The following is a 51,892-nucleotide window of genomic DNA, read 5'->3' as shown; positions in this document are numbered from 1 at the left end:
TAATCAATTTTAAACTAATAAATATGCATTTTAGATAGTATTTAATGTCATGGATTTTATAATATAATTAAAGGTACTATCATTTTGATGAAAAAGGAAAAAAAATATAAATTAGATTTTTACTCATAAAAAACTTTTTTTTTTTTATCAATAAACAGATAATTATTGCCACCAAAGTTTATGGTTTTTAAAGACATATGCAAAAGTAAAAAGCATGTATTTATTGGTCAAAAAATATATTTATTGATAGAAATGAGATTTATTTTTTATTTTTAAATTGACCAAAAATTATTTAATAAAATAAAAGCCAAATAACTGTTTTTCACCTAAGGTTAGATAAAATGATAGAATCTCATCTTTTAAATTTAAATAAGTCCCTTTTTTTACCTGTTTTTCAAGTTTATTTAAAAAATCTATTAAATTCTTTTATAAATTTAATGAAGAAAACAAAAAAAATCTCAAACCAAATAATACTTTATTCTCAAAATTTTATTAAAAAATTTATTATACTGTAATTTTATATTAATTTTAATTAGAAATATTAAATAATTATTAGTACTATTATAAATAAAAGTGTTAATAATATATAATTGTATATTTGAGGAGAAAACAACAATTGATGAAGTGTTTTTAAATATTTTAAAATTTCAATATACCCCTTAATAATTTTTAAAATTAATTTATACCTTTTAAGGAAACAAATTAAATATCTAAATATTATATTACAAATTATTGAAACTATTAATATTTTTAAAATATACGAGATGAATATGATGATTTCTGAAACAGGAATAAAAAAATTCATTTGACCCTTATAAGTTTTAAAATAACTTTTACAGCCTATAATATTATCATTGTTTAGTCTAATAAGGGTGTTATTACAATATATTAAAATCCAGAGAAAAAATAATAGTAAATTACAACTCTATAATAATATTTGGACCAAATGACATAAATATTTTTTTATCGTTAAAACCAATATTTTTAAAACTAGGTCAAACGGCCTAATTTAATCAGTTGAATCATGAATTAATATATATATATATAAATAATAACTTATTTGAAATTTGGCCAAATTTAGTAAATTCGTTAAATCAAAAAAACTATTTAAAACCAACCATTTGGAATTAATTTTTGTTTTTATCTATGTAATAAAATATCAATTATTTAATTAACATATTTGAAATTATGTTTTATATATTTCATATATTTTATATTTAAAAAATATGGTAATTATTTGATGTTATTCAAGAAATATATAATAATTTGATAATAGATTAAGTTAGTTGATCATCCGATTGAACCGATCGAACTGTAAATTAATAAGATAATCAATCTTATTTTAAAAACACTAGTTAAATAAAACTAATGACTAATTTTGACAGATAAATTGGTAAATATATTTTCCAAACAAATTAGTGTGAATCTCTCTTATTTCATTACTAGAATATGCTGGCATCATTAGCGTCCTTCCTTAGGTTAAGTACTCCACTTGAACTCTTTATTAATGTTTTTAACGACATTTTTTAAAAACATGTTTCTGATGCATTTAAAACATGCTTCACGCTAATGTTTCTTGGGAACTAGAAGAAGGGTGGATTCGTGAGTTTGTGAAATCACGTTTTTTTTAAATCAATAAAAACGTTTACTTCTTTTTGCATTTGGTCATCTTACTTTCTATTTTACTTTCGTATGTACGTATAATAGTTTCGGCTTGTACATTATGAAAAAATTTTAAAATCAAATTATAAATTATATATTTATTTTAAAAAAATATGATTTACGATTTAATATAAATTAATTTGTAACTCGAGAATAAGTTTTTAGTACGCATAGATGCCTATTTTATGACTAAAAATCAAATTTATATTTAAATATGATTGAAAATATTATATGCATAAAATTATAAAATTGGATCGTTGCAAGCATATTTGAAAATATCAATAATTTAGATAAAGAAGATGACTCAAAAAATATATAACACTAATACTTATAATTTATATCGTATATGAGTTTATTTTTTAAAGTGATTTTTTTTTTTTTATTTCCTATGATGTAACTATAGTTTCCTTTTGTAAGTAAAGACTTCTGAATTAAATTTCAGATTAATTATCCTCATTTATGAAAAAAGATAATAAAATTAATAATTAATAAAAAATAGAATATAAAATATGACAAATCGGTCTGGAAAAACATGCAGAGTAGCTCTTAAATTAAAAGAACTCTTGGAAATACAACTAAGGGAATCATGAATTGTATCTCAAACTTATAGTATTTTGGTGGGCCAAAAGACTTTCTCACATGAAGTATGTTATTTTCTTAAGCATCTCTACTTTAATTTTAAAAATCCTAAATATCCACATATAAACAGTTAAAATTAATGAAACTATAACCTTGAAAATTTTATCTCTTTTTCTTTATTCTAAACTTTAAAAACTAAAAGTTTATCTTTCACCCTAAGTTTTAAAAAATGACAGTTTTTCCATAGGGTTTAGTTTTCAAATCTTCGACATCATTATCGGTCATCTATCCCTTTCAAAGCTTTTTCTCCCTCCGCAGTCTTTCTCCACCCATTTAGACATCCGATCAGCGTCGAATAAGACTTGAGAGACGACAGGAGATGAAGAGCTTCGTTGCTTCATCTTCTAAACAAAGATCAACATCGAACGGGAGTCCAAATAGATGGAGAGAGACCGTTGGAGGGGGAGAAAGTTTCAAGAGGGATAGATAGTCGACAATGGCTTTAGATTTAGTGTCGGAGATCTGGAAACTAACCCTAGGGGAAAATTATCATTTTTTAAAATTTTGGTTAAGGGAAAACTTTTAGTTTTTAAAGTTTAGGGGAGGAAAAAGAGATTATATTTTAGTTTATTTTTAATATTATAGATAAAATAACGATTTTACCTTTATTACTATTAATTTTAACCGGTTATAGATAGATATTTGAGATTTTCAAAACTAAAGAGAGAAAACTTGGAAAAACAACATATTTTGGGTGCGAAATAGTGCTTTGGCCTATTTTGGTGGGTTGATATGTGATTTAGTACACTTTAACCAGACATGACCTGTGAACGAGATTACAATAACTAAGCTCAGCTTAGACAATGGATGTCTTTATCCATGAATAAAATAACATATCTCCACTTCCTAAAGGATGTAATTAAACGGAGTAGCTTTTAAGGGTATATATGAATCAAATCGAATCTAAACATCCTTTGGATTGAGATTAATTCTAATGAAAAATAGCTCGATTTAAGTTTATTGAGCCAGGATTAATAATAATTTAAGTTTAATTTAAATGAAAATGATTTAACTCAAATTTGATTTGAGTTTAACTTGAATTTATTATTTGAATCTATAGGTTGGATTTATAGTTCGGATTCATAATTTGAATTCATAACTCATTAATAAAGTAATTTATTTTTATTTAATAATAAATAAAATTATATTATTTTAATAATAGTTTAACACAATTCAAATTAAGTTATAAATAAAATTTGAATCAAATCAAGTTATCTATTAAGATCACAAGTCAAATAAAACTAAATTCTTTCTAATTCCAATTCAATTTGATTTTAAAATGTGTTCAATTTTATAACTTAAATTTAATTCAAATTTGATTTAAATCAAAATAAAATAAATTTAAATCCAATTCAATCAAATCAAACCAGCTTTTGAACTTGGGTCAATTCTATTCTCCCCAGGCCTACTATCGTTTTGGAGCCATTCCTACATGCTCGCTTCCAGTTGATGAGACTTGTTACTCAGAGTTGCCTTTTGGGCTTGTCTCGTTGCTGCCCACTTCCCCACTCTAATAGGCCTTTTATTTGGCTAACTTCGCCCCCGTCACATCCGCTTATATCACCCTCCACTCTTATGATTTCACTTCTGCCAGGCCTATGAGATTTTACAGACGTCCTACCACAATTTTTCTACTTAAAATTTAATAATTTTTGTATCGAAATTCAATACTACAAATTTGAACTCCATTTTTGTTGCTTCAAATCTGTCGCTGCTTTTCATTTTTAATTTAAGAGTGTTATTTCAGTCAATTAAATGTGAAAGTGATCTTGAACAATCTTACATTCCCTTGTTCTGATCAGTTTATTTATTGAAACGAGGACTGCTAATGTGATGCTATATGGCCACCCCATGGTCTCTTAGCAGCCAGAACATTCTCAAATCTAATTTCAGCTCACAGCATGTCACCATGAATGAGTCCAAAGCACACTTCTTGCTCCAAAAATATAATAAAAAAAGACTTTGTAACTTATATATCAAAGGCATTCTTTGACCTTGCAGCACAATTGCTTATTGCAAAAGCAAACTCTACAAGTTCATAACACTGTTGAGAAAATACACGATGTTGATGAACTACCGCATGGAACTCTTCATCAACTAGTCCTATGTGGGTCAAACCAAATGCAACTCATTAAACTCAAGCTTGCAAGTTTTATCTATGGATTCTCTTTTGTTTCTATTTGCGAGGAACAGAGCATATATACACCACAAAACGAGCCTGTTCATTAGTTTTTTTTTTTTCATTTCCAAGTCTAATATGGATATTAAAAGTTACAAGGGGGTCTTTGTTCTTTTCTTTATCAGCTTGAGCTATTTGACAGAAGCAGCTGATGATAAAGGAGATCTGGGGGCTTCTTTTATCTTTGGAGATTCCTTAGTTGATGCTGGGAACAATAATTATTTACCGACGTTATCTAAGGCAAATATTCCACCAAATGGGATTGATTTTAAGGCATCTAATGGAAACCCTACTGGCAGGTATACCAATGGAAGAACCATCGGTGATATTGTAGGTAAGCTTCTTAAATACCAAGAAATTAAAACATGTATTATTCAAGCTTTCCATTTTTGTTTTTAATGTTTTCACTTTTCAGGAGAAGAACTGGGGCTACCAAACTATGCGATTCCCTTTTTGGCTCCAAATTCCACCGGAAAAGCTATATTAAACGGTGTGAATTATGCCTCGGGAGGAGGAGGGATAATGAATGCAACTGGAAGAATATTTGTCAGAATTCATCTACATATTATCATTTTTCTTTTCCTATTTTCATAATCTAATAATAATATAAATTTATATATGTTGCAGGTTAATAGGTTAGGAATGGATGTCCAGGTTGATTTTTATAATATCACCAGGAGACAGTTTGATAAATTGTTGGGTCCAAGTCAGGCAAGAGATTATATTATGAAGAAATCCATCTTCTCGATCACAATTGGATCAAATGACGTTCTAAACAATTATCTTCTCCCATTGCTCTCTATTGGAGCTAGAATATCTCAAAGCCCTGATGGTTTTATCGATGACATGATAAATCACTTAAAGATTCAACTGACTGTAAGTAAATAAAAGCAATCTCTTGCTACTCAATCTTTTAAGTAACAAACACAACGCCAATATAGTATTTAGTCAATATGACAATTTTGACCTGAGTTTTGAATTTCTGGACAACCCTAACTCTAGTGGGAGAGAATTTTCTGACAGAAGTGGGAAAGGGGACAAGGACAAAAAATTTCTTTATAATTAAGGATAAGGATACATAGGTCCTCTTTCTAGTCTATCTTGTCTTTTTCATGTTTTTTCATATTAATATATTTACTTAAAATATTAACATATCTTTATAGTTTTAGATTATTTATGTTCTTTAAATTTATTTATGTTTTTTATTGTGCATATAAATTCAGTTATCATATGCTATCTGAGACATTTGAAATAATGAGTTGTTTTAATTTTAGTTAATTTTGTTGTTTAGCATGTTTATGTTGAGTTTAAGGGATATTAGGAGAGAAATTTTTTTTAGTAAATACGGGATGAGAGGAGATATTTTTTTGTAAGAAGGGGATGGAAAATTTTTATCATCCCTGTAACGGGATGAGTGGAGGATTAAGATAGATATTTCTTATAGAGAAGAGAACGAAGAATAGGGTATTTAACCCGCTCCTTTCCAGTGTCATCCCTAGTATTTAGTCCTAGTGATGACTATAATGTATATCTTAATTGCTGATGACAGAGGCTGTACAAACTGGATGCTCGGAAGTTTGTGATCGGAAACGTTGGTCCAATAGGGTGCATACCTTATCAAAAGACCATAAATCGACTGAATGAGAACGAATGTGTGGGTTTGGCTAATAAGATAGCGTTACAGTACAATGGCAAATTGAAGGATCTACTCGAAGAACTAAACAAAGACCTCCCTGGAGCCACATTTGTTCACGCCAATGTATACGATCTCGTCATGGAACTCATCACAAATTATAAACGCTACGGTAAGTCATATATGCCAATAAAAATAAACACTATGCAGCACTTTCCATAAACATTTACTAAGTAACAGTAACAACAGTGGCTAAAAATGAATGCGGTTGATGCAGGATTTACAACAGCAAGTAGAGCTTGTTGTGGAAATGGGGGGCAGTTCGCGGGGATAATTCCTTGTGGACCAACATCTAGTCTGTGCGAAGATCGGGCCAAGCACGTATTCTGGGACCCTTATCATCCAAGTGAGGCTGCTAATCTTATAATTGCAAAACAACTGCTCGATGGTGACAAAAAATACATATCACCTGTCAATCTTCGACAGCTTCGACATCTCTAGTTGTATTGTTGTGCATTATGTTTCTCTCCTACTTGCTTCCGGAAGTCACAGCGTTTTAAGGAATTGAACTATAGCTTTTATTACTGTAAAGGCTTTGTTTTTGTTCTTCTTCTTCTTCCTTTTCGTTTTGTCTGCTTATTAACTTTATGTTTGCAATAATTAATGGTTACAGTTGTCTAAAGACTTTAATCAAATCTCCAAGCTGTTAAATTTAATATAGGTGATGGTAGTTGATCTGCTTAGATTATTACAAAAATTCTTCTTCTTCTTCCACATGAAGAGTTTGACTTGTTCAAGTGCAATTGTCAAAGATACCAGACTGATCTAAAATCTAGCTAACTCGCAGACTTGAAGAATTTTCTTTTTCTACCAATAATTCTTTCAAATTCTATTATTACTAAAACTTAATAATTTTATGTTGCATCGTGGAGATTTGTGTCATTCTAATTATAACACTTATAGTGGAATCTCATATCAATAAAACACATAAAAGATATTAGGTTTACGTATATCTTATAAAGTATGACTGGTTAAATAACATATTTAGATTTGTGTGTACCCGATAAAGTATGACTGGTTAAATAACATGTTTTAAATGTCAATACGTATTTTGGATTGTAAAACTCAAAAACAGTACTATGTAGACTTATATTGTTTTTTATAGTATATATTATTTTTATTTGATGTGAAATTCTTTAGTCTACAACACCCTTCCTCAAGTGTATATTGTTTTTATTTGATATGAGAGTTTTTAGTTTACAACACCCTCTTTCAAGTGTATATTATTTTTATTTGATGTAAAACTCTTTAGTTTCTAACACTCTCTATCAACTACCACGATTGTAGGTTGTACTAAGCCTGTCGTTTGATTGGGTCAAGTTAGGTTGTTAGACGCATCCATTTGGTACCATAAGCGGTGTTAAGTCTATCATTTAACTGAGTAAATTGTCACTTGGTATCCAAGATCAAGTTAGATTGTTAGATTACGCGTTTAGACTTAAAGTGTGTAAATTAAAACTCATATTATACAAAATTAATTAATTTATATTAATGTCTAATTTAATATATTTGTATACAAGTTATTTATATTATTTTTATGTGCCGTAAAACTTTTTACTTTCTAACACATAGCGAGGATTTTTTAATTTTTAATACGAAACTTTTGAATTCTAAATAAAAAGACCAAACTGATGCAGTAACATTACGGGACAATACCCATATTATTGCCTTTGAAATAAAAATTTTTTTATATGAAGTATTTTGTGCATAAGCAAAAGCACATGTGGAGCAATAATTTTAATGTGAACAGACAGTGATGAAAGTAGAAATTCATCATGTGTCTGTAAAGGAATCAGAATTCAAAAATCCCAGGAAAAAGCCAAGAAGAAAAAGACTCAAAAGTAGTGATAAGAGAGATGAAGAAAATCCGTGAGGAATGGAATGCAGGTGGCAATTATGTCAGTAGAAGGAAGAACAAGAAGAGCATATATGTTCATGAAAATGAAATATGATGAAGCGGCGGAGACATTTCCATAGCACTTGAAGCCATCGCGTGCTGCCTGACACCACTCTTCTTTGCCTGACAATTGATTGCCTCTGTTTCTATGACCCAACTTTTTTCTTGATTCTAAGGTTGGACTCCTGTTTTGTTTTTATTCCTATTACTTATGCAATCAATAAAATTATTTTTTTATTTTTTTTTAAATTTAAATATATAATTACATAATTTAATAATTTTAAAATAAAAATAAAATAATATCTAATCATATAATAATATATTATTTATATACTTAAATTATATATTAAAAAAATATATGTATAACATCGCTCTCTTGTGCAATTTGCATCCCTTTTTCTCACATGAATAAGTTGTGTTGCACACACTGTTCCCTTTCATTTATTTTATTTTTTATATATAAAAAAATTAGAGGTATGGTTATTTTAATTTGGCATGGTTAGAGTTGGATCTTTCACAACTCTAACACCATGCAATATAAAAAAAAAAAAGTTTGGGTTAGAGTTTTTTTATACAAAAGTACCGATTTCTTTGGACGAAAAATCGAATTTCATTGCTAATTAACTATTTCATAATATATATTTGTTTAGACTTGAAAACTTTGAGAGGTCATTCAGATACAAAATATAACAAAATTGATTTTTTAGTATAGTTATCAATTTGTCTATTTTTTTTAAACCGATTAAGTGAACTGAATCAGTTTTAAAAAATTTGAATAAAATATTAAATTTATTTTAAAAATAAAGTGTAAAAATAATAAAAAAGGATAATTCTTTATAATTCAATTTAAAACCAGTTAACAAAATATTTGGTTTGGTTCAAAATTAATTAATCTTTAAATCAATTTAGTTTCGGTTTATTATTTTTTTCAAACCAAAAATTTGATTCATTTTAGAAAGTTATCAAACTGATTCAATTAACTGGTGTATAAGTTTTGACTCAATTATAGGAGAGCATAATGTTTTAATTGATGGACACCATGATTTAATTTTCTCAATCATGTTGAATAACTTGTATATTCTACCCGTGAAATTTTAGTTTTTTTTTTTCTAAAGCATATAGAAAAAGAAAAAGCTTCATTTGTCCGTTCATACACCTATCATATGGCGATCAAACAATCGCACATAAAAGTCAAGCCTCCTTGTCATTTGTCAATTACAAAGGAGAAATCAAGCCACCAATCCCAATTCTTTGTTCACATTGTGGAGTCCAGCAAATCCACAATATCATTCTCAATATGGTTAGGACTCTTCTTCTTGTTTGGACGATTATTGAAGGCGAAGGTTGAATAGGCCGGATGGCCATCTGAGACAAGTAAAATTGAAAATCATAACTTGATACGAAAATTTATACTAATAAAAAGTATGTTAAATGAAATATATGATCTTACTTAAGAAGTTATAATTAATTAGATTGATTCGGTTGAACTTATGATATGGTTCTGTGTAAAAGATTACGAAGACAGTGATATTTTTAACATTGTTTGGTCCGTTATTTAAGATTTTATGTTTACGATTATATTATTTACATTTCTATAAATGACAACAAAGTATCAATTTGAGTTAAAAAAAAATTACAGAAAGCGAAGTTTTCTCTTATTTCTATACCATGTTTTATTATAGGATAAGTGATAAAGTTGCATACACTACATTCATTATATTAAATTCAAATTCAATTCATATTTTAATTAGTATGAAAATAAGATAATTACATAATCATATTTACAGAGAAAATTATTATTATCTTGTATATACACGAGATAGAACAAAGAAATACTCATATAAGTAGAGGAGATGAAGTAGGTCATATCGGACCTGTCAAGTCTCTCCCTTCCTACTGCATCTAGGTGAGAGACTTTTACCTACATATCTAATTGATCTATATATAAAAGATACGCTTAGTCTTTATACATATCTTGTTATTTTTTAGGGTGTCGTTATGTGAATTTGATTTAAAAAAAGTTTTACCACATTACGAAAAATTATATTTTTTGGAATATGAATAAGATTTTGAAAACTTTTAATCTTTTTATATGGATAAGAGAAAAACAACCCCTTAATTTAGGTGTGGATAAGGGAAAAGGTTTATGGAAGTGTAGGAGAAGATATCATGCCTCAATGACATCCCTCCTACATTTGTTGAGGGCATTTTAATGAAGGCAACCCACAATTCAGACAGGGCATAGACTTCTTCAAAAAATCTTATTAGTACGTGTTATCGTTGACACCCAAATTAAATCTTAAATTCCTGCAACAAAAATGTAGTAAAGAAAAGTAGGGATCGTTCCCTCGAAGAGCTTTGATTAGTATGTCGTCACAAATAAATTGAAACAAATAAATAAAAAGGGGGGTTTTGAAGTGAATGCAAATTATAATGAAAAACAATAAATAAAAATTCAGTAAAATAATCTAAAAGGAATAAATCGATTTAACAAACCTTGGTCTTCGGTCACATCCACCATTGGAACTACGATTGATCATCGAAACCAAAAATATCAAATTAATTAATTGAATATTCGTTGTGGTATTAAATTTACCTGTCATTCCTTACGATTAGTTAACCAAAAACATGTATTCCAATTAACCCTTATTGATTAATAATTCGGATACGATCTCGAATTTAATTAAACAATAGCATTACGAATTAGAAAGACCAATGAAGCAAGACAACACAAACGTACGACGTTGCATTTAATCCAGTTGATTATTTTCCTAGGATTTAAAGTTTTTGACGCAGCAAACGATAAACATAGTTGCCACTTCGATTAGGTGGATTGAACAATTACGGATTCAGCACCTAAACTAGCAATAGATTATATTAATTGATAAACTAATTGCGCATCTTAGAAATCAACCAACACAATCATGAAAAATAATTCAGAAAGATAACCAATACTCAAATAATTAAAAGATGCATTAAAGAACAAAAATAAATCTCACAATCATTGTAGTTCCATAGTTTCAGATCCCTTCAACCAAGATAAATTATTCAGCCACTGTAAACCATATTTTTCTCTCTAATTCTCTAAGTACAATGGTTGATAATTCTCAAATAAAAATAAGAATATATATATATATATATATATTATCTTCCTACTAAAAATCTGGAAATTGAAATCAATTCTAATCTCCTAATCCAATCAAGCAAAGTGATGCATATCTTCCCAAAAAGAAAGGAAAAGATATGTATTTTTAATATAAATCCTTCTTCCAAAAATATCATTCCTTATTTAGCTCAATTAATCCTCTTTTTCAGCTAGTGATTATCCTTTTCTTGGGAAGCAAATCTTAATATTTTCTGGACTCTTGCAGCTGATCTGGGCGTTCAGATCTGTTTTCCGGATTCTGCTCTCATCTTTCACGTGCCCACGCCTAGTCTGCATTACGAAATTTTCAGTTTAATACATCTGCTCTAGATTTTCCTCTTTTTGACCCTATTTATTCCAAAATTGCTCAAAATTTCCTAAAAGCAAAAAGATAAGTAATTCTATTAGACTGCGTCAAATTTCCACACATCACAAGGAAATTATAAATCAAAATAGTAACAATTAATAGCCTTATCACTTATGTTGTGGAATTGGGTGAAATGAGCTGTTACAGGGTCTGTCTTTTGATTTGGTTGAGGTTATTTAGTGGGTAAGTTGGTTTGTTGGCAACACGACAACTTGGCCCTTTGGGAGACCATACTTTCACTAATTTCACAGATTTAAATAATTAAAAACTTCTTAGATATTACTTTTTTCTACGAGAGTTAGAAGAAAATTTCGTCAGAGATTGACAAAATGTTAAACTTGGCTAGAAATCAGGAAGAGCTCTGTTGAAGCCCCCCTAATAACACCAAATTATTAATACAAAAATTTATACTAATTAAAAATACGTAAAATTAAATATGTAAAATATATTTTTGTGTAAAAGATTTAAAAATAAAAAATTAGCATAATCTAACTCACTACTTAAAAACTTATATTTATAATTATATTTACGTTGTTTATATTTTTATAAACTATAATAAATTATTTAAAATTATAATTATATCTTTCATCATTAATTAGTTTTTATTCCCCCTTGCAGGAAAATAAGATAATTATATAATCTTTATTTATTAAAAAAGAAACTTACTTTTATGTATAGACAAGAGATACGGTAGGAATATACTCCTCAAGTTAAGTAGATTGAGTATGTCTCATCGGGAATAGGGTGGGTGGTGATTCACAAAGTAGATAACCCACAGACAATGAACGATGACCGTTGATCGTTCGTATATGCTTTAGATAAAAGAGCAGAAAAAGTAAAAACTCTGACTTGGTCCGAAAGAATGCAAACAGTGAGTAAGATAATGTGAACAGTGAGCGGGAAATCCGGGAAGAGATCCGGGGAGAGTACGGAGGAGGAATTTGATGCGGACATGACGCCTACAAAATCAGACGGAGGACCAATAATTGTAGCCCACGCTGTTCGACGTCTATGATTCTGTCGGTCCGGTGTCGCCCACTACCAATCCTCCTCAATCACGCTACGTATCATACCTTCTGTTTGCCGTTTCTCTTTTTCAAACAAACTAATACTTCCTCTTGCAAATTATTTTCTTTTAACCAGGGTTTTTGACCAAATCAAATCAAATATTTTTACGGCATTAAATTATTAAAAATTTTGTAATTTTGGTTAATACTAATTATATTTTAATTTAATAAAAATAATTAATTAAATAGTTTGATATCAATTTATAAATAAATTTAAATAATCAATAAAAATAAATTTAATATACTTAAAAATTATAATCTTGATAAATAATTTAGTGAGAGTTTTTGAATTATTAGAGTTTTGATAGAGTTTAAATAATTTTTTTTATAAAATGGTTAGATTCTCACTACAAAACTTAATTATTATAACTTTTCCCATTAAAAATTGTTATAAGTGAAGTTTTTTGAATAAAATACCAGTCAAAACTAATCTTTAATTTCAAGTGATTCTTAAAGGTTTTTTGCATTCAAATTACATAATATTTTAGGTATTTTTATAACTTTAAAGTTTAATATAATATTTTATAATATGTGCATAGATATTGTAAAACTAAGATTATATGATTTTATTAAGTTTATACAAAATAATTCTTACACGAATAGGTACAACTTTTCTATAGTGATCGACCTCACAATTATTGCATAAGATAAGTAAAAAATTTAATCTTAAAATACAAAAAAAATTTAAATTAATATTCTCTTATAGACGAAACACTTTTTCACCTCCAAAGTAATTTCTTAAGGCCATGTTGAAGTTTTTCATATCAGAATGTTTCTTATTGTTTCATTTACATGAGAGGGATAGCAAACGAGCAATTTCAAGCCAACCCACAAGGTCATAATGGTTTATCTAAAGTGAGTATACATACTCTTAATTATGTCAGATTACCTAGTAATATTTTAATACCTAAGACAGATGTGTTAATCAAATTACCCCTCATATTATCTGTCATATCACAATTAATAATAGAAGATTATCAAATTTTTTTATTACCTAACAAACTAAAGAGTAATATCAGTAATAAAATATAAATTATTAAAATAGTTTTTGAATACCTCTAACTAAATACCGCATAACAATAATACTGTATGTAATAACAATGAATATAAATATGAATACAAATGTTGACATATATTAACATGATCCTCATTCTCACAATAACCTTCTTAAGCTGAAAGAAAGTGGGGCAAAAATAGCATTTTGTGGCATTATGTAATCGACTGTTAATATATATATATATAAAATTTAAAATTATCTAATCATATGGTGACATATTAAAATTTTGTAATTGTATTTATACCAATTATTAGTTCATTAAGTATTGTTATAATAATTTAAATCTAAATATTTTATTAGGTTGATGAGAATTATTTTTATCATTTGATATATGCAATTTAGAATTTTGTATAATATAGATTGCAATAGCAACAATGCAAGATGAGTGTGAAGAAAGAATTGGACCCAAAGACTTCTTTTTAACATGGTTTGTCTGTTGTTTAGGAGTCTATGTCCATGGTTATAATATTAGTAGCTTCAAGAGAATGCTCTAATGAAGTGAATTTAGAGATTACAAAACAGTGTCTTGAGGAAGTGTTTAGACATAAGCGAGAGACTTTCGATGGAATTGTTGGGTTTGAGGCTCTTGTCATCTAATTTAGGATAAAATTAGGTTAGTTCTCAATGTACATGAGATGTATGGTGTTTATTTATGTGTGTTTCATGTGTTCCCCCTTTTCCCTTTGACAATCTTTTATTATATAGAATTTAGGAAAGGGTTTACAATGTTATTGATTACAAATTTCAAAATCCAATTCAAATATCATTACCCTAGATAGTCACAGTGAAGATAAGATCGCAATCAAAATTAATAAAATAAAAAGTTATTTTTGTCCATCATGGTTAAATGACGTAAAAATGGTGCCAACTAACAAAAAATGTTTTTAGCTTAAGAGATGTCTATTTACTAGTCAAAGCATGGGTTGTCACTTCTAATGATTGGTCACTTATCGAGGGTGCGCTTTACATGTAAAAGACTACCGTACAAAAATTGTCCCTTAGTTTTCAAAGTGTGAAAAAGGTTTAAAAAGCTTATTCTATTATTTGTTGGATTGATACCATGTGAGATTAAGAGATCTTTATGATAGGACTTCTTAATTAGTGAAAGCATTGATCCATACATTTTGTGTTACACATTAGTTGTGTAGCTTCTAGGCAAAGTCTTTTTGTCCCTTGGAGAGGAATTTGATCATTCTAAAAAGAGAGCAAGGAAGTGTCAGATTGGTTTATGAGTGGAAATGGTTGTGATGGCGATCACCTTCTATATAGCAAAAATGTAAGATAGAAGGTTTCAATCATATGGTCAAAACTCATCATCACAAAAGGAGCCTATTAAAATATGATTAGGATTGTTATTGGTTGCAGTATGGATTGAGTGAATAAGAAAGGATCCTAGGAAAAAAATGTTGCCTTTAATTATGGTGAGGCACGAGGACACTTTAGGAATCTTGCCTCATGAATTTCCTTAAAGCGAAGGTGGAGAACTTAAAGACAAGTTGTTTATGGCCATAGTTGGCATGAAGGATATCAAGGTAAAGACTCCTGATTTATACCTTGCTCAAGTTTTGCTTCCTAGACCAAAAGACTACTTTAATATTGAGGTGGTTTGTCAAAAATAAGCAAAATAGATAATTGAAGAGCTATTCGTTGCACCAAGTCTTGTGCTTAGAGTTATTATGGTGCACATCTAGGATTTGATGAGGAAGCTTGCTACTCATCCGTATTTGTCATAGTGGGTTGAGTATGTGTACTTGTCTCTTTTTACTCTTATGCAAATGTATTGCACTATGTAATTGTAAATTGATAAAATTAATAAAATTTTGGTTTATGTACTTTTGTTACAACTCTTTTTATTGTCGCCACACTTACCAAAAAAAAAAATCTTATCATGCAATTTAAACAATTAGCAAACATAGATAAGAGAGAATAAATATTTTGACATGTAAGATTGAACAATTTGTAATGATATTAAGTTATGCAATGAGTTCAGGGGAGACCATGGTGCCCTCATATAATTGGTTAGAATGTTATCACATTGCATTGCGTATGGGCTTGTTAGTTCTTTAAGGTAGAATTCTTACCTCGTTATTTATTATTATACTTGGGCAATAATAAGGCTTAACCTTGTCGTCACCTAGATGGTGACAAGGCTTGACAAGAGTTTGCAGTTACCTAGGTGGCCAAGCTCACCATTTTCTTTCTAGAGGTTAGACACTTAAAAAATTATTCATGTTTAGGATTATTATAACAATTAATAGAGCTCAATCACTATTATAGGCTAAACAACAAATAGAAGCTTTACTCCTTTTTTTAATATCCATTGTATTGACATGAGTTCCTAATTTGCATAATGTTGATAAGTGGTGTGAGTTATGTCTAGCATACCAAGTTGATAGCATATGTGAGTATACCCTTGCTTAACGTGAGTTACATCCTTTTGGGATGTTGTGCACGTGATAATTAGAATATTTTTGGCATGAGTTATCATTAGACATCACAAGTTTATACCTCTTTTGCTTTATATGAGTCCTGTTCACATGCATAAGTTGGATCATCCTTAGAGCCAATAGATACCTCATTGTTTTGCATAATGATGCAACCTTTTAGGCGTGAATGAGATTTTGTTAGCCAAAGGTCAACATCCCCAAGATAGAGAGTGTTTCTTCGTACATCTAATGTCAATCCTTAATCTCTTATCATGAGTTATTTCTCTAGTATGACAAAAGATAATATTGACCTGATGTCGATTATTTTTTTACCATTGAACTCAAATCTCTTGACCCTTAGGTGTGAAATACATTGTTGGTAAATAGTATGAGCAAAATATGCTTTACAAACTAATGGACAAAGACTTCTGTTGATGAAAGTTATATTCTACATGCCCGGAACAAATTCTAGGGATCATTAGAGGTAGATAGATTTTTCAGTAGTTGTGCAAGTCCAACTTAATTATAAGTTTGGTAACTATTCTTATCTCACATGTCAAGGCTAGTTACAACACCAATGCTCATGGCATTGAACAGATATTATCCTTTAACCAGAGTTTTGTTTTGTGTGTCAAGAGATGTTACACACTAATTGTTTACTTTGGATTTGACAACTTAGGCCAATTTGCCTATTGCAATCAAAGGTTAAGTCACAGATAGAACTTATGTGTTGAAGATAACATGTTGACAATTAACATCACTAGGTGTGAAAAAAGGAGTATGTTGCTTGAGGTTAAGGAACCTTATTCTTGAGATTGGAAGAACATTGCTAAGTGGTGTTCTTGCATTAAGAGTTAACAACTTGCCCTTGATGGGTAAAATTTAGGTCACAAGAGGCATTTACGTCATGAAATTTTGACCTCTCCAAGGCATATTCCCTTCATAGGCTTTGTCTATGTGTGTGTAGAAAAAATGACTACTTGAGGTCCCTATTTGGAACCTTTTATAGAGGATTCAGAAGAGATATTCTACCTAAGGTCAAAAGGCTAGGAGAATTCATTTGTCTGCTCATAGGTGCTTTGGGGAACGATATGTCAAAGATTGATATCATGTCAGCATGTTCAGCGATTAGATTTTTAATCATCAACTGATGTATAAAATTTAAAGTTTTGCATAATATAACTACAGTAGTAACAATAAGGATCAAGTGATAAACTCTAACATCCATTATAGTGATACAAGATAAGTATAAATAAACAGTTAGATACAAAGAGACTTTTAGTACAATTTATCTCGTTATTGGAGAATATATATCCACATTTATAATATCATCTTTAGAAGAATACTTTGTTATGACGAATGTAAAAATTATAAAAGGATGTTTAGAAAACTCTTCAAAAAATGAGAGAAAACTATGACTAAATTGTTGAGTTTGAGGGTCTTATTACCTTACTTTGAATGACATGGAACCGATTACATTGAAAATAAGATTACCATCAAGATTAAAAGGAAGGAAGTTACAGTCGTCTATGACATTCTCTAGTAAAAGGACTATTGTCCACTAATTAACTACATGCGCAGACGCATTGTGTGTAAGGGAACACCGTACAACATATTAAACAAAAGGCGATCACTGTTGCGTGCGTACTGCAACTACAACCATTCCAAGGAAACAAATGTTGAAGGAAATTGGAGACAAGACATAACACTGTTTTAAAATACACCAACATTAACTGTTGGAATCATTCCAGGAAAGGACATCCTATTACTGTGTATGTAGACAGTTAAATTAAAAGCTTTAATAATTCCATTACATATTGTTAGCATTATTGAATCATTGCTAGCTCCATATAATAAGACTCTTTTATCTTTTCATCCGCCAAATAATAAAGAATCTTTAGATGTTGTATTATTCGAAAATTAAATGAAATACAAAATAGAAATACAAAAAGAAAATCCCATGTTTGACCATTCATATTGGGTTTAATTACGAAACTATGATTCAATTTAAATTTACGATAAATATAAATAAATAAATAAAACAGGGCGAGCCGTAGTGATAGCCCGCGCCCCTCATGTAGCCGACTGAATTGCCGTGCCTAATGGAACACTGTAAAAAGCCTGTTCACTCTCTGCTCATATATGCCTCAGTACATGTTTCAGTTTCACCCTCCTTTTCTTCCCACATTCTCTCTCTTTGTCTCTCCCTAAATCTCATTCTCTCTTCAATCTCTTCTTTCACCATCTTCTTCTCAATTTTAATCCTTAAAAAACAGGATATCATTAGAAATGCCAACCGACTCCGGTCAAAACAAAAGTAACAACAATGTCAATTCCGCCGCTAGCAGGAGAGTAGCCAAGAACGCTGCAGTGCCACTTCCACCGGAACAGGAGCAACTTCCATGTCCACGTTGTGATTCCACTAACACCAAGTTTTGCTACTACAACAACTACAATTTCTCTCAGCCACGCTACTTCTGTAAGGCTTGCCGCCGCTACTGGACCAAAGGTGGGACTCTACGAGACATCCCTGTTGGTGGCGGCACCCGCAGGAGCACCAAGCGCTCTCGCACAACTGCCAACGCGGTTTCCTCCATCATCACAGCCAATGCCCTCTCTCAGGATTATCCTTTGTCTTCCACTCCTATTCTGTTGCCGTTCGTGGGAAGTTCTGAGAGTTTTACTTCTTTGTTGAATATTCAGACACCTGGCTTCGTGGCTTTGGGTGGGTTTGGTCTTGGGCTTGGCTCTGGGACTGTTGGGGATGTGGGCCTCGCTGGGCTTGGGAGAGGCGTCTGCGGTTTTACTGGGGTGGAAGACGCTGCTAGTCGTGCTACAGTTGCCCCTTATATTGGCGGTGGTGGTGGTTCTACTGGTGCTGGTAGTGGTGGTGCAACTGGAGTTGGAAATAGTTGGCAGTTTGAGAGTGGAGAAACTACTAACGGGTTTGTTAGTGCTGATTGCTTTGCTTGGCCTGATCTGGCAATTTCTACTCCTGTAAATGGTCTCAAGTGATGTCTTCTTCTTCCACCTCTTCTTCTTCTTCTTCTTTTAATGGTTTCTAGTTGGACTATGTTTATTTAATTACTGAGAGAGGGGTAAACTAGGACCTGAAATTAGAAGGAAGGAACCATGTCACTTTTTCCCTTACTAATTTATTTTACTTCTTTGTGACTGTATGCCATATGCTTTGGTAGTCTTAACCATTTTTGTGCAATGGACATTTTTTTTCCTAGAAAATCTTACAAAACCGCTCTCGGATCATCAGGGAAGTAAAAAGTTTGATCTGATTTTTGTGTGACTCACTGACATGGCACCTTCACTGCTTTGTAAGCTTTGAACCTTTCCTAAAGTTATGATAGTTTTTCTAGTTCTATCTTTTTTATCCTTTCTGGGATTAATTGCAAGCCCTGAAGCCCATTTCTGGTCAGTGGTAAACTTCAACCAGGTCTTTAGTACCGGAACCCTGTTTATTTTTACCATATGCCAGCTGCTGATTCAGCTCAGTTTGTAATCACTGCCGACTAATAATTTTTGCTGTGAGAAAGGGGTCTCAGAAACGATTATATTTTGACTTTTCTGTTGCCACTTTACAGGATTAGACAAGTAGTGGCCATAAGGTCAAAATTCTCAAACCCAACTTTGAAGTTCTATGTTCTCAAATCAAAATCGCAAATTGCCCTTGAAGTCATTTGAATGGAAAAGGTGTGACACTCAAACAAAAAGGTATAAGTTTGAAACTCGCTAAAGACATGTTAATATCAAATTTTTGATTTTTTTAATTATGAAATCGATTATTAGATCGAAATTTTATTTATTCGATTGATTCAACTTAAATAAAGATTAATTATTAAAAAAAATCATAAATTCAAAGATTTTAAGAGTGAATATAATTGTTAATGAGATGGACTCTAATGTTAATGTCTATTTCAAACCGAACTTAAACTTGATGAGTTGATCATTTTTGAATTTGAATTTAACTTATTTGAACCAAATATTAAGCTAAACCCAATTCAACGGAAATCTATCCCACAAAAGGCATTGATGGGTTTGAAAGAGCAATGTAAATATAGAGTTGAGTTCTCCATTTCTCAATAATTATATATGGCGAACTTAAAGTAAGTTTTAGTAGAACTACACATGAATATAATCAGATAAAGCTCCAGACAATGGAACTTGTAAAAATGTAGGGGGGAATCTTAAGTTGGGGAAAGAAAAAGCATGTGGCCAGATGAATTTCACCTCATGACAATAACTGTACTATTGTGCATGTTTAAATATTGGAAAATTGAAAATTTTGCTATTATTTCGACTTGCTTATACAATTTTATTATACTTTTTATACACTAAATATTTATATCATAAAATCACATAATATCTAAATTACTCCTATCTTTAAGCTAGTGTTGGCGAAGTCCCAAAGCTATATTGCCAAATCTGTTTTTGCCTTATTTTCATTCTTAAATCCTAAATATAACAATATAACGCATTCATCGTCAACAATTCATAAATCATCCTATCAACCGAAAAGAATAACTTATTTGCCCTCAACAATTTATGTTTGAATTTTATGTGATTTTATTTTTAAACTGCCGATTACAAAAGTTGGTTAATAGATAAACAGTCGGAAAGTCACATGTCCAATTGTAAAATAGAGGTATTTTTTAGACTCAATAACTATTGTGATATAAATGTTTAAACGTTTAAATTTATTATATTTTTGTATAAATACTCACTTTTTATGGTAAAAATTTTAATTCCTCTTAGCCATCGTAGTTGTAACAAGGTTCTCAACTTTCTTTTAAAGTTATAAATAATAATATGAATAAATTTCTACCTCCTATTTCTATTAGGCTGCTGCCATGGATGGAGTCAGTTTCAACTTTCAACACTAGTCATTGTAAGTTTTTTGCAAGGCTTTTCTCTTAGCTTGTCCCCCATGGGACATATCGAACACACATATATAAGGAGCCACCCGGGGCCTGCATCTGGCTGAGTAGCTCCCTCGAGTCCATTATCCTCCTAACTGGTGCCTTTGAAATCAAACTTAAAAACCAAACATTGTATTATGTTGTAATTTTATGTAACAACATTGTCTTAATCCCCTAATTGATTGTATTTTTCACTTAATAAACATGGCTTCTTCAAATTATAATTTGTCTGTATAAATAATTTAGTAGACCGCGATGAAGATCCGCTCATTTTCTTTTATTTTCAGAATTTTCTTGAAAAATTTTATCGAGCTCTAAAGTCAAAATTTGAAGTATTCAGGAAAACACAGAGATATAATAAAAAATAGGGCTTCACTTGAAAATAATGTAGGCAAAAAAAAAAAAAAAATTAAGACTAGAAAAAATGTCCCACAGGTTCCTTTAGGCCAAAAGACTTCCCCTCGCTCAAAAGTTATTGCATCCTCAAATTAATATTTTTTTAATTTTAATTATTAACATCTTAAAAATTTATTTATAAACAGTTAAAATTAATAGAATAAATTAATATTATTTATTTTTTTAACTTTAGAAAACTAATAATTTTTTTTATGATTAAACTTTGAAATATTATATTTTTTCTTTATGATTTTTTTCATTTTCACTCACCATTTTTTGGTGTCGTCATCGGTTGGTATCTCTCTCTCCCCCATTCTTTTGCCATTTCTAACACGTTCTCCCCATCTTCATCATCGAATGAAGATGAGGAGAAGATATCAAAAATGGGAATGAAAGGGGAGGAAGAGAGACGTTGACTGGTGGTGATGGTGCCAGTAAAGGGAGTGAGAAAAAGAAATAAATCTTGAGATATAAATGTAATATTTTAAAATTTATTCTTGAAAGAAATTATTAGTTTTTTAAATTTTAGGATAAAAATGATTAATATTTTATTATTTTTAATATATTACTATTAAATTTATGATTTTATCTTTTAAATTTAATAAATATAATTATTTTAACTATTTATAAATGAGTGTTTGAATTTGTAATAATTTACGGGTACCAATTTGAGACTATAATGTCCTTTGGCCGGGGAATAATCCTTTGGCCATTTCCCCTATTACGAATGTCGCCTCTTTAAAACAGAAGCTCCCATTCATTGCAAATACAATACAATCACGAAAGGCGGGTTTTAACTTTTAAAGAGGGTTTTTCAATCGCTTACCCAATTTCAAACCCTAGTACGATTTGAGAAAACTGAAAACAATGGCGTTTTCAATGTTTTCAACTCCACAACAACAGCAACCTCAGTCACTCTTTCAGCTGCAGCAACAGCCACAACCCTTTCAGAGTAGCCCCTTTTTTTCGCAGCAACAGCCGCAACAGCAGCAGCAACAACTATTTCCGCAGCAGCAACAACAACAGCAGCAGTTGTTTCTTTTTACCAACGATAAGTCTCCCGCGACCTATGGGACCAAATGGGCGGATCTTCATCCCGATTCACAAAAGTTTTTACTTCAGATCGAGTGCGTTCTCTTTTTCTCTAATATTCATTCATTTTTCTTGTTTTAATGTGAAATTAAGCGAAATCATTTATGTTTAAGCTTGGGGAAGTTGGTTTTTTTCCTTCTAAACTTTATTGTGGTTTTAGGGGACAAAAAATTTTTGTTTGTTATACGCTGTCAATTGAGGCGTTTATGGTTTTCTGCAAGTTAAAAAAATTGTTTTGAATTTTGAGTTGAATTATTTGAAGGTTTATAATTTGATGGTCTCGAGGTGGTGCATGTAGGGAGCGGATTTTGGAGTACAGGGATGAGAGCCAGAGGCTTGATCAGTGTGACCGCCTTTATGATTCTTCGATTTCGAATGAAGGGTTTGAGCTTGATGCCAACCATATTGTTCAAGTATGCTGCATTATTAATTCACGTTGAATTAATTATTAGTATTTATATTTTGATAGCGTGTACTTGCATGCTGTCCATCTCTTCTCACTGAACACATTAGATTCATCCTTTCAACATATTTGGTTTGTAGTCTAATGTGCAAAAGCTATAATTAGTTCAATAAGCTATATCTAATTACTTTTATATGTCTGTTGCTTCTTGAAGTTTATTTGCTGAGATCAATTTGTTTTGGATGAAGACATGCTTACTTGGTGACTTTTGTACCTTAAATTGTTGTCATTTTCTATAAAACAAGAGTGTTCGACCATAGTGCTTTTTGGGTTTTGAGTACAGACAACCAAAGAGTGTATGGACTAAGGTTCAATAATTTAGTCTTACCTCTTCAGTCTTCATCTTGTTCAGGGATAGGTTTAATCTTGTGTTTTTAAGTTAATCCATTAGTCACTTAACAGTATTACCTCTCAAGCAGTGAATGTCTCTCCCAATTCTCAGTTTTTTTTTTCTTATTCCCTCTTTCATGGTGTCATTGGAAGTACTATTACTTTTAAAGGTATTATATTAATTGTAAAGCTATACATAAAAGTTTAATAAGGGATGTTTTTGGATTTTTTAAAGGAACTTGGGGGAATCAGCACTTCCATGGAAAGACAGAAAGCTCAGCTGCAAGAGTTGATGGCTTCTGTGAAAGATATGTTACGGAACACAGAGGTAGCTGTTCGTTCTTTCCTTATGGTACGCCCAAGGTTTCTTCATCCTAAAGTGGGAGGTGCTTCTAGTGCAATGACAACATTCCAGACTTCTGGAGCAGCACCATCACCAGCACCAGCGCCAAGTTCCGCTGTTCAATCAACAGCTACCCCAGGGGTGCCTGTTTTTGATTTTTATTGTGGACTTCCAAGGAAACCATCCCCTTTTTTGCAGCAAACTGTTGCCAGATTTGAGAAATATCTTTGTGAGTGCCGCCAATGGATTGAAGAATTAGAGCAGTTGCTCCTCTTAGACTCTGACAGGAACTCCTCCAACCCTGGATCATCTTTATTGCATTCCCTTCCAGTGGTTATGTCAAATGTGCATAGCTTTTTTGTTTATGTGGCTTCCAAGGTAAAATACAATATTGTCCCTAGCTCATGAACTAAGAATGGCTATTACTTGTTTGTACTTTCATGGCTTATAACATTTTAAGGGATCTATATGCTACACTAACCCAGATTTACTTAAAATGTTTCAATGTTAGGGACAAAAGCTTAATCGTTGAGAACAAAATACTTTATAATATGTAAGAAGTTTTTATAAGAGTTTATGACTCAAATTGAGTTTTTTTTTTTTAAAAAAAAAAAATCAGCTGTTGTGATGGACAACTCTATTTTTAGAGAGATTGCTTTATCGGACATTGGTTGGCTGTATTCCTGTTTATTTGAAATCTTAAACTAATGAAGATAACATCTTCAGAAAGTGTTATAATCACAACTGTATATTTGTAGTGTATTAAAGTTTATTTGGTTAAAGGTTCAAATATAAACTGAATTTTTCACATATATAAAGATGTTATTATTTTATGGCTCATATTATTCCTTGCTTCTTTTGTGGATGGAGTTTCCTTGACAGATTATGTGGCTTCAGTTTGTTTTTGGGTTAGGTATAAAATTTTACTTATGATTTGTAATCTATTTTATTTTGAATTTTCTATAGGTGGAGAGCATTCATCAGTATGTTGAAACTATGAAAACAGCTTATCTTGCTGATCAGCGTCGCCGAGGAGATCTTAATGATCCTTTTCTTGAGGCTGATCGACGAGAAACAGCCAAACAAGAAGCTGCTGCTAAGAGGGTACATCCGACATTGCATTTGCCTACAAATTTACAACCATCAACACAGGTTACTGGGTTGCTAACAAGTACAACAAATCCTGGGGCATCAGTTGCTCCACAGACATCACTGGCAGCTTCATCAGGGAGTGGGTTCTCTCATTTTGTTACGCCAGTCTCTACTTCAGCTTCCTCTATGTCATCTTCTCTGTTTGCAACGCCTCAGATAGCAACAGCTCAATTTGCTGCTTCTCCATTTGCCAAACCTCCTGCTGCACCTACCTCCGCTGCTGGAGTTTCTATTTCTTCAACGCCATTTGCTTCAGGTATCTTTTTTTTTGTATAGTCTTATATTGAAGTCTCTTACATTTAAAACAGCAATTCTCTTTTTTTGGTTTTTCGCTTAGTTCAGAAATAAAGCATTGATCTCAAAAGCTAGGGGTTTATTTGCTGTATGCTGAACGTTAGCGGACCATATTGAAGAAGTCTGTTTGAATAGATCACATTTTGTTGGAATAAAAAAATTAGCATCCTATGTCTAGTCCCCTTTTAATTGAAGTTATATAAGGAAAAAGATATTTGAAAACTATAAAAGTAGGCTGTCTTTGGGACAGCACTAAATTTGGCAAGCACTGTTTAAATTGGAAAATTTGTGCAGCAAAAGAAGTGTGAGATGTTCTCTAAAAGTTATATATCCCTTGCCTTTTTGTTATTTTTATGTGATTTGGAGCAAAAAGAACTTAGGTTTTGATTTTACATAATGACATATTAAATGGGTACTTCAAAGATATTGTCATCAAAGTTATTACTGGCTCAAAGGAAATTCCCATAGTTTATCTTGTTCTCTCGAAGTACTATTGTCTAAACTTTGTATGAGAGAAAGACCTAATCTACCCTGAGCTTTTTGGTCTATTAGAGTCAAAATCTTGGTCTTTGAAATATTTAGAATATACACCCTTCAAACTATCAATAGTTAACTAAATCCTAACTTTGAAACATCATTTTTTATGTAGAGTCAAAAATTTCTGTAAGGTGACTCTTAACCAAAATGTTCTAAAAAAATGATAGTCTGTAAGATTTACCCATTATGCCCTTACATAGTTTATCTATTAGAATTAGCAGGGTCTATCCTAGTAGTTAACTTGTAGGATCTGGACAGTAGTAAACAGAAATCTCAGGTGGGTATATTTAGTTATCTCGTATCTGTACAGTATCATTACTAAAAAAAAGTAGGAATGGATCTTTTCTGTTGAATATCAAGTGCACTTCTGATATAGTTATCCTTCTTCTATGGGGAAGGCTTGTTAACTTTGGCAGTTATTGATAATATTTTTCCTGGTGTTCTTTTGTCTGATAACCAGGTGCACCAACAGGATCTGGGACTAGTTTCGGGTCATCTGTAAGTAAACATTCACTACTTTTTTTTTCTTTTTGAGGGGCGTTTGGGTAGGTCTGGGCATTTTCATTTTTTAAAATATCAAGGATTTGTGGCTAGAGTTTTATTGCCTGTCTGCTTTGTTGTAGCAGAGACCAGCTAGGCCAAAGCCACGAACTACCCGACGCTAATCTCTGTGGCTTCACATCTTGAAATTCGAAGGAACAGTTCTCCTGCTTAGATGATTGCTTGCTTCTCAAAGTGATCCGTTGTTAATGTCAAATTGACATCTTTGCCCTTGGCATTGTCCTAGTAACAGCTTCAGTTCCTCTCAAGTTTATGGATCTGCAGTGCTTTACTTTTTAATCTGAGGGCTTCTTATGCATTGTAACGCCTCAAATCTCCCACAGATTAGGGTAAGATCTATGTTGGTATAATGTTGTAGAATACTCCTTTAGGTGCAGTACTTATTACCATGAAGAATACGAAATGTGTCAAAATATACTCTGATTTGTGACTTCAACCTGTATTTGTTTTCTTTTTTTTTTTTTTTGTGTTAATTGGATTTCGATTTCACAATAGCCTACAAATGATTCCCAATCATGATTGAAATCCGTGTTTACTATATTTCTTTGCAGTAATTTTATAAACGAAGAACTGAATGGAAATATTAAGAAGTTGATAAACAATCTGACAAGAAAGTTCAAACAGATGTTTGGTTTCCAAATTTTTTGTCTGGTTAGAAGTAATGGTGATGATTACTCGATAGAATTGGATTTGGCAGGTGCTGGAAGGACTGGACACTTAAAACACTAATCTCTGATTGGATTTGTGTCCTCATTACATGCTAAATTGGCAGAGAAGGGTCCTTTTACAATTCCAAAATATGATGGTTCATGATCATCTCTGGTGAGCATCTAGGGGAAGGCCAGTTGTTCATTTCTTTTGAGTTAGAAGTCCTGGTCTGTCGCTTGCAATTGTCCCTTCCCTATAAAAAAAAGCTAGATTTAAAGTTGAGTAATAGTAAAAGGGTTCTCACAGGTAGAGGGTATTGGTTATAATGAAGCGTTTTCACTTGCTGTCAAACATTCTTCTGTAAAATTCATACTGTTTGGTGTAGTAATACTTGACATTGAGGTAGAGTTATTAGATGTCACCACTGCCTTTTTACATGGGAGTCTAGAAGAACAAATTTTTATAAAACAATCTGAAGGGTTTATAAAAGGAGATTATAAAATAAGTTGTGTTGATTACAAATATCACTTTTTGAGTTAGAATAATCCCTTAGAAAGTGGTATAAAAGATTTTATGATTATGTTATGTCTATAGAGTTCTCTGGTTGCAACTTTGATCATTCTGTTTATATTCAAAAATCTGCTAAAGATAGTTTCGTATATTCACTTTTATATATATATAGATGACATGTTAATTGTTTTTAAAGATATAAAATACTTACACGTGTTGAAAGACTTGTTTCAAACATGGTTTGAAATGAAAGATGTAAGGTCAGCTAGAAGAATTTTAGATATGAATGTTAAGAGGAATAGAGATAAATGAATTCTCACATTATTTCAATCAGGGTATATTAAAAAGGTCCTAGAATTATATGGTATGATGAATGTGAAACTTGTTAATATACCTATGGGAACACTCTTTAAACTGCAATCTGTAGTAAGTGAATTATCCTTTGAAGAATATGAGTTCATGAAGAAAATTTCTTACTCTAATGTGAACAGACGTTTAATGTATGTAATGACATGGATTAGACTTAATATTGAACATACAATTAGTTTAGTCAGTACGTTTGAGTAAACCTAGTAAAGAGCATTAGAATACGATTAAATGACTATTGAGATATCTAAAAGGTTCCTATGATTTTGGTCTGATTTACCATGCTGATAAAAATAACCTTTTTCTTGGGAAAGGTTTTACTGATTCTAATTGTGCTACAAATTTGGATAAAACTGAAGCAGAATATGTGTCATCATGTTTTATGGCTCAAGGGAATAGTGAAAAAGTTTTGGTCTAAAAGACAATTTTCTGGTGATTTTTTGTGACTCATAAAGTGTTAAAGAATAGTGCTTTCCGTCAGTAAATAAAACGTATTGATATAAGACTTCATTTAATAAAGGATGTCTTAGACAGTGATCAAGTTAAGGTGGAGAAGATTTCAACAGGAGCAATCCTACTGAGGTATTAACATAATCAATGTCTATGAGTAAATTTAAGGCAACATTAGACTTACTTAGAATTGGTCATGTTTAGGTGATTGTTGAGTTTGAAAGGGTGTTCTCTAGTTGAATGATTAAAAGCCACTTTAAGATAAAATAGAGATTCGTAAGACTTGTGTGTCTTAAACTTCTATAATAAAGGGAAGAACTATAATTAACCTTGGTGGGACAAAATTATACTTACCTCAAGTGAGATAGTTTTTAGCCTAGATATATAAACCTAGGTATTCAAGATAATTCTTCTATCTAATATTTCGCTCTTTCTCTTTTGGTCTACTAGGGTTTTGATATCTTTCTATTCTTTTTTTATTTGATTGTTTTGGTGAGAAATATAATTGTAAGTTCTACCTTGTATTTCTTAGTGTCTCTATGTTGCATAGTTTGACTGATTAAACATTATTAATTTGTATATTTTCCTTTATTCGTGGATCAATCAGAGAATATGTTCTACCTTAGATCTAGAATTTCATAAGAAATCTGAACCACGTAAATATAGTGTTGTATCTTCTTTTATGTTTCTTGCATGTTATTTATTTGAGTATGCAATCGTTTAAGACTCATATATCTAATCGAATCCTAGTTGAATATTTGTACATTATACATCTTTAGGTTGTTTCATATGTAAGACAAACTTGATATTTGCTAGTGAAGCACACTTCTCTTAATTTCAAGAACTATGAGATTTATGAGACCAACATAGACTTTCCTAACGTTTGATGAAAGGTGATTAGGGTTGGGTACTCTATTGGAAAAGTAAAAAATTAGAAACGAAATTAGATGCTTCCTAAGATCTAGGACCAAAAGTGAAATCGATCAGAACAGGTTCCTATTCAAGACCTACCTAATGGGTTCCGATTTCTCTTGACACTACTCTGATCCCAGCTTTTAAATCACCTTCACGTTAGCTTTCTAGTCCCTGTTCCGATGACTTTTGTTTCTTGCAATTCTTTCTTGGCAAGTTGTTCTTCAACATTGGACATTTCTTTTTCTTCCACCAAGGAATCAAAACCAAAGGAATTCCTTCATCATCCCCTCCCGTTATGTTTCCTTTTCACCTTGAGTGCAAGTTTCCCAGCCATTAACGAACCTTCCTCTGCACTTATGCCAGTGTTCGACACACCCAATTTAAGAAGTTCTTCAAAATTTTCTGAGTTCCCTAATCAAGATCCTTTTTATCGTTTCCAAGTTTTTTAGATGATAAACACTCATTTTCTCCCATATAATTCAAACTTCACTTCATGTTCTTTCGGTAAAATTAATTTCTTCAGAATTAGTCTGTGTGAATAGACCTTGTAATTTCTTCCTCCCAGCACTATGCTTCTTCCTTAATAAATTTTTTCTTCCTCCCGACACTAAGCTTCTTCGTCCAGTCTCCCTCTTCTCGAGCGAGCTATTCTCTGCAAGAATGGCTCGCTGAACCACTGGCCTTTTTCACTCCCATGCCTTGTCCTTTAAGATCACCACCCTTGATTTCAGCAACACTGATGCCAGCTTCTTCTCCCCTTGCACCACCACCAGCGTCCTACACCAATTCCAACTCCTTCTTTGAACACCGTGAAAACCTCACCTCCTGGGCCTCCTCCATCTACTCTTTTGGCTCTTTCTCCGACCACTGTGACAAACTTGCCTTTAATTTTGATTTGTGTTTCAAAGATGAGATTGAGATGAAGATAAAAAAAAAAAAATCTAAAGATCACATTGTCCATGCCAAATGGTCTTTTTCTTTTATCAATTTTTTTTTTGACAAAACAACATCATTTTGAAAAAAATAAAAAAATAAAACTTGAATGAGTACTTAATCAATCATTTTAACTTTGATCTAAATCATATTCTTAGGTTAAATCCAATTTATTAAGGATGAAACTAGAATCATAATTAAAATTAACCAATTTCATAAAAGTTAGAATTAAAATATATCCAATATAGGTCGATTTCAAATAGGAGGTGAAACCGTAAGCTGAGTAGCTGACAGGTTCGATTCCTTATAGGAGTTTTGCCCACACTATTGAGATATGCCATTAGACCAATAAGTTGATGCGAGATCTCACTATCAACTTCTTGGCCTAAACGAAGTAATCTTTCTCTATTAAGTCGGTTGATTAGGATAACATTGTGACAGTAAAAGGGATGCAAGAGACAGAGAAGAGGACATAGCAGGATTTTATGCTTATAATAAGGATACCACTCTTCGGGCAGTCCATCAAATGATTATTTTATTTTTCTTTTTAAGTAATTAAATGGAGGGTTTACAAATGTGACAAAGTTCAAACCCATTACTTCTTCGTAATCAATCAATAATTCTTTAGAAATATAACACAAAAGAATAGGAAAGACATTGCCCATAAGCTTTGTGGGGCCAACTGAGGTTTTTTCTAGTATAAGTTTAAACCAGATGGAAAACATTAGAAAGAGCAAAAGAGATGGAGAAGAGGGAGAAGCATTTTGTGCTAGTTCATGGAGCTTGCCATGGTGCATGGTGTTGGTACAAAGTATCAACTCTGCTCAGATCAGCAGGTCATAAAGTTACCGTGCTAGACATGGCTGCATCTGGCAAACATCCAAAGCAGGTTCATGAGGTTCAATCACTTACGGATTACTTGGAGCCTCTGATTGAATTCATGGCTTCTCTCCCAGCAGAAGAGAGGGTAATCCTGGTGGGTCACAGCATAGGTGGTCTTAGCATATCTGTTGCCATGGAAAAGTTCCCTGAGAAAGTCTCTGTTGCAGCTTTCTGTACTGCTGTTATGCCCAACCCTGATCTTGGTTTAACAACTTTTACTGAAGAGGTACAAGTTCTCTCTCTCTCTCTCTCTCTCTCTCTCTCTCTCTTGTTTCTCCCTTGGTTTTATAATTTTGTTAGATTTCATTAAGAAAAATATGAGTTCAAGGTCAGGCATAGAATGTAGGAGAGGAACTGAGACAAAAGTAAGTACATGAACTCTAAGGAGCATCCCCTGAACCCTGTTAGAGGCCAATATCGTAATTGTGTATGTCGATGCCTTAACTAAAGACAGAATACGAGCTGTGAAGGATAATTGCGGAAATTTAAATTGTGTGACTTTTTGTTTTCTCGATGGATTTGGTAGAGTCATCACCAGGAACAAACAAAGAAGAAAACTCACAAATCTCTATAATTGATTCGCTTTGGTGTACTCTTTAGTCTTTGTACTATTTGGATGCTCCATTATGGATCTTCCATGTCATAGGATTCGGGGCAGATTATGTTGATAATAGAGGGAATTATATTTTCCCACTAAAGATTATCTATGAGATTATATGTATAATTTTATATATAAATAATAATATATTATTATATGATTGAATATTATTTTATATTTAATTTTTAACTATCTAATTATATAATATACGTTATTATTTATATATAAAATTATACATAAAATATTGCTTAAAGATTTTACCCCAGCAAAATTTTTCCCTGTCGAAAGTATAAAGCACATTTTACTATCCAAATTCTAACCCTTTGCTTCGAATACGTAAAATGAGTAAATTATTCTTACCTATTTTTATTTAGAATAATGTTATATGTTCGTATTTTTTTACATATTATTATATCATTATGTAATTAAATATTACTTTATCTTTATTTCAAAATCATGTAATCACATAATGATATATCATTAATATATTCAAATTATATATTAAAAATATGTATATATAATTTTATTGATTTATTAAATATAAATTTACCATACTATCCCTCCCTCTCTCCTTTTCCTTTTTATCAATTCTCATTTTGTTATTTTATATTCCTTTTTCTTCATTTTTTTCACCAAAAAATCATCCTTCAAAATTTTTTCTCATTAAAAAACTATCTCCGGCAACTTTCTTATACTTTCCCTCCGTCCACTAATCCTTTCTCACATACCAAACATAGTTCTTTATAACAAAATATTGACTCAAATTTAACACCAAATTCTTCCATCAACTTCTTACTGAAAATCAAATTCATTTTCTTTCCTTCATCAACAAAATCAATTATTAAATTAATATGAAATAAATCTTAACAATAATATAAGAATTTTTAATAATAGATCTACGAATTGGGTGTAGCAATTTAACTGAATTAAGATAAATCATGACAACCAACAAGTAGATCTTTGCGGTCATATCAGGTTGTTGAGATGTAGTTGAATTGAGAAAGAATTCATTATCTTGCTTGATATATGTTGATGTATTTATTAATTAAAAGTCCTTTTAAATCATTCTATCCATATTGAGGTTACTATCTCTAGCAAATGTAGGATATAGTTGTGCATCATTTTTTAGCACTCCCTCGTCTTCCATTATTTGCCTCTCTCTCGCTATCTAAGGTTTCGTATTTGTTCCCATTGCTTTGAATTGTCCATGCAAACCATGTCTAAGATCAACGAGGATTGTCCAAGTGTTTATATGGTTGAACAACTCTCTTCTCTTTTATTGGTTGATCTTAATATATTGCTCAATATGTTGACGTTGTACTTTTTCTTGTGTTGTTGAGTAAAAGAAAAGGGAGGAGAAAAGGAAAAGATAAGAGAGAAGGGGACAAAGGAGGTTAAGGAGGAGGTGAAAATTAAGTTTCACTTTAAAACTTTGAAAAATAATAATTTTTCAGATTTTTGGAAAACTTATTCAAACCAATCTTCCTACCCTTCTAACTAAAACGGGTAAGAAAAAGAAAGAAAAAAGAAAAAGAGGAAAGAGAAATGGGAAAGAAAAGTTTAGGTAAACTGAACTTTAAAAGATAAAAAATTATGACTTGATTAAAAAAATAATACATTTTCACATATTGTCGTTGGAAGCCCCTGTTTGACCTATTAACGAAGTGCGAGGTTCTGTTTTGCCCTAAAACATCGAGTCCTCTTATTTGCCTTTTTACTTTGATTAAGCAATCTGTTGGATTTTATGACTAAGTTTGCACATCTTTGGAAATATATACAGTACAATCGAAGTGTGGATTCATATATGGATTCGACATATACATTTGATGATGGGCCCAACAAACAGCCTACCTCTATACTCTTTGGGCCTAACTTCATGGCGTCCAAGTTCTACCAGCTGTCCCCACCTGAGGTAAGTTTGTCCTTCAATTTAGATAAAAATTATTAAATAGTGTTATTTGAACCCTACTTATTTTATAGTAGCTTTTATATATATATACACACACACACACACACACACACACACACACACACACACACACACATATATTGGAGTGTAAGACATGATAAATGCAAAGTGACATTTTAAACATGTTCAAAGAAAATTAATTAACTTCTTTAGGATTTGGTTGGTATGACTAGGGATCGTGGTCAGTAGTGTTGGGGTCAGTTGAGTTTGCAGGCTCTACAGGCCAAGATAACCTGTAAAATAGCTAGGGCCTATAACACGACCTCATATATAAGATCGTATCGTATCAGGCCGACCTAGTAAATAATTTTAAAAATAATTAAACTTTACTAATTTCTATTTCTTTCAAATTAATACAACTAAAAATCGTAAATTATAAGTCGATCCTTCAAATAACATTTTTTATATATTTTCAAATGATGTAAAATTATTTTTTATTACTAATTGTGATATTCTAATTAAAGGAAACTCTTTATTTTATCGGTAACGCCATGTTGGGAGTTATTTTCTCTAATGACGTCTTTTTTACTTACTCAATGCTTGAAAACCAAGATAACTATTGTTCATACACTCCCACCAACAAGAAGAATCGAGAAACTCGTGCGTGTGGTTGTTATATAGTGTCCCTTCTCATATTTTTGTTGTACTTGCTACTGTCACTGTTCCTTTAATGTCTACCAACAATTGAGTTTCTATTTTGTTTTTTTAATTTTGTTAATTATTATTTTTCTTTAGAATATTTTGATGATGAAAAAAATTTAATATACTCTAAACAAAAAAAGTATTTAAACGATTGAGATAACTTTACTTTTGTATACTTAACTTACTCGAAATATGGTATACTGTAAACAAGACCTTATAGAAACAAATAAAAATTATTCTTTTTTTTTACAAGGTCTCTCTTACAGTATCTATATTGTACATATTCTTGGTCAATCATGCTTATAAAGTAAAGTTGTCTCAATCCCTTGTACACATTTTTGGTTTAAAATATATTAAGTTTTTTGTATTATCAAAATATTATAAAGGAAAATAAGAATTAACAAAATTTGAAAAACAAAATAGATACAAAGTTGTTGATAAACATTAAGAAGAATGGTGAAAATAACTAGTACAAAAAAAAAAAATAACACTATCTAAAGGTCATGTACGTGAGTTTTTCGGTTTTTCTTGTTGGCAGAACGTATAAATAACAACAATTCCAAATCTCAAGTGTCAGATAAGTTATTTACTAGAGAAAATAAGTTTCAATATGTCGTCATCAATGAAATAAAAAGTTTCTTTTAATTAGAATACAACAATTAGTAATGGAAAATAATTTTATATTATTTAAAAATATATACAAAATATAATTTGAAGGATCCCCTGCTATTTACAATATGCCCAACATGTTTTTTTATCTTTAGTGTACAGTGAATGGGAATTTCAAATCAATGCCTTGTTTGCTGGATTCAAGAGTCCCAAAACAAACTACGATAAGTTGATTGAGTTAAGAAAATATATTTTTAATTAAAGAATAAATCAAAAAGATTTACAAAGAGTTATAGTAATGACCAAATAACATTACTCAAGTGAGATGTCATGAGTAGTCTTGGGTACCTATTATTAATGAGTGTTTCCATTTATAAATTGAAGCAGGATTTAACACTTGCAGAGTTGTTAGTAAGACCTTTCCCAATGTCCAGTAGCGTGACAATTTTCGATGAAGTGACAACCCTGACCAAAGAAAGATATGGATCAGTTAGTAAGGCTTACATAGTGTGTGACCAAGACAATATATTTGAAGAAGATCTGCAGAGGTGGATGATCGAAAAATATCCAATTGATGAGGTGATGGTTATCCCTGGCTCTGATCATATGGCTATGTTTTCCAAACCAAAAGAGCTGTGTTGTTGCCTGCAAGAGATTGCAGACAAATATGCCTAACTTTCCTCTTACACCTTAATTTTGTTACTGTTTGCAAACGACCAGTGTAATTTCGGAAAATGATGATAATAAGATGTTAAAAACTTGTTTAGCTACATTATTTGGTTGCTTTGTTGTTGGTTGATCAGTTTATTTGACATGCTTGGTTGGTCTCACCATGGCTTCCTTTTATGTGCGGATGCTTATTGGGTACTACTTAGAATGAAATGCCATGGATTTCTTGTTGCAACGTTACTTCAGAGAAAAAGTACATGGTTTAGACTTAAGTAAATGATTAAATGTTAATCCTGAAGAGATAATTTGAGTAGTAAAAGAAGGGTTATTTTTAATTTAAAGTCTCAACAAAATTAGGGTTATTAATGAAGTAACCAAATTTTTAAAGGGTTACATAAATGACCAACTCTTTTAAGCACTAACCCTTTATTACTAACAGATTGCAAAATCACTAGAATGCTCCTGTATAATAAAGTGAGTTTTCTGTCATTTAAAAACTCATATAAACGGCCTACTTACTCGGATTATGGCAAAAGCAAACTCTTTACGGGGTAATTAATGACTTCCAACGTCCTCTTTCCTCTTCCTGTGATCCTAAGCTCTCAAACTCTCACTCTAATCTCAGTAGTTTAACTTTGAAATTTTTGTGTAGATTAAATGTATTATGACTATCAGCCAATGCTTTGATTCCTATTATATTTTTCTTTAAAATAATGTCACTCACGGTTCTACAACTCTTATGCACGATCGTCTAAATGGTTTCAACTATTCTTATTGTGTCTCTTGATCTCTAAAGATACGTTTTATTTAATAACCGATAGTATGCACGACTGTACACTCATTTAGACTCATACATTTAATCTAGTTATAATATTGCCCCTGCGACTTATATATTAGTGTGCACTCCTATGATGCATCGTTGAAGATTAAACTACATCAAATGTTGAAGATGTTGACAACTGATTAAGCTATTATTTAGGTTATCCAATTTCACACCATCATTATAAATAAACACCAACACAGAGGTTCATTAAGCTTAATTTAATCAATTAGTACGAGAAAATCATTTATCACACTCGGTTTGTTTTATTGCAAAAACATCATCACGCACTAAATATCACAACCAGGTGAAAATGATATTCCACCAACAAAATTCCACAGTCATTGGCCACAAGAATGATCGGTAACTTCAATTTACCATCATTGAGATGTTACCATGACACATATCAAGCATGTTTATGAGCTATCTCTAAGAGACGATGAGTGAGTTCTTGTGGCTTGGAAAACATCGCCATATGATCGGCACCCTTAATCTCCATCACCTCTTTGACAGGATAGTTTTCGATCATCCAGCACTGGAATTCCTTTATGATCCCCATATCCTCCTCGCATACTATATATACTCGCGCAACTGAGCCATACCCCTCGTTGGAGAAGTTCTTGGACTTTGCCAAGTCGTCTACAAACAGTGATCCTGGCCTAATTAACGTCTTCGCTAGCTCTAGATCCTTCAATAAAATTAGAAAAAATTGTAAACATGATGTCAATATTTTATATTGGTTAATGAGCTAGAGAGAGACAAGCTAACCTCAACGGGGCTCAGCTGATAGAGCTTGGATTTTAAGAACTCGGGGCCGAAGAACATTGACGAGAGAGATGGTTTTGTAGGGAAAGGGGAAAATTCAGTGTCCATCCAAACGCCTGGTGGTATCTTCTCTAAAAACTTTTCAAGATATATAAAGATAATAAGACTTCTGAATCATAAATATGTTGAAGTAATTAATTAAACTAGTTTATCAGTACCTGGTCCAAGATATAAGATGGAGCGTGGTGGGTGTCAGGCATGAAAGCTGTTAAGAAAACAGCGACAGAAATCTTTTCTGGGAATTTGTCCATTGTCAAAGCCAAATTCAAGCCCCCAAGGCTGTGACCAACCAGAATGATCTTTTCATCAGGAGGAAGTGAGGCCAAAAACTCCAACAGAGGCTCAGTGTAGTTGTAAAGTGAATGAACATCATGGATGGACTTCATGTTGATGCCGGAGGCAGCAAGGTCAAGCGCCGTGACCTTGTGCCCAGCGGCCTCCAGCTGTGGTTTAACTTTGTACCAGCACCAAGCTCCATGGTTAGCCCCATGCACTAGAACAAAATGCTTTTGCTTCATCGTCTCAGCCATTTTCTTTCTGTACAATGTTTCGGTAGCATTGTATGATACTATTGATTTATAAGGTAGATGCCGTCAACAAACAAGATTAATTAACAGCTGTAATAGTGTCCAACTTCTATTGTGCAAGTAAAACAGACTGGAGTTTCTGTCAAGCACGTGAAGCTTGTTTCCCAAAGCATATGGCATCTTAGACACATGTTTAGAAGTCAAAGCAAATATGATAGAATGATGTAGATTCTTTTTTCCTTATTCTGGTAAAAACAGTAGAATTTAATAAAGATGCGTGCAAGAACATACTACAATTGAAACGGTTGGAATATCTTGGGTTATAAGGCAAAGTTTATTGTTTTTCATATTTTCACCTATTAACTTTAAAAATATCAAATATCCACTCATCTATCTATTAATTTTTATTATTATTATTAATAATAAAATCATCATTTTCAAATTTTTATTTTAAAAAAAATAATTTATCTCAACTTCTCACCTTAATTTTAAAAATTCATAATTTCTCTTGTAACTCAATTTAAAAAAGTTAATTTAATTTTAAAAAAATTATTTTTTCATCCCTAACAATTACATTCCTAAGGTTTTCATATGTTTGAGATAGTCACCTCTCCCTCAAATTTTAAAAGATTACCTTTACACTCCCAAAATTTAATTTTCTCTTTTTGACAATTATTCTTTTTGACAACTATTCTTCTTGACAATTTTCTTCAGAGTATCGTTAACCCTACCACCGATAAGCCCTCTCCCTCCCTGATGGTTTTCCTGCATGAAAACCACTAAAATTCGATGAAAATTGTTCAATGTTGCACAAATCTATGCAAATCGCACAGATGCATGCTACTAATTTGTGGGTTGATCGATGCATAGACGTGTTGATTGATGTCACATTGACATGAACCCAGTTTGTGTGACGTCGATCAACGAATAGATCAATCACACAGATTTGTGTGATTCACATAAATCTATGCAACATTCAACTATTGTCACCAGATTTCGATGGTTTTCACTTTGAAAAATCATTGGAGAGGAAGAGGGCTTATCACTAGTGGAGTTGATGATGCATCAGAGAGAATTATTAGAAAAAATGATCGTCAGAAAAAGAAAATTAAATTTTGGGGGTGTAAATACAATCTCTTAAAATTTGAGAAGGCGACTATTATTTTTAAAATATGAAAACCTTAGGAACCCTAATATTGGGGGTGAAAAAGTAACTTTTTAAAATTAAGTTAATTTTTTTAAATTGAGTTACGAGAGAAATTGTGAGTTTTTAAAACTAAGGTGAGAAATTAAGATAAATTATTCTTTTTTAAATAAAAATTTTAAAATGACAATTTTACCCTTAAAAGTAACAACAAAAATTAATAGATGAGTGAATGTTTGAGATTTTTAAAGTTCATGGGTGAAATTTTGATAAAACAGTAAACTTTAGGTGGAAATAAGTCCTTTGGCTTAGTTATAATTTGGAAATCAAAGCTTATATTATATAAAATTAATTGGCTTGTGTTAAAATTCAATTTATTGCACTTATATACTACTTATTTATATTGTTTTTATTAAATATATAACTCTTTTTTAGTCTCAAACATTTTTTCTTAAGTGTAACTACTATAGATCTTTAAACCCATTTATTTAGTTTAGACTCTGATACTACGTTAAAATATATTAGGTTTATAAGTATAAAAATTGAAACTCATATTATACAAAATTAATTTATTTGTGTAAAATAAATAAAAGTCATACTTATGTATCTTGAATATATAAGGAAATAAATAAATAAATAAATAAATATATATATATATATATATATATATATTTAGTGTATGTTAAATTAATTATTTAATTATTTGATAATATATATATATTATATAAACCTATTTATATATTTAAAATAAATATATACAATTTTATTAATTAATGGAAAGTTTGATTATTTTGGAGGGTTACACTTGTTTTGAGATTAACTAAATGGAGTTTAATAAAACTATATGTATATTTTGAGTATATAAATAGATATATATTTATATATATTATTATATAATCAGATGATTTTGAATTAAATATAAAGTAATATTCAATCATATGATAACAGATATAAACAATATATTCATTTATATTTTCAAAATAGATATGTATAGTATTACTCATAAGAGCTTTGATCTTCAAAATAACTTTCTATCAAGTAAGAAAAGGCTATGTCGATGAGAACAGTATTTTTCTTTTGAGTAATATTATGTATATATATATATTTTATACATAATTTGTATACATAAATTATATATCCTCGTGTGATTGGGTATTATTTAATCTTAAATTTAAAATCACTTAATTACGTGATGATATATCATATATGTATTTAAATTATATACTAAAGGCCAAAGAAATTATTTCCACTCAAAGTATGTTGCATTTTCAAGTTTCCACTTCTTAACTTTGAAAATCTTATTAAATCACCTATAGACAGTTAAAGTTAACGAAACTCTAACATTTTAAAATTTATTCTTCTTTTCTCCTCGTAAACATTAAAAACTAAAAGTTTTCCATAGGCCTAAAAAATGACATTTCCCCTCTTAAGGTTTAGTTTGCAATCTCTGATGTCATCATTGGCGACGAGAGTTTCCAATGCATCATCATACTCTGATAGTTTCTCTCTCCTTGTCTACAACTTTGATCAATGAAGATCTCATATGGGAAGATGAAACTTTTCATCTTTCTAAACAAAGATAAGATCTTTGTCTTCTCAGATAAAGTGAAATTTTCGCCTTCCAAGACAAAATCTTCGCTAACCAGAGTTCAAAAGGAAGGGAGAGAGACCGTCAAAATATAGTGATGCATCAGAAACTCTTCTTCATTAGTGATGATATCAGATTTGACATCGACGATTGAAAATTAAACTCTAGAAGAGAAAATATTACTTTTTGAAATTTGACTTAAAAGATAATTTTTAGTTTTTAAAGTTTAGAATGAGAAAAAAATATTAAATTTTAATTTATTTTTAATATTATAAATAAAATGATAACCTTAGTTTTAAAATTAATAAATTTAATTATTAATAGTGAAGTATTTAAGATTTTTAAAATTAAAAAATAAAAATTTAAGAAAACAATTTACTTTTAGTCGGTGTGGACGAGTCCTTTGGCCTATTCGAAAAATATACCGGCACAGTTTTATTATTTCCTCTCACATTATTGATGGGATTGGGTAACTTTTTATTCCATTGGATGAAAAAATATTGAAACCAAGTAAATTATTTATTCTTACAGTATTTCCACGAGAGCTTGTCGAATTAGAGAATCGTCAAACGCTCCAACCTTATGACATCACATGGGATGATTTTGTCGTAATTCTGATGTCAGATGCCTACGATTTTTTAGGCATTTCCGCGTATCGTTTGTAGTTTCTCTCATTCTGGTGGCCCTTTCCTCTTCATTTATTTACGTTCTCTATACGAAAATCCATCTCTCGAATTGAATTTAGACCAACTAGTCAAATAATGCTCTGTATATGTACCATAAGTCTGGCTTGACTAATTCATGGGTCCTACTTATAAGAGTCCAATTTGGCGGCTAACTGAAGGAAGTCGACTTCTTTGATTTCAAACAGTCCTGTATAAAAAAATTTGTTTTTTACATCGTGAATGGTGCATTCGGTCAAATCAAATGATATAATTCAAAAAGAAAACAAATAATAAAATATTTTAAATAATTTAAAAAATTTTAATTACATCTTACAAATTATTATTTTTTAAATTATTTCTTTAAAATAATATACCTATTTATATTATATTATAAAATATATTTATTATATTATAATAATGTGATATATTTTATAATATATATTATTTTTTATATGTATTATATCATATTATATAGTATGATAATATATCATACAATACTAATGCAAGAAAAACAATGCTAATGCAATGGTTGAATGTGACTACAGAAACAATAAGAGTGGTAGATGTTACTTGGGTAGATTTTAGGAGGCTGTTCAACGTTTGGAACAAGACTGTACACATGACTTATTTGTGGGCTCAAGATTTATCAATCTAACCTAGTGGACTAGTTACATGACGAAGTATACGACAAGGTTCAATGAATTAGCAAAGTATGCTCCAGGGACCGCCAGTACAACACAAGGAAGGATAAGGGAGTTATGGGCTCAACCCAACTTTGCTAAAGATGATATGACAAGAGCCTACCCTAGACATGTGGAGTAGGGATGGCAATGGGGACGGGACCCCGTCCCTGCCCCGTCCCAGTAGGGGATATCAATCCCCATCTCCGTTGTGGGGATAAAAAATAATCTCCGTCCTCTCCCCGCGAAGAAAAATCCCTTCCTCATCCCCTCCCCGTCCTCGCGGGAAAAAATCTCCTCCCCATATCTATAAATATAAATTTTAATTCTTTTATATATTTCAATAAATAAAATAAATCATATTTTTCTAAAATATCACTTGCTATAAGAGCTACAAAATATTCTTTGTTATTTTAGTTCAAATATAAAGTTTTCATAAAATCTAACAATATGCAATAATCAATCTCTTCATTAGTAGCTCTTCATGTATATGATTTAGGGTAATTTTATAATAACATTAAATTTAACACTTTTCATTCACTTCAATTGATTTTATTAAGTTTATAATTTATTATTTTTTGTGCGTAAAACCTGGTGGATTGACTAACTAAGTTTTGAAGTTGAAATAAAATTAATTTGGTGCATTTGCATTTTATGATAATGAGATTCTGGGGTTTTTTTAATATATTAGATTAATACTTTAGAAATTAATAAAAGCTAATAATTGATAATTCAAAAATTAGTAAAATTAAAGTTATAGTTTTAATAAATCATAATGTAAAAATTTCTAAAACTTAATAGTTTAGAAATTATTATATTAATATATTAGGTTTAGGGGGTGAGGAGGGGCGGGGCGGGGCGGGGTGGGGACACATGTATCCCCGTCTCCGACCCGTCCCCGATTACGAGGATTTTTTTCATCCTCATCCCTACCCCTTTCCCTGTTTTTATCAGGGAATCCCCTCTCCGTTAGGGTCAGGGAGGATCGGAACCTCTAAAGTCGGGTCTAAATTGCCATCCCTAATGTGGAGTACTCAGACCAAAGGTGTTAGTGATAAGGATGAACTAGGAGTTAGCACTAGTCCTACCATCAGGTGGTAATACTCAAAGGAATCAACATTGGGCTGAATAAAATGTACAGAAAAACATATTTAAAAGAAAAAGATATATTCACAAAGTTGCATTTTACCATTCATCTATGAATTGCGTTTATATACAACACTAAAAATCCCAATATTCATGTTGTGATGACAACATTACCATTAATGGTACCTCACTTTTTCCTTGGAATTGAGATTTCCACCTGTTAATGGTGAATATTGTCCTCAAATAGGGATTATTTCTTTGTTTTTGGCAAAAGGTGATTCAGCTCCCCAACTCTTTCATCAGCTAAGCATGGTTGGATGCCCAGTCTGCAGCATTCTCTTAATCATATCCATCCCAAAAGCAGAATCCAAGGAACTGTCAAGGAGTAATTTCTTTTAAGGCAAAGACAACATGTCATCAAGAACAATTAATCTTGCTAGCTCAATTTAAAAAGCACTACGGGTCATTTGGTTGGCGGCATGAACAGAAAGAAGAAAAAAGTTGAACATCTGACCAAAAGGTTCTGAATTCAGATTTCTTAATCATATGCTAAGCAATCACTGTTTTCAGATTTACTAGTTATATGCAAATGCCAAGAAGCCAATTATAATATATTCATGCCAAAATATGCATTGGATTGAATTATTACACATATTAAGAAACCCAATAAATAATTATAAATAAATTCAAAACAAAATATTCATTGAATATTATTACTAGCATAATAAAATAAAAACAAATAAATGATTGTTCTAACCCAACCAGAATATTAATTTAATCACACACATTTTTGTGTATTATAACAATTCAACTCTCTTAAAAAAAACAGGATTCCTAAATGCATAAATAGCAAGCTATGCTGTGCAGTCTTCCCTTAATAAAAGTCTCCTAGGTTTTATCAGCGAAAAAATAAATAATAATAATAAAATGGCGATAATAATAATCTCTTTGTTTGGAAAATGATGACTCTGCTGTTATGTTGCACCACAGAATTTAATTTAGAGCACCATTATCATAGTGCAGTCTCAACAATGCAATATCAGGATCCAACATTCTGAAGATGACTTTTGTGCCAGATGATATATCTATTGAATCTTACCTGGGTGGCAGAACAATCAGAGCTACTGAACCAAAATGATCATACTGAGAGATTCAAGAAAGACAGGCAAACAATCTTGCTTTGCACATACACAACATGTGTGATCAGTGACATAATGAAAGATACTTATGCTAGGAATCTAGCTATATCAGGTAAAAGCAAAAGGGCAACTGACCTTGGTATAGTTATTTCAAATGGAAAACAAATGACACCCTCAGATATTGGGGGAACATGGTCCTTTTCCTCGTTCTCAAATTTTATTATTTGAAAAAAATATCATGAAGAGAAGCTTCAAGTACAGCCCTGCGAGCACTTCTCTCCTCAGACACGTTCTCTGTTCTCACAACCAGAACAAAGGTAAATGGAAATAAACTTCCATTTACAGAATGAAACATTAAAACTATCTTATGTTAAATGTGAAACGGTCATGTATACCTCCAGGATCAACAATAACTATGGAAAAACAATAGTTGATATAATCAAAAGAAGTTTGAAATGTGAACACTCTTCCTAGTAAGGTATGCCGGCAAAAAAACAATCAACATTAACAAACTTTGCTGACAATCGCTCTTGACAAATATTACAACTTGTAGAAATTGAAAGGTATATGAAAATACCAACAACACCAAAATAAACTCATGCACATAAACCCACCTGACTTTTCTTGTTCGGGTGTTTTTCAACCCAACTTATGAATTGTTCAATTTTCTTTTCAAACTCTGCATCCCCACATTGCAACTATTACAGATCAATCTAGGAACCATACAAAACCATCAAAAGAATTATAATCAAAGCATAATTTCTTCCGCTCCATTACAGAAGAATCACACAGTTGGGCAGTAAATAAGAATTGCTTACATATTAATTTCAAACAGTTTCGGATCAATGTCTTTGGGCCTAACAAGACCTAATGCCCGTTGAAACACAATTGTGTGTAATATGCCTGCCACCAGTATAACCTTGCCACTTCAGTTTCACACACACACCCTGCGACCAGTATAACCTTGCCACTTCAGTTTCACACACACACACACACACACACACACACACACACACACACACACACACACACACACACGTATGTAAGCAATATAATGTATATTAAATGAAGATAGAAAAATATGTCTTGATTCCATCGTATTTTATAACGTATAAATCATAAAGAGAATTCATAAAAAAATATAAAGAATGTTGATTTCTCTCACTTGACCCCTTGACTTGATGGTACATAAAAACAACTTAAAGTTTTTCAATCTTCATTAGCAATGAGTTACTTTTTTTAATCATAAAACCTCTTTTCATTATAAAAAGTTGTATTTTTAATTATAAAAAATCACATTTTTATATTAATCGATAGAATTTTGGTATTAAAAATTTTATATTAATTTATTTTATCAAATAAATACTATTATACTCATTAAAATAAAATTTTAAAGTCATGTGAGCTGTAAAAAATTTTATATACAGACTTTGCAGTTCATGATGAGAAATCTAGATGATGTAATCAAACTTCAAAAAAACAATTATGGAAGAACGAGAGTTACTTTTGCATCTTATTTTGAGCTCGGTGGAGTGGCGACGAAAGATTGGGGGTGACGAAAGCTTGAAATGAACACATTGAAAATGGGAGAGAATGAGGGAAATCCGCTTTAGAGTTTTAAGTAAAATCTAATATCATGGTTACCGTTAGTCCCCATGTGTTTTGATAATAGTATAAGTATTCAACATACACGTGTACTAAACATATCTTTTGATTTACGCAATGAATAATATTATGTGTATTTATTTTGAATACATAAATAAGTAAATATTTATTTATGTTATCACGTGATTGAATAATATTTTATCATTAATTCAAAATCAACTAACTATATAATGACACACATCAACTTTATACTTATTTATGTATTCAATGTGGATACATATAATTTTATTGATAATAAACATAAATATGAAAAATTAAATATATGTTAATGTGTATAAAATTAATATAATATAATAAATGTACAATATAATATGATATATTATCAATACAGATTGATATGTCTTTTTATATAACTGATGTCACGGTGTAAGTATATTTGAAATTTTTTAAATTTTTTGAGTGAGTTTGTGATATTTTTAAAGGTAATGATATAATAATTAAAATATTTATATTGTTTTAGAAATATTTTATTATTTTATTTTAAAAATATCTCAAATAAGCTAGGGGGATATCCAAAATAAAATAACCAAGCCAAAATCTAGACAAAACCGTTATATTAAGACAATTCATATCTAGTAGAATTTTAAAGGGTTTGCCTTAGGAAGTGAACGTAAGAGGTTGAAATAGAAGTTATCAAATCAACCACTATAAATTGCTTAAACATTCTCTTTCTCCTATTTATTTCCTTTTATTGTATTTTAAATATTGTTGAATTGTTTAAATACTTGTTGAAATTGATTTAGATTGATTAAGTTCTAAAATTCACGTCATTTTTATAACTCATATTCAACCCATCTAGGAGTAATTTAGCCGTCTTAATTTTTATGATTAATATCAGAGCTTGACCTTAGAAAATAAAGTGTTAACAGTTTTAGGGAGACAAAATCTTAAAATGGCTAGGGCATCATCATCTCCTCCTTTATTTATTTAGCGAATGATATTGTTGGAAGTGTTTATGACATTCCAAAACGCAGCGGAAGTACAAATTTAGAAAGTTTTAAAATAATCAATTTACGATAAAGAGACTCGAATTCATCCGTAGTTAATTATCAAGAGAACACATCATACTTACATAAACGACTCTTTTGTCTTCAATACCAAGGAAAATCGTTGTAATTTCTCTGTATCCCAAGTGTAGGGTCGCACTTCAATATCTACACCTAGCATGAGCAAATGGAGGCTCAATCACGCACAAGAAAACTACTAGGAAGTCTACAAACGGGCAGGTATTTTAGACGCACGGGTTTGCTCAATGTATTTACAGCGAAAAACTGTGTAAGCACGTCTCTTTTAAGTGTGATGGACCAGTGTCTAAATATTATTGTTGTATTGATCTGCTATGTAAGATGCAGGTCTAGCTCATTTTACTGGCCAAAAGACTTATTCCCACCTAAGATTTGATGCACTCTTAAACTCCCACCCTTAACTTTACAAAAATCCATATACTACTTGTCGTATAACTTTTGTTCATATCTATTGTTAATATAAAAGATAAAAATATTATTTAATAATTTTAATTGAAGAAAGATTTTATCCTATTTTTCTACCTTAATTTTGAAAACTGATAATTTCTCTCTAGTTTAATTTTAAAAAAGTTACTTTTTTTCCATCATCAAGGGTTTTCATATTTTAGAGTTAACAACCGTCTCCCTTAAAATTCAAAATATTACAGTTACACCCCTCACAAAATACATTATCTATTTTTTACAAATGTTCTTCCCAAAAATTCATTTCGGTGCATTGTCAATCCAACCACCTATAACCTCTCTCTCTGTGGTGGTTTTTTGATGTGAAAACCACCCAAACATGGCAATCGAGATTGATGCAAATCTATGCAACTAATCTATTCGTCGGTAGACTTGACAAATGGACAAGTAAGGCTAAGTGCAGGTAAAATAGGTATGGGATAGGTAGAAAAATATACGAGTTGGCTTATGTGAGGAAAACAGGATAAATTTTTATTTCTTTAAATAAAATCATTAAATAATATTTTTACTCTTTACATTAACAACAAAATTTATCAAAAATTGGATGATTGATGGGTATTTATATTTTTGAAAAGTTGAGGGTCGAAGTTTGACAATACATCAAACCTTGGGTGGGAACAAGCTTGTTGACATATTTTATTCATTATACTTCAAGACTTCCAGTCAAGCAAGTATGATGGTGCGTGTACGTCTTAATATCAAATTAAAGACATACAAACATAATCATTTGTCAAACTTTTACATTTGAAGATACATGATTATCATGAAAATGACAAATTTTATTGGACATTTCGGGCTATTTTCTCTATATGGAAAAGTTGATCTTACCTGTTTTTAGGGCTTGATTCTTGAGATGACGAGTACCTAACTATATTCCATCTGGTTTTATGTTGTTGTTTCTTCCTGGGTGGCGTTCGCCAATAGTGACAAATTAATTAACAAATTATTGGAAGTTGACATTAGCCATTGGTTGTTTTATAAGGGCATCAATAGATAGATGCTCCTAATTACTTTAGGAAATTGTTTGCTTATTTAACCCGACAGCCAGTCAGAAGGAAGAATTTATAGTAAGAAGAACTTAGATTCTTGTTTCAAGTATAAGTTGGATTGGTCTTCCTTAGTCACGAGATCTTGGTGTTTGGAAACATGTAGGTGTAGGCATTGGGCCTTATTAGAAAATTTCAAATTTATTGGCTTCATCCAACATGCCCAATGAATAATCATACATTCCTGATTATGATATCCTAAGATAAATCCTACATCAATAAAATATATGAGAAGTACTAAATATATATACACATCTTATATCACTTGAACATGTTAAAATAAGAGTAGTTAAATGATTTGTTAGCTTTTTAGACAATGGGTTGTAAAACCCAAAAACAGAACATTGTTGAACCATGCATCAAAGTGGATAATATCTTCAGTTGGATAACCTAAAGATGGTTATGTTTTGATCTTCATCTTCTTCCACTATCTTTTTCCTTAACAGTCAAGCTATAGATTTTTGCCAAAGACATAAGATTATTCGATACCATTTCCAGGATTGTGGTGGTGTTTTTCAATGCCGACCACTAGGATATCAGGAAGATAACCCAATTGTCTAATGCAGAAGTGTTATCTGTTTGTCATTGACATCTGCATTAATGGAAGTAACATCACCTTCAAAATCAAAACAAAAAAAGATTCGCAAAAGAATGATAGAATAGTAAAGGGAAGAAGTTCAGTAAAGCAGCCATACATGCCACTTCATTTCTTTTCATCTTTCAACTTTCTTTCGTTTTTAGGTGAAAGTGATACAACCTCAAACACCATTAATTATCTGTTTTGTAATCTCCCAAGCAAGAAAAAAATCATAAAAATAAACAAATATGCATTTCAAAATCATTGCCATCAACATTATGTATGAATAAAATGATCTAGTCATGTGGGGAACGGGGATATGTCTTTCTATTCACAACCACTTCCACCTTAGCATAGGTCTCTTTTGAGCAATATTATATATACATACTCTTCATATATAATTTAAATATATAGATGATATGTCATTACATGATTAAAAGTTATTTTATCTTTAATTTAAAATCATTCAATCACATAATAACATATTATCTGTGTATCCAAATTATATATAAAAAATATGTACACATAGTTTTATAGGTCCTTTTTACATGTATAATCTCCCTAATAGGACAATAATGTAGCGAGAATAATTTTCTTTGTCATATCCAAAGTTGTTTTTTCAAAAGGGTCCCTTACAGATTCTTGGTTAAATGTGGGTGCTTGCCATTACATAACTCATCTTTCATTGTTATTGCTTTTGATGAATGGTTACAAAAATTAAGCATTTATGCTCAAATAGAATGTGTGGTGTCTCACTGCTTGTTTTATTTTTCATAAGAAAATGGCCTCGTTAATTTTTCATAAGAATGTAGAGTGTATAATTTTTCATGATATGTAATGTTTCACTTTATATTGTAAAAGATTTTAATTAGCACTTATCATTTAACAGTCAAGTGGCTAGTCTTTAGCTTAATTGGGTATAACCAAGCCATCATATTTTATGGTAATAAAATAATACTTTCTCATAGTATTTAGTGATACGAACCATTTAAGGAGCATTTGGTTTGAAAAATATTTTATTATCAAAAATTAAAAAAAAATTATCTTAAGGAGACATTTGGTTTGAGAAATGTCTTATTATTAAAATTAGAGAATTACCTCGAAGATAGATTACCTTAAGGATTACTGAATATAAATTACTATTATATTTGATAAAATTTAATAAAACTGTGTAGGTATAAATAATTATTTTATTTAGTTAGAGGTAATAAAAAAATATTAGTATATTATTTTACTTAAGTACCATTAGGTATAATTATTCTAAAATATTTTTTTTATATTATTTGTTATATTAATTAAAAATGAGATTATTTTTGCCCTAAAAAAATTAATATATAAGGATATAGTTATAATAAAATTAAGATTACTTTAATAATCTTTTAATCTTTAAGATGAAAGTGATAATCAGATTACCTCTTATATTATCTGTCAAATCATCATTGATAATAAAATATTATTAAAATTTTTTATTACTTATAAACCAAACAAAATAATATAAATAGTAAAATATAGATTATTACAATAATCTTGAATTTTTCCTGGCCAAATGCCCCTTTAATATATGATAATACGTCGACTTAGACTTCCCAGGGTCACTGTTCTTGAAACTAGCATATAAATCAGACATTCCATGTTTGGGATCTTCACTGTAGATCGCTGGACTGTTAAAATCACATGGTTACTTGAACTAAATCTTGTTAAAAACTCAGGAAGATCATCAAAATGCTAAGTTTTATGTGTAAGCATATCTGTTCTTGGTATTAGGAATTTGATCGATGGTGTTAGAGTTGGGGTCCTAAACTAGCATGTCAGACAGAAATTGTCTCTGCCGAGAGCCTCATAATCACAAATGCTTTATGTAAGTTCCACCTCTCTCTCCAGTAAGAATCAACCCACATGCCGACCTTGTCCAAAAACGTAATCTATACAAGTCCTGCAGGAAGGATACTGTCCCTTTGTCAGTTTGAACTCTCCATTAGAGCTCCCATTGTAGTCTACTTGCTTCTTTATATATGCTTCTGAATAGTGGGGCTTGTGAGAGTGTAAAATGAATGAAGAACCATTAATTTTTCTCCTTTTTATAGCCACATTTTTCACTTCTTCCATGAAAAAGTGCTTTCATAATATTATGTCCTTTCTTACAAATACCCACTGCGTACATACAAACTCGAATCCCAAGCCTATCGTAATTGTATCCAATGTTAGATTCCTTATTGTATATTTATTGGAAGTTTGGAATGACTGATTAGTACCATTGTTATTTAATATTGGCCAAAAGATTTATTCCCACCGGAAGTATTTGCCTTTCAATTTTTTAAAATTTAAATATTTATTTATAAAATAATTTTTGTTAAAGATTTTAATTATAATTAAAGATAAAATTATTGCTTTAAAAAAATTTAAAAACAAAACATTTATCATATTTTTTTTCCCTCAAATTAAAAATCTTACAGTTTTTTCCTTCAAATTTTCCTTCAAAATTTACAAAGTAGCAATTTCTCTCTTAAGATTTTTTTTTTTCTCCAACGACCATCTGTCGATACTTATTCTCTCTTTCGCCTTATCTCTCTCTCTTGGCCTCTCTCCATCTCCTCTCTGGTCACGGGTTGACAAAAATCATTTAGATACATTCTCATCCAAATGAAGAGTCACTTATCGATGTTTTGTCTAGTCGATAAAGGCGTTGTCTGGATGACTCATCTAGATTTGTCCAACCCAAATGAATTTAGATGATGTCGTGGCTTAAGAAACAATAACTAAACTTTTCTCTAAGGATTAAGGTTGAAAGAGCAGACACCAATGGCTAGAGTGGAGAAGAAGTAAACCCTAAGTTTTTTTTTTTAGGGGGAGAGGGAATGTTACCTTTCAAAGTTTGAAAACTTTAGGTAGGGGTGAAATTATTAGTTTTTAAAACTTATGGGAAAAATATAATGAATTTTATGTTTTTAAAATTTTTTATTTAATGATGATTTTGTCCTTAACTTTAACTGAGTTTTTAAATATAATTTTGTTCATAGATAAATATTTAGATTTTTAAAAGTTAAAAGAGGTCACTTTGGAATTGGAATTTCACTATACCTCGGATGGAAACTAGTCTTTGGGCCTTTAATGTTTTGTATGGATTATAGTTGGAGGGGACTAAAAACAAGTAATGTTATTATATGATTAGACAGTTAAAAATTAAATATAAAATAATATTTAATCACATAATAATATATCAT

General features: G+C 31.0%; 5 protein-coding genes and 1 pseudogene across 6 annotated transcripts; 4 read left to right on the top strand and 2 right to left on the bottom strand.

The window, feature by feature from the left end:
* The first annotated feature begins 4,435 nt into the window (after window positions 1-4,435).
* On the top strand, window positions 4,436-6,795 carry LOC123192553 (GDSL esterase/lipase At2g23540-like). Its single transcript, XM_044605140.1, has 5 exons — window positions 4,436-4,814; window positions 4,896-5,026; window positions 5,108-5,356; window positions 6,030-6,285; window positions 6,391-6,795. Exons 1-5 carry the CDS (start codon window positions 4,460-4,462, stop codon window positions 6,612-6,614), a joined length of 1,215 nt encoding a protein of 404 aa, XP_044461075.1. The 5' UTR covers window positions 4,436-4,459; the 3' UTR covers window positions 6,615-6,795.
* An 11,426-nt stretch (window positions 6,796-18,221) lies between these two features.
* LOC123194288 (dof zinc finger protein DOF3.4-like) lies at window positions 18,222-19,732 on the top strand. Its single transcript, XM_044607462.1, has one exon. The coding sequence runs from the start codon at window positions 18,422-18,424 to the stop codon at window positions 19,145-19,147; it is 726 nt and encodes a 241-aa protein (XP_044463397.1). The 5' UTR covers window positions 18,222-18,421; the 3' UTR covers window positions 19,148-19,732.
* A 2,454-nt stretch (window positions 19,733-22,186) lies between these two features.
* On the top strand, window positions 22,187-26,667 carry LOC123193377 (nuclear pore complex protein NUP58). 2 transcript variants are annotated; one of them, XM_044606326.1, is made up of 6 exons: window positions 22,187-22,586; window positions 22,850-22,964; window positions 23,580-24,065; window positions 24,654-25,095; window positions 26,131-26,168; window positions 26,294-26,667. In XM_044606326.1, exons 1-6 carry the CDS (start codon window positions 22,327-22,329, stop codon window positions 26,333-26,335), a joined length of 1,383 nt encoding a protein of 460 aa, XP_044462261.1. In that variant the 5' UTR covers window positions 22,187-22,326; the 3' UTR covers window positions 26,336-26,667. The 2 variants fall into 2 exon arrangements, with proteins under 2 accessions (XP_044462261.1, XP_044462269.1); XM_044606334.1 differs by having other exon boundaries at window positions 22,193-22,586; window positions 26,297-26,667.
* A 3,665-nt stretch (window positions 26,668-30,332) lies between these two features.
* Window positions 30,333-35,525, top strand: LOC123217073 (salicylic acid-binding protein 2-like). Its single transcript, XM_044637833.1, has 3 exons — window positions 30,333-31,161; window positions 33,314-33,445; window positions 35,141-35,525. Exons 1-3 carry the CDS (start codon window positions 30,796-30,798, stop codon window positions 35,426-35,428), a joined length of 786 nt encoding a protein of 261 aa, XP_044493768.1. The 5' UTR covers window positions 30,333-30,795; the 3' UTR covers window positions 35,429-35,525.
* Window positions 35,526-36,488: 963 nt separating this feature from the next.
* On the bottom strand, window positions 36,489-37,637 carry LOC123213131 (methylesterase 1-like). Its single transcript, XM_044632496.1, has 3 exons — window positions 37,226-37,637; window positions 37,011-37,145; window positions 36,489-36,930 (listed from the first exon to the last, which is right to left on the bottom strand). The coding sequence occupies exons 1-3, from the start codon at window positions 37,595-37,597 to the stop codon at window positions 36,649-36,651; spliced, it is 789 nt and encodes a 262-aa protein (XP_044488431.1). The 5' UTR covers window positions 37,598-37,637; the 3' UTR covers window positions 36,489-36,648.
* A 5,203-nt stretch (window positions 37,638-42,840) lies between these two features.
* Window positions 42,841-45,553, bottom strand: LOC123227510 (annotated as a pseudogene).
* Window positions 45,554-51,892: the final 6,339 nt, after the last annotated feature.

The sequence above is a fragment of the Mangifera indica genome, chromosome 1 (assembly GCF_011075055.1).
Source record: "Mangifera indica cultivar Alphonso chromosome 1, CATAS_Mindica_2.1, whole genome shotgun sequence".
Taxonomy (NCBI): Eukaryota; Viridiplantae; Streptophyta; class Magnoliopsida; order Sapindales; family Anacardiaceae; genus Mangifera; species Mangifera indica.
Note: the sequence above shows the minus strand (reverse complement) of the source record. Positions and strands in the feature narration are given on the sequence as shown.

Excerpts from the sequence above, each read along its gene's own strand:
- LOC123194288 (XM_044607462.1), top strand. The coding sequence starts at position 18,422 with ATGCCAACCGACTCCGGTCAAAACAAAAGTAACAACAATGTCAATTCC.
- LOC123213131 (XM_044632496.1), bottom strand. The coding sequence starts at position 37,597 with ATGGCTGAGACGATGAAGCAAAAGCATTTTGTTCTAGTGCATGGGGCT. Across the intron at positions 37,146-37,225 it reads CATCTTATATCTTGGACCAG|TTTTTAGAGAAGATACCACC; the intron begins GTACTGATAAAC and ends TATCTTGAAAAG. Across the intron at positions 36,931-37,010 it reads ATCAGCTGAGCCCCGTTGAG|GATCTAGAGCTAGCGAAGAC; the intron begins GTTAGCTTGTCT and ends ATTTTATTGAAG.
- LOC123193377 (XM_044606326.1), top strand. The coding sequence starts at position 22,327 with ATGGCGTTTTCAATGTTTTCAACTCCACAACAACAGCAACCTCAGTCA. Across the intron at positions 22,587-22,849 it reads AAGTTTTTACTTCAGATCGA|GGAGCGGATTTTGGAGTACA; the intron begins GTGCGTTCTCTT and ends TGGTGCATGTAG. Across the intron at positions 25,096-26,130 it reads TTCAACGCCATTTGCTTCAG|GTGCACCAACAGGATCTGGG; the intron begins GTATCTTTTTTT and ends TCTGATAACCAG.
- LOC123192553 (XM_044605140.1), top strand. The coding sequence starts at position 4,460 with ATGGATTCTCTTTTGTTTCTATTTGCGAGGAACAGAGCATATATACAC. Across the intron at positions 4,815-4,895 it reads AACCATCGGTGATATTGTAG|GAGAAGAACTGGGGCTACCA; the intron begins GTAAGCTTCTTA and ends TTCACTTTTCAG. Across the intron at positions 6,286-6,390 it reads CACAAATTATAAACGCTACG|GATTTACAACAGCAAGTAGA; the intron begins GTAAGTCATATA and ends CGGTTGATGCAG.
- LOC123217073 (XM_044637833.1), top strand. The coding sequence starts at position 30,796 with ATGGAGAAGAGGGAGAAGCATTTTGTGCTAGTTCATGGAGCTTGCCAT. Across the intron at positions 31,162-33,313 it reads TAACAACTTTTACTGAAGAG|TACAATCGAAGTGTGGATTC; the intron begins GTACAAGTTCTC and ends AAATATATACAG. Across the intron at positions 33,446-35,140 it reads ACCAGCTGTCCCCACCTGAG|GATTTAACACTTGCAGAGTT; the intron begins GTAAGTTTGTCC and ends AAATTGAAGCAG.